General features: G+C 44.4%; 1 protein-coding gene across 3 annotated transcripts; it reads right to left on the reverse strand.

Annotated features, from left to right (window-relative positions):
* Nucleotides 1-30,894: 30,894 nt before the first annotated feature.
* Nucleotides 30,895-52,358, reverse strand: LOC123148157 (kinesin light chain 3). Of its 3 annotated transcripts, XM_044567520.1 has the most exons (18): nt 52,079-52,358; nt 51,695-51,760; nt 51,409-51,599; nt 50,600-50,704; nt 49,547-49,647; nt 49,103-49,181; nt 37,242-37,253; nt 36,478-36,543; nt 35,486-35,554; nt 35,357-35,413; nt 34,208-34,285; nt 33,723-33,820; nt 33,597-33,642; nt 33,085-33,212; nt 32,518-32,617; nt 31,947-32,009; nt 31,393-31,449; nt 30,895-31,265 (listed from the first exon to the last, which is right to left on the reverse strand). In XM_044567520.1, exons 1-18 carry the CDS (start codon nt 52,209-52,211, stop codon nt 31,086-31,088), a joined length of 1,629 nt encoding a protein of 542 aa, XP_044423455.1. In that variant the 5' UTR covers nt 52,212-52,358; the 3' UTR covers nt 30,895-31,085. The 3 variants fall into 3 exon arrangements, 2 of the variants coding, with proteins under 2 accessions (XP_044423455.1, XP_044423456.1); XR_006473673.1 differs by lacking the exon at nt 30,895-31,265 and having other exon boundaries at nt 31,412-31,449; nt 31,947-32,056; XM_044567521.1 differs by lacking the exons at nt 30,895-31,265; nt 31,393-31,449; nt 31,947-32,009 and adding an exon at nt 32,928-32,985 and having other exon boundaries at nt 32,545-32,617.
* Between the last annotated feature and the right edge of the window lie 2,489 nt (nt 52,359-54,847).

Raw genomic sequence — 54,847 nt, forward strand, 5'->3', positions numbered from 1 at the left:
GTCTGACCTCGGCCATGTGATTTGGGTCAGCCTTGGTATACCGCGTCTTCACCATGCCCAGGCTTCCCTGGCACCTTCACGGCAGGCAGATATCTTCCATAATCGGAAGCGCCGCCGTGCTCCCTTGAGCTTCTCTGCAAGATCTCCAATGCCTTCTGGCAGGGAGACGGATGGCCACAAGGCTTGGGCAATACCTTGCATCACCTGCCGAACTTGTTCGTGCAATTGTGAGAGCTCGGATAGAAGATCACCCGCAGACCCGGGCATCTCCTCCGCGGGACGACCCGTCAGCATACCTGCAGACATAACTCTATTAGCCGGCTTCTCCACCGACCCCTTTTTAAGGGTTCGTTCAAGCACTTACTAAAAATGCCGCATCGAAGCCGCTTATTCTCCTTCTCGGAGTCCGCAAGCTGGGCTCAAACATCTTTCAGTTCCACGCTCAGCTTGGTATTGGCGTCTTGGAGATTGTTTTTCTCCCGCCTGACCTCAGTCAGCACGTGTTTGCCAGCCTTTAGCTGTCGTACGGCATGCTGGTCCTCCGGATTCATCTGCAATATCTACTGTTAGATCTGCAGCCACGCCGCACACTATATGGTACCTATCATTCTTTGAAACAAACGTTACCAACTAGGGACTTCTTAGGTTCCTTCAATGCGGCAATGGCAGCCCGAAGTTGGGTCTTGCATTCCTCCAGCTCCTGTGACAGTCGAGTATTCTTCTCTGTAAGAACCTGCACAATAGATGATCCTTAAATCATTTCTGCTAACTGTTTCAAGTCTCAGGGGCTACTGATACATATAATCGTCAGATTTGCTTACCCGTACATCCCTTACATACTAGTCCGTGACTCTGGCTAGACCATTTTGAGCAGCACGGAGGTATGCGTCTCCAGAATTGAAGGCATCAAATGCCTCTGGGGAGAAGCAAGCGTCACGGAGTACGGCTCGGCGACGCCTATGATTCATGGCACTCTCCACTTCTGAATTTGTAGCGGATAGTCTATCCGCATCCTCTGTAGGAGGAGTATCCGGCGTCCGCCCCATGTCGGCTTCCGCCTCTATGTCCGGCCTTGGAGCCCGACTGGTGGAAGCATGATCGGCAGCCTCACCGGACATATTCCAGCGAGCGTTTTTTCTATTAAAGAAACATGGACTTCGTTACATTTTGAGAAAGACGACAACCACGGAGCAGGGTTTTTGTCATATCTCTGCGCCGGCGTCTCCGTCCTGACCGCCTTCCTTTTTGGCCTGCCCGGCCTCGGTGCCTCTTGTTGGTGAGTTGCTGCGGGTTCGGCACGGCATCCCGAAGGCCTTCCCTGTAAAACACCATATGTATATGGTAGGTGAAGTGTCTAAAAGGGGATCCTAGTTTTTGGAGTTGGGATTTTTGGTTTTTCTTATGTGCGACACGGGAAGCAGTCCGGGATAGTCGGCCGTAATGGCCACCATGGCGTCATCACAGCTTAATTGATAGAACTGCCGGTCTATCAGCTCCACGAATATGTCCGGATCTTCTTCGAGTCCGGGACCGAAGGCCCGGTCAGGGTCCTCTGGTTGTGGGGATGGGCTGTTGACCTCCCTTATGGCTTTTCGCAATTCCTGCCGCACAATGGCAAGGTGAATACCTACGACAAAGAATGCGGGAAGAATGGAAGTAGGGGGATATAACTCACCCAGCTTGGAGGGTTGTACATGGAGAATCCATCCCGTGGCTTGATGCGGATGAACTCCTCCTCCTCTCCCTTGAACAACTCGGATAGAATTTTTGCCAAAGCAGCAGCGTTGTCCGGACCCTTGCACCCGCAACGGGTGGCATCATCTTCCCTGTTAAAACACCATAGGGGGTGCCCTCGATATTGAAGTGGTTGCACTCCCCGCATTATACATATTGACATAACCTCGATTACTGTCAATCCTGATTGAGCCAGCACTTTAATCCGGTTCATCAGATAAAGGACTTCTCTGTTGTCTTCCTCCTGGGGGCTCCGTGGGCGCCAACTTCGGCGTTTCTTCAGAGGAGCATTGTTGAACTCAGGAAGACCCCGCCGAACAGGGTCTGGAAGGGGGACGTCCTCCATATAAAACCATTCCGAAGGCCAGTCTTCGGACGTCTTCTTCGGAGTACCGGACAGGTATCTGGTTTCGGCGATGCGCCATATTTAGGCTCCGCCTACTTGATAAAGTGACCCCTTCTATGTGCGGGGGACGAGGCAAAATAACCTTTTCCATAGCTCGAAATGAGCCTCGCAGCCTAGGAATAACTCGCAAAGGGCAACATAGCCGGCGATGTGTAACATGGAAGCAGGGGTGAAATTATGTAGTTGGAGGCCATAAAACTCCAGGAGCCCGCGAAGGAACGGATGAATTGGAAATCCGAGTCCCCTTAATAAATAAGGAACAAGGCATACCCGCTCCCCCGTAGAGGGGCTGGGGAAGCTCTCTGCTTGCTCCCCGCCATTGTACGTGGCGAGCCCGGCTCGGACGGGAACCATATACGCTGGAGGGAGAAATCCCTTAGTCTGCAGTTTGACTAATCGACTGTGTGGGACTGAACACCTCTCCCAATCACCGGGCTTAGGGCTACGGGGGCGGGAGGAGGAGCTGCGGAGGTCGGCCATGCTGGAGTGGATCTTTCCGAAGCGCGCTCCGATGGATTCTCGCTGGGGGAGGATGGTATGGATTGGATCTAAGAATCCCCATCCCTTTAATAGACAATTTATTTATCTGGCTAGGGGGGGCGAATGTAAAAATGCCCTGGCGCCTCATATTCATTCGACGCGTGGAAGATAGCCCTTATTGGGCACAGAAGCCAAGAGGTCCAACATTTATGGGACCGGACACTGCTTAACAAACATTCGAGATTTGGAGAAGAACCCGCCTTGCAATGCCGAAGACAACACTACGCGCCGGACTCATCGTCATTGAAGCCTGGTTTGGGGGCTACTGAGGGATTCCTGGATTAGGGGGTATCCGGACAGCCGGATTATATCCTTTGGCCGGACTGTTGGTCTATGAAGATACAAGATTGAAGACTTCGTCCCGTGTCCGGATGGGACTCTATTTGGCGTGGAAGGAAAGCTAGGCAATACGGATATGTATATCCCCTCCTTTGTACCCGACCTTGTGTAACCCTAGCCCCCCGGTGTCTATATAAACCGGAGGGTTTTAGTCCGTAGGACAACATACAATCATACCATAGGCTAGCTTCTAGGGTTTAGCCTCTCCGATCTCATGGTAGATCAACTCTTGTACTACTCATATTATCAAGAATAATCAAGCAGGACGTAGGGTTTTACCTCCATCAAGAGGGCCCGAACCTGGGTAAAACATCGCGTCCCCTGCCTCCTGTTACCATCCGCCTTAGACGCATAGTTCGGGACCTGTCGTGGAATTGTCACGGCAGATGTCCTCATGAAAGGACTTAGTCGTGGAGCCATCGCTACGGGTTAGCTTGAAGGGGTTAAACCGGACAAGGGGACACGAGAGTGTTATACTAGTTCAGCCCCTTCGATGAAGGTAAAAGCCTACGTCTAGTTGTGATTGGTATTGCTGGGGTTTCGAAGGCCAGGGAGCGAATCCGCTTTGTCTGGCTTCAAGTTGTTGTTTCCTGTCCCTAAACCGCCGCCGGGTCACCCCTTTATATACTCAGGAGGACCCCGGCCGGTCTATAGAGTCCGAGGCTGGCTCCTACAAGTGTCCGCCTCGGTCTCTTCTTTCCTATCTTACAATGCAAGTTTATACAATCATGGCGGTTTACTATCATGGGCCCTAAACCGCCTGCAGGCTCTGGGCCTCTAAACTTCATCTGTAAAGCGCCATCTTCTGGGTTTCCTTGGGCTTCAGTATAGCTGAGGGTGAACCGGCCCCTCCTGGGCGGTTTACCCCCAGAGGTTATATCCTCAACATTAGGCCCCAGATTGATTTGACCTTGTTCATGTCAGTCTTCAATCCTTGAATTTCTGGCAATTCTCGTAAACTGCCATATTGTCTTTTCCCTGTGAACTTTGGTGAACCGCCATAACGTCATCTTCAGTTACTGTAGTAACTCATTGCGACGTCATCCCTGTATAAAAAGTTTTATAAAGATTCCTTTCTCTTTAATTAATTCCCGAAAATCGAGGCGATAGCTGCATCCTCTTTTGCCGCTTCCGACTCCTCGATTTTTGCGCCTGCTGTTTTCCCCCACTTCCTTATAAATAAGACCGGGGCACCTTCCATTTCCCCCCTTTCCAAACCGCATCGTCTTCCTCCTCGCAACCCGAAGACCTCGAGTATCGCCTGCCACCGCCGTCGTTGATCTTCCAGTCCGCATCAACCAGGCCGCTGCATCACCCTGTTTGTACCAGATCTCTGAAGATACTCCGCCGCTGCGTGTCCCTGGTACATATTCCTTCCTGTTATGTGTTGAATCTGTATTAGGGTTTCGAAGCTTCTTCGGTGTTCATCAGTGTTCATCGGCCCTTCCTCTGCTTCTCCTTTAGCATCATACTGAATCTAGATAAACCTGATAATTTCCTCTTGCGGCCGGATCTATAGCTTTAATCTACCGTACTACAGTATCTTACTATTTCTGTATAAACCCTTATCTGAATCTTCTCTGTTCTGTTTAGCACCATTGTACAGCTCAGAAAAATTTGTCTCTTGAACAACGGTAGATCCAAAATTATATCACCTTCTTATGAAACTTGTTTCCACAACACTTAACAAATTTTCAGTTCGGGGTTCTACCTCCAAAGGGCAGTTTATCATTTAGCGTTGATAATCCGTCGTATGTCATTAGCCCTCTCTTAAACCGCCATCTAGACTTTGAACAGCCATGCCCGGTTTACTTCATACGTATACCTTGAATTGCCGGTTTAATATTTGACAAACACATACAAACCGCCAATCGTATACCGTCCATTTTTCCTTTTACAGACTTTGTAGGATGACGAAGCAATTTGCTGCTTGCAACTGGGTTCCATCTCGGATCACAGAAACGCAAATCAATGAATATGTTACCACCGGCGCTTTAGCTTCAAAGAATGTTCTCCATTGGCAAGTTCCTGGCCCTGAGTGCCCCCCTGAACCTCAAGATGGAGAAGTGATTGTATTCTTACAACATTTAGCTCGAGGTTTCAGTCCTCCCGGATCAAAAAATTTCCGGGATGTTCTTGCCAGGCTCCAACTTCATCCTCAAGATATTGGACCAAATTCTGTGTCCAACATATGCAATTTTCAAGTATTCTACGAGGTTTATCTGCAAGAAGAACCAACTGTTGACCTCTTTCTAGATCTCTTTCACTTAAACCGCCGGAAGGAATTTTCTGACGGACCTAATACTGAACTTGGTGGTGTGTCGATTCAAAAGAGGAAATAGGTTGATTTTCCTCACGCCAAACTTCACAGCCATCCAAAAGACTGGAACCAAACCTGGTTCTACTGTCAGAATACTGCCCCTGCTGAAGAGAATCCCTTGCCGGGCTACCGTCCGCACTGGCTCAGCAATAATCACCCTTTACCTTAGAGATTGCCTGCCAAAGATCAACAAGACTATGCACCTCAACTCGCCAAACTGCGGGCTCTCCTTGCCAACGGTTTAACTGGCGTTGATCTCGTCCGTTGCTGGATTTCATGGTGCATTCTTCCTCTAAGCCGCCAGCCCGGATTGATGTTTGAATATACCGGCAACACCAATGATCCACAACGGTTTAATGAAATAGAACTGACTGATGATGAAGTCAGTGAAAGTGTAAAGAAAATACTTGGCGAACCGCTCACCGTATGTACTCAAATTGGTCTGTGTCCTTTTTACGCCTCCAACAAACTGCCAGCGGTAAAGATTTTAACCTTGTATTTTTCCTGATCCTTCTCTGCTTTGACACTGCTATAATAATCCTTTTGTGCAATCCCATAGGCCAGTAGCTCCTTTTGGAAAAGGAAATCTCAAGACAAAGTAGCTAAGGCTCCTCGTGGTAAGACCAAGGACATCAAGAAAGCTGCCAAAAAGAAAAGTGTTGAGTCTTCAGAACCGCCAGAAGATGTCGATGACTCGGCTGAAGAGGTAAAGTTTGATTCCCTTGACTTCTATCCATATATTTTACTGATAATGATTACTCCCAGGATGATGCGGAGGCCAGCCATGCAGATCATGTTGAGGTAATTTGTCTTTCTTCTGACTCAAAACTTGTGTCGGTTCAATGATTTCGCCGTGCAGTTCAGAAAGTGAAATGCTCTCACCCTGTTGCTCATTTGGATCAAAAACTTTCTTTGAAGACACAGCAACCCGAAGGGCGTCGCACAACCCGGCACAGTGGTCAACAGGTCACTTCTTCCGGTTTACCTCATACCCCAAACCGGAAACATCGTCCAGAGGTTGCTTGTTCTCCTGAAAAACGTTATCTTTTGAAAGGTTTCTTTCGATGCCCTCTCAATTCATCTGATTCAAATTATCAGGCATCTTCTAATTCGTCTGGCGGTTCATCAACCACTTAGCTGCCTCCACTGAAAACCGTCCCTGGGTAAGTGTGTAGTCTTCCCTTCTCTTTCATAACTCAGTTGACCATGCTAATCTTTGTTTTAATATTAGTGCTAAAGCTCGTTTGAGTAAGAAGGCCAAGACCAGTGCCCCTACCGGTGAAGTTGAAGCGGAGAAAGCTCCTGAAAATCCTGATCAAAATCTTGATAATCTCATGGATGATTTTGTCCTGCCAGAGCCAACCATCAATGCTGATCCGCCGGAAGCTGGTCTGGCCATTGATGAGAATACCTCCAGTCCACATGCTATACCTGCAAACCCAGTTGCTGATCCACTGAAGTCAAGTGCTAATCCGCCAAGCCCAGCCAAAGACATTGACGTTATTATTACTGGCACTGCTTATACCGCTCCAGGCGATCCTGTTGTCTTGGCAAAACATACCGCCAAGGATGACTTTATTTCAATGGGCAAGAAGAAGACTGAAACTGATATGTCAAAATATGCTAATATTTCTGCCCAGGATCTTCATTCCGGATTCTTGAACCGGCTTTATACAAGCCGAGACAATGAGGCTGACTTGGTAAATCTGATGAAGGAACGTTATGAGGTAAACATTTTCCTCCTTATCTTTGTATTTTCACTGCCTTATATCCTGTAGCCCCCAAGGGTCGGTTTAGTTTGTAAAAACAAACCAAGACTTTGAATTTCCAAAACGCACATTGTTGACTTTTAAGTTTTTTGAACAAACACACATTAGCCCCCAAGTGCCAGGATTGAAACTTGTATGAATCCTTGGGACTTTGAATAAGCAGTAAGAAAGAATTAATCCGCATGAGTCCCCAAGTGCCAGGATTGAAACTTGTATGAATCCTTGGGACTTTGAATAAGCAGTAAGAAAGAATTAATCCGCATTAGCCCCCAAGTGCCAAGTGTAGAACCAGTTGTATGCTTGGGACTTTTGATAAAATATTGAAATGCTCCTCTTGATTTTGGCAGGCTGACATAAACCATCAACGGACGCAGATTGCTGATCTTCAAGAGTGTATCAAATCTCATCAAGAAGAATCTTCCAAAGCCAAAGATGAACTTCAAGCCGCTTTAACTTCCATAGAACGACTGAAGGAAGAATTCAAGACGGAACGTGCCAATTGGGACACTGAGAAGGGCACATTGCTGAAACGGGCTAAAGATGCCGAATCTGCTCTTAAACCGGTGGCAGAAGAACTTTCTGGGTTGAAGCGTCAAGTGAACGCCATGACCTCCACAGTATTTGGTAACTACTCCTGGCAAGGTATCTGAAATATCCATCTTGGAAGGTGCTGGTTGAAATATGAAATTCTTAAACCGTTGCAGGTAGCCGCATTACTCATCTGGGCTCAGATGTACGGATGAAGCTGAAAGCAGCATATACTCTTCTTGAACAACTATACACCGGTGCTCAACGGGTTATCTGCGCAGCATCCTATGACAATCCGGCCCCAACACTGATCAAGGACACTCTGGCAAGGCTATCCATGGTACCAGCACAGCTAGAAGAGGTGAAGCGATCTGCTGCCAGGGTCGGCGCTTTGTTGGCACTTACCCGAGCCAAAGCGTGGATAGCTGACTTGGATCCGGTTGACCTTGCCAAAGGCTTTCCAAGCACACAAGAAAATGGGGCAGATTTTGATGATGCAGCCCTTAAAAGAGTGACAAGGGAAATGCGTCCTCTAGTGAGTCAGCTGGCAAAAGATGCTAACTTGACGGTTCACCGGTCTTATTATGATGCCAACAACAAACGGATTAACCCAGTCATTCCGGAGGCGCAAAATCTTATTCCAGGAATCCGTAAGCACACTTATGCCCCTGACATTGATCCGTTAGAACTTATCAGTGAAGAAGCTATCTTTCAGGCCTTAACCCGGATTGACTGACCACTACAAACTTCCAGCCGCTAGGTGGGGAGGAGGAGGCTGAGCCGATGCTAGATGACCCATCAACTTCGCATCAACATGGTAATGAGACTTGATCCGGCAATCAGAGCGATACTCTATAAACCTTTTTCTGCTGGAGACACCATATTTTGGGCCTTCAAGCGCCTTGTAATAGGCTAGTAAAAATACTTTGATCTGTTGCCATCGTGCACTGGGATACACTTTGTGTTGATTTGTCATGAAAAGTTCAGTATTGGCTTATGTATTTTTACAATATTATGCAATCCCTGTGTCTGCATAAGGAAAATCTGTGATATAAAACATTGTTGTCGGTTTACCAATTGCGATTTGAAGAAGGGTGAAAACCCAACCTCCACCGTACCATGTTGGTATATATATGATATAGAACCGGGTTGTGATGAACACCGGCCGATTGCTAGAGACAAAGCGTCAAAGCCAGACCGGTTTTGAAGGATGTCGGATTACCTTTAATTGTATACTTGAACAAAAGATCCGTAAGCCATGCCGGGTTAAGAAAAACTCCGGTTTAACGTAGACCTTACGAAAAACAAAAACTTGGCAAAAAAGCAAACAAAAAACCGTAGTCGAGGATTTTCAAGGGCTGCCAGGCCCAAATTGAGGCTTTTCATGGGCTGCCAGGCCACTGAGTTAAACCATTTTGGCAAAGCCTTTTAAGATGGCCCTCCAACTAACCAATCATCATTTTAACTTTGACAAGTTCAGGGTCTCAATGAGAGTAACTGTCAAACGTTCGATGGGTCGTGCCAAGATTACCTGGATAGGAGTGGCTTATTTGATGAAGGCAGGTTAACCCAGGGTTTTAGGTGAATACACCAGGCTTCCAAGCCGTGGGTCGATACCCAGCTACAAGGGTCCTTTCAAACTCTTTGGTATTTGACACAAAGAGCCCCCAAGTAACTTTGTGAGCTGTGCTCAATGGGTGCCTATGTTTGAGTTGTGCGTAGCAACAAGACTCTCTTTGGCCCCTTGGGTGTGAAGCTCCCAAGCTTTGTCGTGGCGTGATAGCCGGATTAATGGACAGGACTCCGCTTTGCAAGCAGAAGCCCCCATGTGATATATTTCTGAGCTGTGCTCGCCGGGTGCCTATGTTTGAGTTGTGGTGTGTAACAAACTCTCTTTGGCCCCGTGGGTGTGAAGCTCCCCAGCTAGATGGTGGCATGGTAGCCGGGCTAACAGGTAGTACTTTGCATTATTAGCTGAAGCCCCCAAGTTAACAGATATTTGAAGAAAAAACGACGGAGATCCTGCTTGATAGCAAGGATGCCGGTTTATTGTATTGATCATAATATATACATTGTTGAAATATGTACATACGAAAAGCCTATGGCTTTAAGTGTAATAAGGCCGTAGGAGAGCTATGTTCCATGGCCGCTGGGTCTCCTCCTCAGAGCTACGTGAGTCTTCTCGAACGTCAATGAGGTAGTATGATCCGTTGTGCAGATTTTTGCTGACCACAAAGGGCCCTTCCCAAGGTGGGGATAACTTGTGCATATCAGTCTGGTCTTGAATGAGCCGAAGTACCAAATCGCCTTCTTGAAAGGTTCTTGTCTTAACCCGGCGCTTGTGATAACGCCGCAGGTCTTGTTGATAAACCGCCGACCGAGCCAAAGCCATGTCTCGTTTCTCATCTAATAGGTCCAGGCGTCCAGCGCCTCTTGGCATGCTTGCTCGTTGTCCGCTTCAACATAATTCGCAACCCGGGGCGAGTCGTGACGAATATCACTTGGGAGGACAGCCTTAGCCCCATAGACCAGGAAAAAGGGTGTATATCCCGTAGATCGGTTTGGGGTGGTATTTATGCTCCATAACACAGATGGTAATTCTTCCACCCAACAACCCGGCGTCCGCTTCAAAGGGACCATGAGTCGAGGCTTGATACCCTTCAGAATTTCTTGATTCGCCCTCTCCGCTTGACCATTAGACTGGGGGTGAGCCACGGACGCTACATCAAGCCGGATGTGCTCTCGTTGGCAGAATTCCTCCATCTCACCTTTAGAAAGGTTCGTACCATTATCTGTAATGATGCTATGTGGAAAGCCGTAACAGTAAATAATCTTTTTGAGAAATTGGACCGCCGTGGCTGCATCACATTTACTGATGGGCTCCGCTTCAACCCATTTAGTGAACTTGTCAACCACCACCAATAGGTGGGTATTCTTGTCCTTAGAACGCTTAAAGGGTCCAACCATATCAAGCCCCCAAGTAGCAAATGGCCAAGTGATGGGGATCATGCGTAACTCTTGAGTAGGAACATGAGCTCGACATGAAAATTTCTGACAAGCGTCACACCGCTTTACCAAGTCTTCTGCATCAGAATGAGCTGTCAACCAATAGAACCCGTGTCGGAAAGCGTTAGCAACCAAGGACTTTGAACTGGCATGGTGACCGCAATCCCCTTCATGGATTTCCCGTAGAATCTCTTGTCCTTCTTCAGGAGAAACACAACGTTGGAATACGCCTGAAACGCTAGAACGGTGCAACTCACCATTGTGAACAACCATAGACTTGGACTGCCGGACTATCTGCCTGGCGAAAAGTTCATCTTCTGGTAATTCGCCCCGGTTCAGATACGCCAAATATGGAACCGTCCAATCCGGAGTGGCATGCAAAACGGTTACCAACTGGGCCTCCGGATCGGGAACAGCTAAATCCTCTTCTGTAGGCAACTTTACACATGGGTTATGCAAGATATCTAAAAAGGTATTAGGTGGTACCGGCTTACACTGAGATCCCAGCCGGCTTAGAGCATCTGCTGCTTCATTCTTGCGCCAGTCGATGTGCTCCACCTGATAACCCTTAAAGTGACCTGCCACAATATCCACCTCGCGCCTATAAGCCGCCATGAGTGGGTCCTTAGAATCCCAAGTACCAGAAACTTGCTGAGCCACCAGATCAGAATCTCCAAAGCATCGGACCCGGCTTAAGTTCATTTCCTTAGCTACACGAAGACCGTGGAGCAAGGCCTCGTACTCCGCTGCATTGTTAGTACAAGGAAACATTAAGCGGAGAACATAACAAATCTTATCTCCTCGAGGGGAAGTGAGGACAACCCCAGCCCCCGAGCCTTCCAGCTGCCTGGATCCATCAAAGTGAATGGTCCAGTATGTATTATCCGGTTTGTCCTCTGGTGCCTGTAACTCGGTCCAATCATTGATGAAGTCCACAAGCGCCTGAGATTTGATGGCTGTTCGGGGCGTATACTTCAAACCGTGGGGACCAAGCTCGATCGCCCACTTCGCAACCCGGCCAGTTGCCTCTCTATTATGGATTATATCGCCCAAGGGAGTAGAACTGACCACTGTGATAGGATGACCTTGAAAATATTGCTTGAGCTTCCTACTTGCCATAAAAACTCCATACACTAGCTTCTGCCAATGCGGATATCTTTGCTTTGATTCGATCAGTACCTCACTGATATAATAAACTGGTCGTTGAACCAGATATTCTTTTCCGGCCTCCTTACGCTCAACCACAATCGCCACACTGACCGCTCGGGCATTGGCAGCCACGTACAACAATAGAGGTTCATTATCAACTGGAGCAGCGAGGACTGGCGGTTCAGCTAGCTGCCGCTTCAACTCCTCGAATGCCGCATTGGCGGCGACACTCCAGACGAATTTATCTGTTTTCTTCAACATCTGATACAGGGGAATCACCTTCTCTCCCAAACGGCTGATAAATCGGCTGAGGGCTGCAATCCGGCCCGCCAGACACTAAACATCATTGATACACGCCGGTTTAGCCAAGGATGTGATTGCTTTGATCTTTTCTGGATTTGCCTCAATACCCCTGTTAGACACAAGAAAACCCAAGAGTTTGCCTGCCGGAACACCAAAAACGCATTTGTCCGGGTTGAGCATCATCTTGTAAACCCGAAGATTGTCGAACGTCTCCTTGAGATCATTTATCAGGGTTTCCTGCTTCCTGGATTTCACCACAATATCATCCACATAGGCATGAACATTACGGCCGATCTGTTTGTGAAGACAATTTTGCACACAACGCTGGTAGGTTGCTTGGGCACTCTTGAGCCCAAAGGGCATAGAAACATAGCAGAAGGCTCCAAAGGGAGTGATGAAGGCTGTCTTCTCCTGGTCCTTAACTGCCATCTTAATCTGATGATAACCTGAATAAGCATCCAGAAAACTCAGGCGCTCACAACCCGCCGTTGCATCAATGATCTGATCAATACGCGGGAGAGCGAAAGGATCTGCCAGGCAAGCTTATTCAAATCAGTGTAGTCCACACACATACGCCAAGTGCCATTTTTCTTAAGAACAAGCACCGGATTAGCCAACCATTCGGGATGAAACACTTCGATAATAAACCCAGCTGCTAGTAGCCGGGCTACCTCTTCGCCGATGGCCTTGCGCCTTTCTTCGTTAAAGCGGCGAAGGTACTGCTTGACCGGTTTAAACTTAGGATCAATATTTAGAGTGTGCTCAGCGAGTTCCCTCGGTACACCTAGAATGTTAGAAGGTTTCCATGCAAAGATGTCCCTGTTCTCACGGATGAACTCGATGAGCGCACTTTCCTATTTCGGATCCAGATTTGTACTGATACTAAACTGCTTGGATGAATCACCAGGGACGAAGTCAACGAGTTTAGTCTCATCAGCCGGTTTGAACGTCAAGGCCGGGTCATGCTCCGTCGTAGGTTTCTTCAGAGGGGTCATGTCCGTCGGATCAACATTGTCCTTATAGAATTTCAGCTCCTCTATGGCACAAACCGATTCAGCATAGGCCGCTTCACCTTCCTTGCAATCCAAGGCAATCCTTCGACTCCCATGTACTGTGATCGTCCCCTTATACCCCGGCATTTTGAGCTGTAGATAGACATAACAGGGTCTCGCCATGAATTTCGCATAAGCTGGCCGTCCAAATAGCGCGTGATATGGACTCTGGATTTTCACCACCTCAAAGGTCAAAGTCACAGACCTGGAATCAAGCTCATCTCCAAACACGACTTCCAAAGCAATCTTCCCCATAGGGTATGCTGATTTACCTGGTACTACACCATGAAAAATAGTGTTTGATGGTTTAAGATTCTTATCTGTCAACCCCATGCGACGGAAAGTCTCATAGTACAGGATGTTGATACTGCTCCCTCCATCCATCAGAACCTTGGTAAACTTATCGCCCCCCACCTGAGGGGCTACCACCAAAGCTAGTTGACCCAGATTGTCAACCCGGGGCGGGTGATCCTCTCTGCTCCATACAATGGGTTGCTCCGACCATCGTAGATAATGTGGTACGGCCGGTTCAACAGTATTGACTGCCCTCTTGTGAATTTTTTGATCCCGCTTGCACAGGCTAGTAGTGAACACATGATACTGTCCGCGGTTCAACTGTTTGGGGTGACTCTGGTAACCTAACTGTTGTTGACTCCCTTGGTTATTCTGCTGGTTATTACCATGGTTGTTCTGATGGCCCTGGTTGTTCTAAAATCCAGAGCTTGAACCGCCGCCCCCATGGAAACCTGGGCCTGAACCGCCCGGCGGATCCTGATCATATCGGTATAAATCAGAATTTTTAAACTCCCCCATTATGTGACAATCCTTCCAAAGATGTGTGGAAGGGGCCTCCTTGGTTCCATGCTTCGGGCAGGGCTGGTTTAGTAAACGCTCCAGATTAATCCCTCCACCGCGCTGGGGCGGTTTACCTTTGCGACGCTGCATATTTGTGTTAGCCACCAAATCTGAATTATCCGCTTTACGCTTACTGTTATTCCCATGGCCCCCTTGGTTGTGGTGCTGCCCTTTTGCACCGTCGTTCTTCTTTCCCTTCTCCGGTTTGTCCTCCTCTGAATCCGGATCCTTGGTATTATCTGAATCGGCATACTTAACCAAAACGGCCATGAGTGTTGACATGTCGTTGCAATGACGTTTGAGCCTTCCCAACTTCTGTTTCAACGGCTTGAAACGGCAATTGCCCTCTAACGTTAATACTGCGGTGTTTGCATTAATACGATCTGATGAATGCAAAATCGTTGAGACCCGTTTAACCCAATGGGTCATGGACTCCCCTTCCTCTTGGACACAAGCGGCCAGATCTACAATTGACATCGGCTGCTTGCACGTATCCTTGAAGTTCTGGATAAACCGGCGCTTTAATTCGGCCCATGAATTGATAGAGTTGGTTGGCAAGCTCTTCAACCAAGTGCGAGTTGTTCCTTCCAGCATCATGGTGAAATATTTAGCACATACTGCCTCATCCACATCTAACATCTCCATTGCCATCTCATAGCTCTCCACCCACGCCTCTGGCTGCAAATCGGCGGTGTAATTTGGTACCTTACGAGGTCCCTTGAAATCCTTGGTCAATCGCACATTACGCAATGCGGGAGTTAAACATGGTACCCCTAGGGAACTGAACATTACCCCTGGCTCCACGAAGGCAGTGGGGTGAGCCGGAGTATGTTGTCGGTGGTGCACACTACTGGACACGGCCGGTTCGTCTTCCATGCGTCTGCTGTAACTCTGGCTTGGTCGGGGAGTGGAATGAATCCTCTCATGGCTATGTGAATACGCTTGCTGTTGATTCAGTGCTGTCTGAAGGAGATCCCTGGCCCGACGCGCTTCCACTACAACTGGTGATTCGCCGTCGGTTGGGAGAGCCGCCAGACGCGAAGCGGCGGCCACAATATTATCCAACGGGTTGGAATAATGCCGGGCGGCGTTGATGATGCAACGTTGTTCTGGCGAGGCAGGTCTGCTGCGCGTGGTTGAACCGGTGCTCCTGCTTCCGGTGCCCCCGCCCGGTTTGGTGCGGGTTGGTTACCAGCTCCTGCACCTGGCATGTTGAAAAGATTCTGCGGCTCATAAACCGACGGGAGACGTGATCGGTACCTTCTTCTCATGACCTCTTCTCAAGCATTCTGATCCAGTCTAATCCAGTAAGCCCGTGCTTCCAACTCGGCCCGCTCTGTGGCCATCCTGGCATTCTCTGCTGCCAGGTCCGCTTTAGCCTGGGCTATCTGATCTTTCACCTTTAGAATCTCCGCATCGTGTTGATCCCTCGCTGCTGCGTCTACCTCTGAGGACATCAGTGCCGCTAGAGCGTCAAACAAATCAGATAAGACTTGGGCCGGAGGCGGCGCCAAGCTTCCTGCTCCTGCTGGCGTGGCCATCGTTGAACCGAAGAGCATTGCTACGGCGGTAGATGAATGAGGCGCTGGTCGTGTGCCGGCCATGAAGACGGCGGCGCGGTTTGGCAGACCGGGGGAATCCGGAATACTGTTGCCCTCGGATCTTTCCTCAATCCGACTGTCATGCAACTGGTAAAGCAATTCGGTTTCTCCGGAAGACTCGTCACCGCTGCGGTCTACGGTTTCTCCATCGGAGACCGGTTCCTCCTCATACCCCGAACCATGGACGACACCTACGAAAACATGCCTTGCCTCAGGCTGAACCAGTGAAGAACTTGCACGCCGAGCCGTCTCGATGATGTCGGTGTAGATGTCCAGCTCGGGGGCCGGTTCGCCGATCTTGCCGATGAAGACGTGAATCCCACCAAAGGGGACCCGGTACCCGTATTCGATTGAATCGGCCTCGGGACCCCATCATGCGTTGTCGATGTAGAGCTTTCCACGGCGACTCTTCGTCATCCGGCCTACGGCGTATCCCTTGAGTCCATCGAAGCTGCCCTTCAAGAACTCGAAACCATCGTGCGATAGCCCCACGGTGGGTGCCAACTGTCGTGGAATTGTCACGGCAGATGTCCTCATGAAAGGACTTAGTCGTGGAGCCATCGCTACGGGTTATCTTGAAGGGGTTAAACCGGACAAGGGGACACGAGAGTTTTATACTAGTTCGGCCCCTTCGATGAAGGTAAAAGCCTACGTCTAGTTGTGATTGGTATTGCTGGGGTTTCGAAGGCCAGGGAGCGAATCCGCTTTGTCTGGCTTCGAGTTGTTGTTTCCTGTCCCTAAACCGCCGCCGGGTCACCCCTTTATATACTCAGGAGGACCCCGGCTGGTCTACAGAGTCCCGAGGCTGGCTCCTACAAGTGTCCGCCTCGGTCTCTTCTTTCCTATCTTACAATGCAAGTTTATACAATCATGGCGGTTTACTATCATGGGCCCTAAACCGCCTGCGGGCTCTGGGCCTCTAAACTTTATCCGTAAAGCGCCATCTTCTGGGTTTCCTTGGGCTTAAGTATAGCTGAGGGTGAACCGGCCCCTCCTGGGCGGTTTACCCTCAAAGGTTATATCCTCAACATGACCCCCTACCCGAGATCCGTCGGTTTTGACACCGACACTTAGCTTCTCTGCATAGCCAAAAGCCTTCATGGTCCTTGATGTGACGCTTGGCTTTTGCATGCATTGATGGCTAACGCACCCACCTAGACCTTCCATGCAAACGTCCACATCTTGTGAGACACCTTGGTCTGCCAAACTAGGTTCCAGCAGGCATTGTGGGCTCCAAGCCAACCAGTCAATAGCTATGTTTCATACCTTAGCAAACCATACAAAAATGTTGTGAGAAGCCAATATTCATTGTTGATTGAGGAAAGTTAGGTTTGAACGGGAACCTAAAATGGAAAATCATACAATATCTAACAAAATACCACTAAACAACACAACACAACAAAGAAATATATCACTACAACCTTTCTAGAAGTATCATAAAAACCAAGTTTCAAAACTGTTTCTCCAAACTATATACGTCATGGCACTTATGCAGCGTCTTGGCAAGCAAAGAAACATAAATCCTAGCACATTCAAAATAATCCCCATCATAGTTTATCTTCATCAGTTAAACTATCAAGCTGTAAAGCTAAGGCTAAATCATAAAGACTACTGCCCTCCTTCCTCGAACATTTGCCAAATTCAGCTTGAGCCATTTCCCATGACAAAAATCAGAAGAATTAAAAATCACAACATCCTTCCTCATGAGGTTTAAGCTTTAAAAATCAGAGAACACATTTCTCACATAAAAAGGGCATGCAATCCATAACTCTAACGATTTGCTGTTTTAATCATAGTTCATTTTACATAAGATTAGCACGGTTTGCTTATGTATTACTCTGAGAGGTACTTAGCTGTAAGAGAGTACATATCCAAACACTAGTAGAAAAAGGGTCAAACGTGAAGCACATTAGTGCCGGTTTGAATTTGAGCCGGCACTAATGTGTAAATTAGTGCCGGTTCCAACGGCTAGCCGGGCCACTCTCATTAGTACCGGTTCGTGGCGAACCTTTAGCACCGGTTCGTGCCACGAACCGGTACTAAAGTGAGTGGTGGCAGGATGTTGTTAGTCCGGGGCCCCTCCAGCACCTTTAGTACCGGGCCGTATCACGAACCGGTGCTAAAGGTTGTCCTACATAGACCCTTCGTCCACCCGAGCTCGCTCTGTTCTTCCCCTTTCCTCTCTCCTCTCTGTTCTTTTCCCTCTTCCTCTCAAGCTCATCACACCTTTTGCCCAAGATTTGAAGGCCCCCATCCATTCAAATGATCACAAAGGTTAGCAACTTTTTCCTTTCATCTCTCATTGCTAGATTAGCTCGTGCAATGCTTTATATAGTGATTGATTTTTGAGTTTAGTAATTTGGGAGGAATTATATATATGTGCTAGTATTTGATTTATATGCAATTTGAGGTCAAAAATAACACTTAGTTTTGCATATGTAGGTGTGGTTTACTTAGTACCTTCTAAATCTCCGTCGTAACCACCGTCGATCGCTCGCAACGTCCCGTCGCCGGCACCACCTTGTGGTGAGCCTCTTGTTCATGAAGTTTTATATAAAATATTGATGTTTGTGTGATTTGGATATATAGTTACTCGTATAATTATCTTACCGATACGTTGTTTGTTATGCATAGTGCCATGGTTTTGATATCCGTCCCCGTCGGCCCTCGTCCGGGTTATGATTTGGATGTGGTATATTCTCTTTTAAAACTATTCATTGCATTTCGTGTTTATGACAAATTATGCCCATCAAGTTGACATAGATATTTGTATGTAGGAGGTAGTTGAACCGGAAATTCCAACCGACCCTATTGTCGAGAGGATAAATTTAGTTGAAAGAGAAAACGAGGATTTGAAGGAAAATTTGAAAAGAATTGAGGGGGAGAAGATGGAATTGGAGTTGCATCTTGCCGATGTCGTCGATGATCACAAGATTAAGATGGAGAAAATGCGCTTGACGATTAGAAAGATTAGAAAATATGCCATTCATAGTGAGGCTTGGTATCATTATGCTGTTGGATCAATTGTTACCTTAGTTGCGATCTTGATCGCATTTGTTGTTGCATTTAAATTCTTTAGCTAGAGAGTTATTTGTTTGTTGCATTTAAGTGTTGTATGATCTTTATGTATGAACTTTATGTATTGTATTAATTTGATGTTTTCGGTGCTGTGTATTGAAGATGAGCTGGCAATGGATTTACGATGACCGATGCTCTCCCGAGTTCATTAATGGCGTGCGTACTTTTCTGCTTGCGGCTGAGGCAAACAAGCGAGCGGATGGTTTTATGCATTGTCCATGTGCTAGCTGTAAGAATGGTCGCAATTACTCTACGTCAAGAACCATTCACGTCCACCTGTTTGAGTCCGGTTTCATGCCCCACTATAATGTTTGGACCAAGCATGGAGAAAGAGGGGTTATGATGGAAGACAATGAAGAAGAAGAGGACGACAACAGCTATCCTGGCCATGGGTTCCCTGAATACGATGATACAACAATGAGGAAAGAAGCTGAGCCGGTAATGTGGGAAGAAGCTGACCCGGCAATGTGGGAAGAAGCTGAAGAAGAGGCATCGGATGAGCCCGTTGATGATCTAGGTCGGGCCATTGCCGATGCAAAGAGAAACTGCGCAAGTGATTTGGAGAAGAAGAAGTTGCAGCGCATGTTAGAGGATCACAAAAAATTGTTGTACCAAAATTGCGTAGGTGACAAGAAAAAGCTGGGCACCACACTGGAATTGCTGCAATGGAAGGCAGAGAATGGTGTATCTGACAAGGGATTTGGAAAGTTGCTGGTAATGATAAAGGATATGCTTCCAAAGGACAACGAATTGCCCGAGAGTACGTATGAAGCAAAGAAGGTTGTCTTCCCTCTAGGGTTAGAGGTGCAGAAGATACATGCATGCCCTAATGATTGCATCCTCTACCGTGGTGAGTACGAGGATTTGAATGCTTGCCCGGTATGCGGTGCATTGCACTATAAGATCAGCTGCGATGACCCTGGTGATGTCGAGGGCGAGCGCCCCAGGAAGAAGATTCCTGCCAAGGTGATGTGGTATGCTCCTATAATACCACGGTTGAAACGTTTGTTCCAAAACAAAGAGCATGCCAAGGCGATGCGATGGCACAGAGAAGATCGTAAGAAAGACGGAAAGTTGAGAGTACCCGCTGACGGGTCGCAGTGGAGAAATATCGAAAGAAAGTACGGGAAGGAGTTTGCAGATGACGCAAGGAACGTATGGTTTGGTCTAAGAGCAGATGACATTAATCCTTTTGGGGACCAGAGCAGCAACCATAGCACCTGGCCTGTGACTCTATGTTTGTATAACTTCCTCCTTGGTTGTGCATGAAGTGGAAGTTCATTATGATGCCAGTGCTCATCCAAGGCCCTAAGCAACCCAGCAACGACATTGATGTGTACCTAAGGCCATTAGTTGAAGAACTCTTACAACTGTGGAATGGAACAGGTGTACGTGCGTGGGATGAGCACATGGGGGCAGAATTTGACCTAAAGGCGTTGCTGTTCGTGACCACCAATGATTGGCCTGCTCTCAGTAACCTTTCAGGACAGACAAACAAGGGATACCGCGCATGCACGCACTGTTTGGACGATACCGACAGTATATATTTGGCTAATTGTAAGAAGAATGTGTACCTGGGACATCGTCAATTTCTTCCGAGTAGGCATCCCGTAAGAAAGAAAGGCAAGCATTTCAAAGGTGAGGCGGATCACCGGACGAAGCCTCGCCATCATACTGGTGTTGATGTACATGATATGGTCAAGGATTTGAAGGTGGTCTTTGGAAAGGGTCCTGGTGGACAACCTGTTCCGAATGACGCTGACGGACGCGCACCCATGTGGAAGAAGAAATCTATATTTTGGGACCTGCCCTATTGGAAAGACCTAGAGGTCCGCTCCACAGTCGACGTGATGCAGGTGACGAAGAATCTTTGTGTGACCCTGCTTGGCTTCTTGGATGTGTATGGGAAGAAAAAAGATACACCTGAGGCACGGGAGGACCAGCAACGTATGCACGGAAAAGACGGCATACATCAGGGTCATGCAAGCTACGCTCTTACCAAAGAAGAGAAGGAAATCTTCTTTGAATGCCTGCTTAGTATTAAGGTACCATCTGGCTTCTCGTCGAATATAAAGGGAATAATAAACATGGCAGAGAAAAAGTTTTAGAACCTAAAGTCTCATGACTGCCACGTGATTATGACGCAACTGCTTCCGGTTGCATTGAGGGGGCTTCTATCGGAAAATGTTCGATTAGCCATTGTGAAGCTATGTGCATTTCTCAATGCAATCTCTTAGAAGGTAATCGATCCAGAAATCATACCAAGGTTAGAGAATGATTTGGTGCAATGTCTTGTCAGTTTCGAGTTGGTGTTCCCACCATCCTTCTTCAACATCATGACGCATGTCCTAGTTCACCTATGTGAAGAGATTAACATTTTGGGTCCTGTATTTCTACACAATATGTTCCCCTTTGAGAGGTTCATGGGAGTCTTAAAGAAATATGTTCATAACCGTGCTAGGCCAGAAGGAAGCATCTCTAAGGGCCAGGAAAATGAGGAGGTCATTGAGTTTTGTATTGACTTTATTCCTGACCTTAAGCCGATTGGTGTTCCTGAATCATGGCATAAGGGCAGACTGGATGGAAAAGGCACGCTAGGAGGGGAACAAATAATATGTATGGACGGACATTCTCTCACTGAAGCACACTACACAGTTCTACAAAATTCCGCCTTGGTGGCTCCGTATATGGATGAACACAAGAATTTGCTACGCTCCAAACACCCGGAGCGGTCTGATGACTGGATTACACGTGAACAAACCAGGAGTTTCGCCATCTGGTTGCAGACACGTTCCATGCATGACACCTCTATTGAAGATGACCTGTACTTGATGTCCCAGTTACCATCTTCGAATATAATGACTTTCAAAGGGTACGAGATAAATGGTAATACATTTTACACGATTGCCCAAGATAAAAGAGCACCAACCAAAACAGTGGTGGCCGCTTTGATGCAGAAACCAAGACGGGAAAGGAAACATATTATGGTTATATACAGGACATATGGGAACTTGACTATTGACGTGGTTTGAAGGTCCCATTGTTTCGGTGCAAATGGGTCAATATGACACGAGGCGGGGTAACAGAAGACCCGCAGTACGGAATGACAACAGTGGATCTCAACAATCTTGTGTATGCAGACGAACCATTCGTCCTAGCCAATGATGTGGCACAGGTTTTCTATGTGAGGGACATGTCTACCAAGCCAAGAAAAAGAAAAGATAAGGAAGCGAATGCATCGTACGATGAGCCAAAGCGGCACATAGTTCTTTCTGGGAAGAGAAACATCGTGGGAGTGGATGACAAGACAGACATGTCAGAAGATTATGAAAAGTTTGATGAAATTGCTCCATTCACAGTGAATATTGACCCGAGCATCCCGTTAAATGATGAAGATTTTCCATGGTTACGGCGCAAAGGGACATACGCGAAGAAAAAGTTTCACACCCAAAGATCTGGGATATGATCGGCTTCACTATCATCACTTTCTTCTATGTTTCACACCCAGGAGGGAATCTCTGTAATAGTTAGGGTAGTTATGTGTTTTGGCATTTAAAACGCGAAGAAATTTGATGTGCAAACAAATTCTTTCATGCCTTTACTGATTTTTAAAGTTAAGTTATTCACAAACTAGTGATTCACACTAATTTCAAATAATTCAAAATTTAAACTATTCAAATTTGAAAACTACGGGCACTAACAGAAAGTTTGTAATTTTTTGTACCTAAAGCAAAAATATTCACAAAGAAACTCTAAATACACAAAAAAAACAACTCAAAAATAAATAAAGCAAAAAAATAAAAAAACCCGCCTGCTGGGCCAGAGCGGCCTGCATACGACTAGAAACCCAACCTGTTGTTGGGCCAGGATGCAGGCCCGCAAAGGCCCAGTAGGCCCACAGGGCAGCATAGAACATGTAGGCCCAGTAGGCCTGCTTTGGAGAGGAGCTCGAGAGAGCTACCGCACGGGGGGTTATAAACCAGTGCGGACGCCCCTCGGCTAGCGAGGTGGGACTAAACTTGCCGCACCGCACCTGTGCCAGCGCACCCTCTTTAGTACCGGGTGGTGGCACCAACCGGTACTAAAGGGGGGCCTTTAGTACCGGTTGGAGCCACCACCCGTTACTAAAGGGGGTGCGGTTCCCGCCGCTTTGCCTGGCCAAAACAGGCCTTTAGTACCGGTTGGTGGCTCCAACCGGTACTAAAGGACCATCCTATATAACTAAACACTTCAAAAATTTCAGTTTCTCATCCGCTTCTTCTCCTCTGCCCCGTCGCCCGCCAACCCCGTCTCCATATCCCTCGTTGCCGCCCCCGTCGCCGTCCCGTCCCCGTCGTCGCCGCCCCGTCGTCCCCGTCCCCGTCGTCCCCGTCGTCACCGCCGCGCCGTCCCGTCCCCGTCCCCGTTGTCACCGCCGCGCCGCCCCGTCCCCGTCGTCGCCGCCCCGGCCCATTCCCGTCGTCGCCGCCCCGTCCCTGTCCCCGTCGTCGCCATCCCCGTCGTCACCGCGCCCGTCGCCGTCCCCGTCGCCGCCCCTCGTCGCCTCTCGCCTCGCCGGTGAGCACACACACACACATACATTTTTTTAGTTTTTTAGTTATAGAATTAGTTATAAAAATGTTAGAAATTTTTCTTTTTTTAGTTAGAGAAATAGTTAGTTATATAGCATTGTTAGAAATGTTATAGAAATGTTAGAATTGTTAGAAATTTTTCTGTTTTTTAGTTATAGAAATAGTTCTAATAAAGTTAGAATTTTTTATTTTTTTAGTTATAGAAATATTAGAAATGTTATACAAATGTTAGTTATATATATAGAAATGTTATAATTTTTTTTTCTGTTTTTTAGTTATAGAAATATTAGAAATGTTAGTTATATAGCATTGTTAGAAATGTTATAAGAATGTTAGTTATATAGAAATGTTAGAAATTTTAGTTATCAAAATCCAATCATTAAAAAAATGTTACTTTTTGCGGGCATATAGCTAGTATTTGTTCTCGACAATGCTCGGCCCGCATCCTTGCCGTCGACCCATCCGCGACGACGTCCGGCTGACCCATGTCCGAGACTGGGCTCCGCCAGGCTGGCACTGGGAGGTGCTGCCTGGAGGGGCGCGCCGCTTGATGAGGAACCCGGCCCCGATCGTCGATCCTGATCTCGTTTGGTGGCGTTCGCGTGGGCCAGTTTCAGTGCGGAGGGAGCCGACCCCGCCAGAGGTGGTACGTCGCCGTGTCAGGGAGGAGGACGAGCACGTCCATCACTACATGGTTGCGTTAGAGGGCGGCAGGTTCTCCAATACCTGGCAGTTTCTTCAGGGATCTCACTTCAGTTATGATCCTATGAGGGTTCCTTCTCTTTGGGTGTCCACCGCCCGCGCCGCATGATCCGACGATGTATTCGAGATTATATATTATTCGAGACGATGTATTCCAGATTATATCTATTATTCGAGACGATGTATTCGAGATTATATCTATTATTCGAGACAATGTATTCGAGATTATATCTATTATTCGAGACGACGTATTCGAGATTATATTCGATGATGCTTATTATGTACTATGATTGATTCAGCTTTTCCTTATTAATTGATTGCACCCATGCATTGTAATTTGAATATATTTCTTTTGGATTAGTTAAACAAAACCTATGGCGAACAATACCGGCAGAGAGGGAGAAGAGGCCCTGTTCAATATCATACGCAATCCTCGCGGGCCAGATGATGATCAGAATGAAGAAGATTATGACGGTGAACCATTAGCGCCTAAGAAGATTGCGGACAAGTTCATTTGTCAGTGCGGAGTTCTTGTGAAGGACCAACTCCTGATCTCCCTTCAAGAATGGAGAGAGCCAGCAAAGCCACGTCCAGGAGTTACTTTTGTCAACGACAGACAAAAACATTTGCTTTGGGAAACGCTCATGGAACATTTCACCCTACCAGATCATTTCACAGATGCAGATGTGGAGAAAGTCAAGGACGCTGCTCTTAGGAAGATGGCGGTTGCATTCAAGAACCACAAGATTCGTGAATGGGCCAAGTATGTCAAGGAGGAAGGAAGACTCCAGTATTCGAGGGAACACTAGAGAAGCAAAGTGCTCATTGGGACGATTTCGTGAAATTCAAGGATTCGGAATTATCTAAGGAACGGTCCAGAATAAACAAGGCCAATGCCGCAAAAAAGGATAAGTTCCATAAGCTGGGGCCAGGTGGCTATGCGGTGAGAATGCCTAAGTGGGATAAGTCTGAGAAAGAGATGCTGGATGCATGTGTCACTCCAGAAACATTGAGCTGGCCCCCCAGGTGCAGGACTTGGTTCTATACGCATGGAGGGGAGTTGGACCTGAAGACAGGCAAAATTTCGAAGAAGGCATGTCTGGATGGAGCCGAAGATAAGCTACTTGTTGCAATAGAAGAGGCTCGATCGGGGTTGTTCGAGCCCAACAGAGAGAACGACGAGCTTACGCGTGCCCTGGGAAATCCTGAACACCCGGGAAGAACACGAGGCATGGGCGTTATTCCGTGGTATGAGGGGTTTTCGGACTGGAACGCCGACTACAGAACCCGTGCGAGAAAGAAGATTGCGGAGGAGAAGAAGAGGAAGATGGAGGAGGAGCAGAGGAAGCTAGACTATGAACGCCTTCAAGGCCTAGAATCAACGCACGCGGATTTGGCAATCAAATTCCAGCGGCAGCAGGAGCAGATCGACTCACTTAGCCAGCAAAGGGGGTCTAAGCAGCTAGCGGATGATCCACCAATGGATAGCACCGTCCCATCCATGCCGAGAAGCAGCGTGGGTTCCGCCCCGGGCGACGCATTGCTGGATAGCTACCCAGTGGATGACATCATGGAGAACACTAACTGTGAGCTACACTTCAAAATGAAGAACATATCCATGAAGGTGGCGGACACCCTTGCTTTTACAAATCCCCCCGAGGCAACCTAACATTGCAACCCGATTCCAGCGGGCTATGCTCGTGTCTTGGTTGATGAGGTGGTGGACCAATATTCGGGGCTAGAGCTTGACATTCCTGGAGGTGACAATGAGCACACACACTAGGAGAGGCCAACCATCGTATCATCCTATGGAGAAAGGATTGCATCATCTTTCGAAGGCCACCGACATCGCGTCATCTGACTCCGTGTCGTAGTCTGCCACCGAGTCAGCAGACTCCCGCTCCTCCAAGTCCACCAACGCGTCAGGCCACTCCTCCTCCAAGTCCGGCACAGCTTCAGGCCACTCCTCCTCCAAGTCCGGCAAAGCGTCAGTCCACTCCTCCTCCAAGTCCGGCAAAGCGTCAGGCCACTCCTCCTCCAAGTCCGGCACAGCTTCAGGCCACTCCTCCTCCAAGTCCGGCACAGCTTCAGGCCACTCCTCCTCCTCCAACTCAACCACGTCAGCCGTCTTCGCCGCCTCAGCAATCACGGAAGAGAGCCGCCTCAGCAATCACGGAAGAGAGCCGCCTCAGCTATGGTGCGTAGCGGTACAAGTCGAGGTAGTACTGGAGGTACAGGCGGAGGCAAGCGATTTCAATATGGTCCAAGCCTCGCGCCTCTTCTGCAGAGGCCTTACGACAAGTCCGAGGAGGAAAACGTAGCCATATCGAAGGCCGAGGTGGAAGCCCATTTTGCACCGAAACCACCACCGCCGCCAAGGGAGAAAGTGCCTGTGGAAAAGATTGACCACTTCATTCGTATGGCTAGACCACCAGCTCCCAAGCCTGTTGACACAGACTATAAGCGCCACCTCAGGAAGTTAAATCAAGCACGTCTACAGAAAGAGGCGAGCTCGAGCTCGAACAAATCAGCTGGCAAAAGGAGCGGTAAAACCGTTCCCCAGCTGGGAGAACAGGCGGCACAATCAACACCCCCGCTTGTTGTGCCAACAACACATGAGAGTAGGCGCGCCCAATATTATTGTGCGCAAACCGTTAACGTTCCCGGGGTGGGCGATGTGGTAATAACCGAGGAGCATATTGCGCGGGCTGAATCGATCGGGATCATTGTTGGACAACTCCTCGATATCGAGCCCATGTCTCCGACTAGAGAGGAGGAAATAAAACGGAAATATGCCCGGGGCCAACCTTTGGTCGAGCCAGAGGAGGTCAATAAGCTCCCAACGAGAATGTATGAATTGCATCAATGTACATGGACATTACCAAGATTTCCAATCGAGAGTCCCTCATGGTGAATGTCAAGAAGGATCATTACTACCATGAGAAAGCTGTGACCGTTGAGTATTCAGAACTATTTCAGCTATACAATCAAGACGCACTCGACAAATCTATCGTCAGTTGCTATTGTCTGTAAGTGATTTCTTTCTGTAATTTAAGTCTCAAGCTAGCTGTAGTGATCATTTTGATCAATCATTACCTGTAATTATCCTCACTATATTCTTTTCTGTGGTATTATGCAGGATGAAGATTTATAAAATGAAAAAAGGTGAACGCTATGGCATTGGGTTCATTGACCCAAATACCATTAATGAATACACGCGGAAAATAGATCCATATCACAAAAAAAGTGTAGAGGACAGCATGCTACAGTTCTTCAAGGAACTCAAATACAATGAAGATATACTACTTCCTTACAACTTCCAGTGAGTCACACTGTCTTGTACTACAAATTCTGTTTTTCCCTACTAGCTAGCTACATGTTTTTGCTTACATATGCCCGCTTAATTAAGACATGCAAACGTGTGTGCATGCAGATTTCACTGGATCTTGTTAATCATTAAAGTTGATGAAGGAACAGTTGAAGTGCTAGACTCGCTACTTAAGAAAGCAAGTGACTACACCATCGTGAAGGGGATAGTCAACAGGTAATTTCAATCATTATTAACTATATCTCGGCCTATTTAATTAGTTCGTCATTTCCTGATAACAACTATTTAATAACCCATTTATTCATTTTCTTTGTCGGCGGGGCAGGGCTTGGGCAAAGTTCATCAGGGCCACTCCAGCTCCAGGCGCATGAAAACAAAAGCTGAAATGGTATCGACCCAAGGTAAGTAATTAAGTAGTACTAGCTAGCTGCCATCTCTTTAATTATCATGCTTGATTAATTATTATCTGATCAAATTTCATTCTCGTAAAGGCCCTGAAGCAGGCGCCGGGGAATGATCTATGTGCATACTACATTTGCAAGAACATTCGCATGATGGCGTCCGAAAGGAGCAAATCTCAAAGACAGGAGTGGGTACGATATCGATTGTCAGAACACTATTCACAATTTTTACACCATTATCGATATCTAGTCACACAACTAATACACATGCATATTATCTCCTTCTTAACAGTTCAGAGAGGTGCGGGACAAGCTCCTACCACAGAACCGCATAGAAGCAATTCAAGAGGAAATAGCGGGATTTTTGCTCGACCAGATCATAGATCCCAAAGGAGAATACTATTACCCGCTACCGCCCCCATGAACCACTTCCAATTGTTATCGTACTCCGAAGGCACCAATTAGCTAGGCTAATGCCACTGGCTCTGAAGGCACCAATTAGGAGAAATTATATATATATATATATATATATATATATATATATATATATATATATATATATATATATATATGTATACACATGTGTGTAGATATGTGTGAATTAATTAATGATGGTTGTATGAGACATTCGATGATATATATATATATATATATATATATATATATATATATATATATTATGATCGGTTCTATTAGAAATTTTATTTATATATATGCATAACGTGTACAATATATAGTATCATAAAATACCAGCAAACGAAAAAGAATTAAATGGAAAACATAAAATTAAATGAAAAAGAAATCATAAACCCAAAACCCCCCAACATTTTAATACCGGTTGGTGATACCAACCGGTACTAAAGGGCTCCCTGCCCCCGAAGCTGGCTCGTGCCACATGGTTGCCCTTTAGCACCGGTTCGTGCTGAACCGGTACTAAAGGAGGAGGGGGGGCCTTTAGTGCCTACATTTTAGCGCCGGTTACCAAACCGGCACTAAAGGGCCTTACAAACCGGTGCTATTGCCCGGTTCTGCACTAGTGAAAGAAGCTAGACAAAGACAACAATATATTTAGATTTGGATCATACTAATGATATCTGTCACACATTCACCGAAGCTTATACTCCCTCTATTTCCTTTTAGCCAGCATATAATATTTGGTCAAAGTCAAACTTTGTAAAGTTTGACCAACTTCATAGGAAAAAATACCGACATCTACATTACTAAAGTTATATGGTATGAAAATTAATTCCATGATGTATCTAATAGTATTGATTTCATATTGTGAATCTTAATATTATTTTTCTATAAACTTAGTCAAAGTTGACAAAGTTTAACTTTCACCAAATTTTATATGCAGACTAAAAAGAAACTGAGGGAGTAATAAATATGCATGATAATTGATCCCCCGAAGTAGTCAAATAATTGACTTATTTTTTATTTTGTGGGTGAGCTAATTGACGTACCTAATGCTAGTCAAACATTCAGTTACAAATCCATGTCCAAATGTTTTGACTAAATTGTTGATTCCACTACCCAATAGGCAAACAAGAAGAGTGACAGATATTCCAAAAAAGTGATGAATATGGGGAGGCATTTTTAGCTGTGATTTCAATTATTTTATTTTATTTTAATCTCTTTAAGTACATAATTTTTTTTTGAGACATAGTACATAATTATTTTATATCATTGTATATCCTTCTCTCCGTTCGCGGGCAGAAAATGAGGCAGCTGCTCCGCGGTGGCAACGAGGCAGGGAATAGGGGATGGAGGAGGGAATTAAAGCAGGCACCTCTATTTCTCGCATTAAGCGAGAGAGGAGCGACCCCTTGCTGAAGGGAACGCTAGTTGGGCCGGCCCACGCGTGCGGGAAACACGGCCTATTTTCTGTTTTGTTTTTTCATAGTTTTTTGTTTTTTACTTTTTTACTTTTTGTACTTTAAAATATTATAAATATATATACTACAAAAAGAACTCTTCAAAAAACATTTGAAAAAATGTTGAACAAGTATTCAAAAAAAAGTTGAACAAGCATTTGGAAAAAATGTTGATAATGTATATAAAAATGTTGAACATGTATATAAAAATGTTGAACAAGTATTTGAAAAAATGTTGATCATGTATTTGAAAATGGCGAAAAAGTATTGGTAAAATGTTAGATGTGTATTAGAAAAATATTGTTGACGTATACAAAAAATATAGAATAATAAAAAGAACAACGAAAATAACAAAAGAAACAATAAATAAAAAACAAAGAAACAAAGTAAAAAAAGAATGAAAAAGAACGAAAAAATGGAGAAGAAAAAAGAAAACAAACGAAAAAAAAAGAAAAAAATCAAAGAAAACCGATTTGTAATAGCCTCAACTACGACGCGCATTCAAACCAACCTATGGTTAGATGGTTAGAGGGGCTGTGGCATCCCCAGGCCTCAGCCCACCAGGGTTCAAGTTCTGATGCTCGCATTAATTTCTAGATTTATTTCAGGATTTCTGACGATGTGCATTCAGTGGGAGAAGACATTTCCGTCGATGACGAGGTGCCTACTGTGACTTCATAAATTTCAAGATGACATACCGGCTCAGTCTTTCGGAGGTGCTCATAAGAATAGAATATGCGCATGTACATTCATAGAGGTGAGTGTATACGCGTGTATATGAGCGCTGCACTCAGCTAAAAAGCATTATGAGCTTCCAAAAGGACACCAAGTTGTATGAGTTGATGTATGCACTGCACTCGGCTAAAAAGCATTATGAGCTTCCAAGAAGAATCATCTTGCATGCCATCGGGTACAACACCGCTGCTTGAAGCTCGTTCAAGCATTCAAAACACAAGCAACATTGGCTGATCAGAAGAAGCACCAAAAACAATCCGGCAGGAAATGGAAACACGAGAAGAATTGAAATCTTACGGCTCAACACAAGGACAAAGGCAATTTCAAGAATTCTGTCAAGCTTGTGGGCGACGTGGATGTAATAACCATTCTACCGGGAACTATCCTACTCCCAACTTAGCAAGAATCAGACCCGTACCATCTGGATTGTGCAGTCCATAAATCAAAACCCATACTTTATGTTGTGTACAAGATAAAAAAAGTTCAAAACTTGAGAAATTCAAGATATGGCATGATCACCTTAATCATCGCGAAGGAGACACTTGTATAAAAAATAGATATGGGAAAAGAATTCGTCTAAAAGTGGTGGGAGGAGAAAAGGCCTTGATTGAAAAATTTATAAATGCCAAGTGGAAACTGGCAAGAGCTACCAACAAAACCAAGAAATCAATAATGTATTTTAACATTTTGCCCACCTGGGCAAAATCTTCACCTTTGGTTTCTCTCATAACCTGTAAATACAAAACTTTGTATGGCATGTTTTATTCCTCCGAGTCACCAACTCATAAAGTGGACTACTTAATATTGTTCTCCCCGCCCAATTCCTTCACTATTCGCTGTGATTCACCTAGCAGACCCTGCATCTGCGGTGCATTCGAGATGTCTGGATCGTGCTGAACAATAAGCGTGAGGCTGTGCAAGCATTTCAGGTAGTGCTGCCTGAGGGCTTTCGACACCACGTTTCTTGTATGAGGCTGCAACAATTAGATATCGTGTCACAATGGCTGTTTAGTTCTTATGCACTACAGATCCAACTGAACAGAAAGGCTGATGCTTCGTTGCATGATTTTTGACAAATGTGGAGAAGGGTCTGACACAAACCTCGTTGTAAAGTGAAATACACCTGCGCAGAGCTTGTTCAACGTGTTGATAATCAAACTGAAATGCAGCAATCCAAGTCAGCAAAAATAAAATTGATAAAATTAAGTGATACTATAGGTAAATTAAGCATGAATTAACACAATGCAGAGGAAAGTTGATCAAGTACAGAAAAAATAAAACTATGTCTATTTAACACAAATTAAAGCCTGGAATTTGTAACTTCCAACTATGAATCAAATGTTTCCCAATAATATAAAATAGAAAAATTAACCACCAAGACCACTGTGATTAGTGGCTGAATTTCAAAGGGAAAATCGATCAATTTATAAGTCTCGGTACCATTTCCATATTGAAAAAAGCATCAGTGTTGTATAGGACCTTTTCAAAATTATTTTTAAAATGGATGCACAATTTAGTATATCGAGCATCTATGAGAGGTTTATCTGGCCATATGAATATCTAGAGCAGGCATTGTTATATTACAGGCAAACAAATACAGTACAACATATAATTAGGTCATTGCCATATTAATAAATGAAGTATTGGAAAAATACCGCTGGTGCCTGTATTCTCTTTCTTGCAGCTTCAAGAAGTCCAACAACTTCAAGTGCTTGCAACTATAACAGCAAAGTATCAATAAGAAAACTGGGATTCATGCATCTACCTAGTCAAGAAGATAACAATAATAATAGTGTTAATAAATCAATTTCCAATGTTTCACAATCCTAGGTACAGCACTGCGACATCAGGTTACAACTAAATTCAAGTATGGTGGGAGATCATTCTTATGCAGAAAATTTCAGATACGATGCTAGTTATCTCTTCATGGAACATGGGGTTGACATAACATTCTTATCGTACAAAATCCCACAACAAAGGTAAAGGCAACCTGATGTTACATGGGAGCTTTATGGTAACTTTGATCAGCTTGAAAATTTAAAGCACCAATGTCTTAAAAATGCAATCCTGAGAGTTACCAACAGAATTAATTCTTAACTGATGGAAAGAAAAATAAATAAACATGAAAGCGGGTGAAAATTGTAAAAATGGCAGTAGAAGGGGTTGAGCATCATGAACAGGGTAGCATGATAAACCCCTCAGGGTGAGTAGGAAGTAGAAACATACAAGTACAACTATTGCCCCAATCTTCTCTCTTTCCATGGCAAATGTGCTATTTAATTTTTTCCGATTCTCCCTTGAAGGATTCAATATTCCTTCCGTTATCCTACCATGATGAAATATTGAAGACTTCAGTAACATTAAGCAATTCATTGGGCTACTTACCAGTATTCTAGGCAATAAATGTAATAAACATGTACAATGCAACACCATAGAAGGGATAACTAAAGTATAGAATAGCAATGAAGGCAGGCTTCAGTCAAACAGACCTGTGAATTAGATACCACCATTTTTTTATTTGAAATTTTGAGTTGAAATTTCACCAATGAAACGGTTCAGCTAATCTTTATGGGTAACATAAAATATTCCACCAGCAAGTTTAATTGTGAAATCATAGAGGCCAATAAGAAGAATACCTTTCAAAGGGATTAATCCTCAAATTTGAGAAAATCCTCGAGATTTCACTACAGTAATCTATGACATATGAAAACAAAACCACCTTTTGATGTGCTTCATGGGTTTATGGAGATAGAAACTCGGAACATACAAAAAAATGGAGCTAAATGGCAATACCTTATTGAATCATTGACAAGTTGTTTTGCCTTGACAAGGTGAGGCGTAGACAGATCATTGTTTACCTTGATATCACTAGTAATTTTAAGCAAAGTTAGCCTTGCCAAGTGTACCAATATACCTGCTACCTATAACAATGAGACCAGCATACAATAGGTAATCAATCACTGATAGAATGCAATTGTTCAACATAAATATATCTTTAGATTTCAAAAGCCAGTTCAGATTGGCTGCAGCTATGTGGTGTATCAGGCTCCAGGGTTATAGGCCACGTGAGCCAAGCCATCCTAGGCAGGCCATATGGGTCAATCCCATCTACATATATCAGACTTAACAACGAAATCTTAAGATGCATGCAACTTCAAGAGTTTCCGTGTAACAAAGCTTGTGATATATACTACCAAGTGTGACCATTAAGATAAACTGGCCACGATGCTTTCATTTGGTAACACGATGACATTTTGTTATACTCGAGAATCGGCTCAAAAGCCAAATACAAGGCAATGGCAAACCTCAAAATGATCTTCAGAGAGAATCTTCCTTCTGACAGTGAGGCATCTGAATATCATAAATAATTGAAACCTATAAGTAAGAAAACTTTAAAAATAGCCAAGGAGCTTAACAAACAACCTTTTTACCTTTCCAATAGTTCTTCTGATTCCTTCAAATTCCCTATGTTTTGAAGAGTAACACTTAAGGTTTCGGCTGCGGCTGTAGTATCCAACGAATTCCATCCCTACCAAACAGTTCCACAGATATATTTCAGTAGTTTACATGTCATGGACTGATCACTGATGTCTATGGCAATATGGTTTCATGCTCTACACTGGGCCACTTAATCATGTATACACGCAGATCGTACTGAGTACTGAGGCAGCATTCCACATGACAACTTTGAGATGTTCGGATATAGAAATGGAAGTAAAATAGTGTCCCCTCATTTTTTGGATTCATGTCAACTTCAGTCAGTTTGGTATTTACTAAAACCAAACAGTATTTCGGTTTCATACCGTATTTACCGAACTAAACTAACTGGATGCACAAGCCTATGATTTAAGGCTCATATCAACTTCACATGGCAGACCACTGAAGAAAGTATATGTTTAAAGCTATATAAGCAAACCTTCGAAAGCTCCAGATTATGTAATATCTTCCGTTGCAAATTTTCAGCTTCAGCCAGTTGCTTTGACTTCACCAACTCCTAAAAAACAGTATATTAAACAAGAGCAAAAAATGCGCTCAAGGATGAAGTAAAATCACAAACAAGAATCACAGAGCAGAACTGGTCAGAGCATGCCATAAGAGAACTTAAGAAGAGTATGTGCTCATTGCAGAGAACTTAAGAAGAGTGATCAGCAAACACATTTTTTAAGTTTAGTATGTCAATATCTGCATTTAGATAGAAGAAATGCTTTCAGCAAGGCAGATTTAAATAAGAGAAAGTACATCAGAGGCCGTTGTTTTTTATTGAATACTGCAGAAACTAAGAATTAGGGATCTGAAGAATAATTTAGCATATCAATTGGGAACACTTTAGGTGTCATCTAAAATTTCCACTCTCTGCCCACCTCTAAAATGTTCTTCCAACTGACTGTACATAATCACGCTAAATATTTTACTAAAGGATCCTTGAACCTTGAAAGGAAGCCACGATAAAAGAGACCTCTAAATTGGACGCTAGCCTCATTGGGCCAACTGAGTTACACACCCACGATAAAAGAACAGGAGGAGGCGACCCTTTGGGCCAGAGCCGGCGCGTTGGGCCTGCGTGCCCTCATTCCCCAGACCTGGGATGTACATTAATTGCACCACCCTCACTCTGTATAATTGCCTCCTAGGAGGATGTAACTGAAACCCCTTCCTTTTCAATGCAATGAAACGCAAATCTTCTGCGTTTTCTCGAAAAAAAACCCTCTCCCTCTCTCCCCAGGTGAAGATCAAGGTGTGCCTGAAAGTGTTGTTTTGCTCACCATCAAATATCGGTGTCGCATTGTATTTATATTTTAAATATGCAACTTTTGAAAGGAAGCCACAATAATCAGAGCCTCATGTTCTTCCAACTGACTGTCCGCATGGGTGTGTAACTCTGTTCCTGCCTTCTCAATACAACAGAACACAAAGCTTCTGCGTTTTCTCGAGAGAAAAGAAACATCAAAGAGCATGGCTACAGCATTTCTTTTATAAACATCAACATAGTAGAAACCCCTATGCATAAGTTTGGAAAGCATAGTTGTTTATTGAGAGCTATAACATATTTGATAAAGGTGCTTACCAAAGAGAGAAACTTCATTCTTTGTATGCACGCAGGTGATTCGCCAAGTCCAGCTTCCTAATTAGCCTTCGTTAAACCCTTTCATGCACAAAAAAGAGATTAAGATCTACTCCTAAATGATAAACGTACCTCAAGTATCCTAATAGACTCTCGAATAAGAGCTTCTGCATCTTTTCCTTTTCCTTGTTGACTTAAAACCTACAAACAGGAAAAGATATGTTTAGCCTTTTCTGGCACAACACAGTTAGAAAGCTTGAAAATGCATTTCTCTGGTAAATAGTTGCAAATGGTTCCATCTATTTAGGAGACTGTAAAAATTAGGGAAATGCTCAAGAAAACACAGTTTAGAGTGAGCTCAAAAAGGGCATAAGTGCTTCAATAAGGGTGAAGTGAGCCTTGAAGATAGAACATTTAATATTTACTCGATGACATGTGGGATCATTAGAATAAGGCACCCGCATATCAGTAATATCGTCCAAACCACCCTCATCCATTTATTCACCCATCACTTGTGTCCTCGGTCATGATTAACAAAGCTCGCAAAAAGGAAAATTTTAAAACTACGTGACTCTCTCGCATCAAAACTGTTATACTCTCGCCTAGCTGCCCCGTTCGTCCGCGAAAAAAAATAGTTCACATGTTTTATTTCCTGTGAAATTGATGGCAATAGGGTATGGTTCACTGTTCATCTTTTCTCCATTCCAAAAAGCAACTTGAAAAGAGTTTTTCCATAGGAATCAGTTCCTTCAGAGTTTTCTTTGAAATTCATTGAAACAAAATGGGGCCTAATTAATATCCATGTAGTTTACATAGTTTCCGCTTCCAAAAAACAGTGTCACCATGTCAGATATGATTGGTTATGTTTAGCTAGGTGAGTGTGTGTCATATCTGGCTAAGGGGCTAGGAAAGAAAATACATAGTTTCCACCAAACAGTGCCATAGCTTTGGAGTGTGGCCTGTGGGGCTCAGGAGCTAGTTTAGCTTAGGTGTATGCCTGCTGTATCTGGTTTCCATTAATTAACTCAAATGAAATACAAAGCTCCTGCCCTTCCAGAAAGATGTCTCTGGAAAGAATAAGAGAATATAGAACACTAACTTATACAGTAACAGAGCAGTTGTACCTTGGCAAGAAGGTACATTGTATTTGCATAGTCTGGGTTACCAAGCCCCATAACACGTCCTTCTATCTACAAAAAGTTCAAAATTATGAGCCAGAGCTACAAAACATAAATTACCTTACCGTGAAAAATTTATCCAGATATATTATTTCTGAACAAAGAATAGCACATACAATTTTTACTCATCAGTAACTGGTATGTACCACTAACAAATACTCCCTCCGTCCCATAATATAAGATCGTTTTGGAAGCTGTTTTAGCTTGTAAAACGATCTTATATTATGGGACGGAGGGAGTATTTGATTATTCAGAGAAAACAAATAAAGATAAAGTCAGCAGAATACATACTACACAAGAGGGAAAAGGACAATACAGTAGCTCTTCTTGGATGAAACATTAACAGAGTATTCACATGGAAGAATAGCTAAAGTTTGTATTCATACAAAAGACCAACTGATGCTTGGTCCTACTGGCCTTCATAGGTAAATTGGAAGAGCTTTTCATGTACATATCATCGATTTACATGCACATATTTTCTAGTGCTTTGCCAAGTGTGCCATGACACAATGCCGGATATATTTCTATCACAGTTTATCATTGTCTGCTTGTGTGCCATGTGTCAAACAATAGACAATATTGAAGTAGTGTACTGCCTTACCCAAATGTTGTAATATTAATAATCTTACTGGCATAGACACACATGATATTAAAATAACGAATGTGAAACATGCAAAGGAAAGGGAGGGTAGATAACTAATGTTCAGTACCTTCAAAGCACGCTGCAAAAAGAAACAACAGAAACAGAAAATAATATAAGAAGCAAGTTTAAACTGAAGAAAACATGCATCAAATAATACAAAATGATGCAATAAATATATTGAAAATTAAAATGGCTAAACATGCTTTCCTTTTCAAGATTGTATTGTAATATTGTTCCACAAGCAGTTCCTTAATTTTTTATGTTGCACATGGTTAGAACAAGCACAACTCAAATAAGTAGAGAAGCTTAAATTAGTGAACTGTAACAGCAAGACAGAAAATGGGCACCATGTGGGCCTTCAAACGCACCCCCCGCATACCTCCAGGGTCGCTCGCGCGGGCGACTCCGGAGGCGACTCCAAACCCTAGCAAAAAGCCACCGATCCCCTGCCTCCCTGGCCGCCGCCGCCACCGGTGCCCGGCCGCCAAAGGCGGTGTTGGCGTGTGTGTGCGCACCCTGGCGGAGCTTCTTCACGCGGAGCAGCGACGCCGCGTGGGTTGCGCGGGTGTCCGGCGAGGCGGCGGGGCGGAGGCGAGTCGGGGCGGTTGGGCGGCGGACTGGTGGCAGCGACGCGGTGCCAGGGCTAGGAGGTTGTGCGGTGGTGCGGCGCGCTAGCTTGCGGCGGCGCTCTGCTCTGATCTGGGCCCGACCTAGGCCGGGCGGGCCGTGGCCGTGGCGCGTCTGGCTAGCGACGGCGACGTCGCCTACACGGGCCTGCGGCACCCCGTCCACCCCAACCAACATCTCCCTCCCCCCACCCCTCCCGTCCGCTGCTGTTGGAGAGGATGCTGGCATGCGAGCAGCGGCTGCTCTGCTATGCCCCGGCGGATCCCGGCGGCGGAAGCTACGGGCTGGCGTGGCGGCGCGGTGCAGGTGACCCCGTGTTGTCTGCTGGACGCGCTCCTAGCAGTGGCCGGCCTGCAGGCCCTGCACTGGCCGGTGCTTCCTACCGAGACGACAACGTTCCAAGTCTCCCTCATTGTGATAGACTCCCCCAGTGACGACTTCGCCACCTCCGATCTGCCTCGACGTCGATGGCCTTCGGAAGTCCCTGCTCACGGGTCGGGGCGAAAACCCCGCGCGGTGTCGGCTTGCGCTGTCAATGGCGACGCCTGAGGGTGCCGTTACCTCCTTGGAGGCGTTGACATGACCCTGGCCGGACTTCCTCCTTGAGCACTGGGGGAAACCCTAGGTCCGGCTTGCCAGACCGGGCAGCGACAGCGTCTCAGCGTTGTTCCCTTCTTGAAGGCGCTGCCATGGCTGCACATGGAGTACCTGATGCAGCGGCGAGAGGTTGGTGATGTGGCGCTCTGGCGGTGAATGCTACATAGGAGGTGGACGCCCGGGGCGCAACGTATGCCAGTGCCGACACTTCTCCGACGAGTTCTACACCAGTCCCAGCCGGTCCCTGCCTTTCACCCCGCCGACTCTCTCTAGGCACACAAGGGCACGAGGTATGTTGGGCTGGGCAGTTCTGGAGCTGAAATCATCCCTGGAGGCGTCTGGCAACGGCGGTGTTGCTGCCCTATTGCTCCGAGCCTCGACACCTCGCCATTCTTGGCTGGAGGCAAGGCTGGAGAGACCTGATGTCGTTGTGGTCTGTAGTTGAGGGCACCTCCTCACCTAATTGTAGCAGCTTGGTGAGGACGGTCGTGTGTGTGTGCGTGTGTGTGTATCCCTCCTTTGTGGAGGTTGTACCCGTGTTATCTTTCTGTTCAATGAAATGAAACGCAACCCTTTTGTGTTTTCTCAAAAAAAAAATGGGCACCATGTGCAACCGAAAATGAGTATCCAGATGATAACTTTTGCAGTGTTGTGGATGCTATGTTTTTTTAAGAAATTCTATGATGTATAAACTGGTATGTTTCTCTGAGAAATCCTTTGATTCCTAGACCGAGGAGCGGCATACCCGCGATGTGTTCCTGTGTTGTGGCGGCGCTCAGAAGCAGACAACTTCAAGCCTCTCCTTGTCTAGGTCAGTGAGCCACTTGATTGGTACGGGCATGGGCCACATGGGTCATCAGTGATGGGCCGTACATACAACACTCCCCCTCACGAGTCATAGATATCTATCATTCCCATCTTGTCACACGCTAAGCTGCATTCTCTGGTTCCAAGTCTTTCAGTCAAACAATCTGCAATTTGAACCACATGCTCTATCTTGATAATCCCAAATCCAACTTTTCTTTGATAAAGAATCTGTCTATCTCCACATGTTTGTTCTATCATGTTGAACTTGTTAAGCTTCATGCACTAGCCAACGCAACCAAAAGTCTGAACTGATGAAAGGGCTAGGCAATCCACATATACACTTCAACACCCCCTCTCACGTGTGATGCGGGAAGTCAACACATGGATAGACTCACGTATGGCTCAAGAGGCCTATACATGGACACAAAGGGGAGAAGAACATTTTTTCGATAAACTACGAAAGCCAAGACTTGAACTTAAGACCTTAGGCTCTTGATACCATGTTCAACTTCATGCACTAGGCAACGCAACCAAAAATCCGAACTGATGGAAAGGGCTAGGCAATCCACATATACACTTCAACAGAACTAGGTTGTTTGCTATATTAATTGCCGACTTGTTGTCACACCGTACATTCTAATAGATTCCTTGTCTATAGCAACTCACTCAGTCCCTAAGACATATCTCTGTATTTAGCCTCTGCAGTTGATTTCGAAACAGCGGGTTGTTTCTTGCTTCTCCAAGACACTAGATTTCCTCCAGCGAAACCACAATGGCCTAAAGTTGATCTGTTGTCATCAAGCTGCTAGCCCAATCAACATCATAATAACCATCTACAACAAGGTGTCCATAACTCTTGAACAACAACCCTTCCCCATGAGTACCTTTCAAGTATCTCGAGATTCTATGTACTGCCACAAGATGTTCACTTCTAGGCTCATGGATGTAACTAGTCGCAACACTTACTGCAAATGCAATGTGTGGTCGTGTACGACACAAGTACAACAAATCTTCCCACCAATAGCTAATATTTTTGTTTAGCCACAAGATCACCAAATTGGGCTGCAGTCACTTTGTAGTTTTGATCAATTGCGGATGAAGCTGCTCGAAAGCCCAACATGCCAACATCACATAGAAGGTCCAAGGCATACTTTCTTTGAGAAAGAGCTATTCCTTTTCCAGACATGGCCATTTGTATACCAAGTACTTGAGTCGACCAAGATCTTTAACTTCAAAGGCCTTTACTCAGACACTTCTTTAATCTTGCTATCTGTACGTCATCCTTCTCCGGTGATAATGATATCTACATAAACTACACGAATGATTATTTTCCCTTTAGAGTGTCTATTAAACAATGTATGATCACCATTGCATTGTCCATACCCCATGTGACACACTGCCTGTCTATACTTGTCAAACAAAGCTCTTGGAGATTACTTCAGCCCGTAAAGGGCTTTCTTGAGCCTACATGCCTTGCAAGCAGTCTTAGAAGTCAAGAACCCAGGTGGGATCTCCATGTAAACCTCCTTCTACAAGTCCCCATGCAAGGCCACCCAAAATTTGGTGCACAGGAGATCAGAATCCTCATAGCATTCATCTTCGCTATTGGAGCAAAGGTCTCATCATAGTCAATGCAATGCACCAACGACGGTACATCAGTGGGCCAAACCAAAGAAAGGCCGTCTCTTTAATGACGTGGTCATGCGGATATGATCCAACAAAAGAGATGTTGAAGAATATGCCCTACTCAAGGAGTCAAGCACTTGATCAAAACTAAATCATCCCACGACATGAGCACATAGGAAAGATGAAGAGAAGGATAATCAACACTAACAAAGATATTTCCTACCAGTAAGCACCCCACTAACTCACACGTCATTCTTGCATCTCACTGCCACTATGCCTGAGAAATGGCAGAAAGCAAAAGGTGTGAACCTTGTAATCTTTTCTATACAGGAAAACAAACCCTCTTCAAAGCTATACATTGTGGAGTACTGCTGTCAGCAGAACATTCCCTAGTGTGTAAGAGAATTTGAAGGTGATAAAAGGCAGTGAAGTATTCCAACAGTCCGCCACGACACTCGCCCCATGGCAGAGAAACCCTTCACCAAGCAGCGGAGCTCAGCATTTCCACCACACCGATGCCTCCGATCTCCCCCACAGTTCCCTTTCCCGAGAAGCAACTTATCTTGGCCATTGGACCGCGTATAAATACCCACGGGCATGCAAGGCAAGGCCCCTATTTCTTCACCTTCCTCCCCTCCCACATAGGCATGCGATCTTCTCCATGGTTTTCGGCAGCAAGGTCTCCCCGCCCATGCTCAGCAGCATAGCACCCCGATATGCTTATCTGCATTCATTTTCGTGGGGATACATATGATGCACTTCACATGGTGTTTTGATGCGTTTGGTTTGGTTTTTGTGGCAGAGATAGCGCCCATGGTGAACCTTTTTTGGCGCCGGATCAATGTCGCATAGGCTGTGTGTACTTGGAAAAGTTTTGTGTTCCCACGTAGAGAAATGTTTGTGCTGTGAATTGTTGTGTGGCGCATGCGCGCCTCGCTTCACGGTTTTCTATGATGTTCTCCTTTTGATTCATAATCATAAGAGTCTATGCAGAAAAACAATTAATGCTATCTCTTCTAGAACTTTTTTGGCTTGCCATCTTTACTTGTTTTGAAGAGCTCATTTTGGAGTATGTTCGTAAGCATCCAACAACAACAACAAAGCCTTCAGGCCCTGTTTGTTTGGGCTTTTGCTTCTGCTTTTGCAACTTTTCCACTTTGGTCAAAAAGCCACAAAAGCTCCTAAATAGATGCTTTTGGATCTTTTATGGCTTTTGGAGCTAAATATTGTTATATTGGTTCATCAAAAGCCATAAAAGCCCAAAAGCACCTATTTAGGAGCTTTTATGGCTTTTCGGCCAAAATGGAAAAGCTGCAAAAGCAGAAGCAAAAGCCCAAACAAACAGGGCCTTAGTCCCAAACAAGCTGGGGTAGGCTAGAGGTGAAACCCATAAGATCTCGTGATCAACTCATGGTTCGGGCACATGGCTAGCAAGCTTCCACGCACCCTGTCCATAGCTAGTTTTTTGGTGATACTCCAATCCTTCATATCTCTCTTTACGGATTCCTCCCATGTCAAATTCGGTCTACCCCGACCTTTCTTGACATTCTCCGCACGCTTTAGCCGTCCACTATGCACTGGAGCTTCTGGAGGCCGGCACTGAATATGCCCAAACCATCTCAGACGATGTTGAACAAGCTTCTCTTCAACTGGTGCTACCCCAACTCGATCTCGTATATCATCATTCCGGACTCGATCCTTCCTCGTGTAGCCACACGTCCATCTCAACATACGCATCTCCGCCACACATAACTGTTGAACATGTCGCCTTTTAGTCGGCCAACACTCAGCGCCATACAACATTACGGGTCGAACCGTCGTCCTGTAGAACTTTCCTTTTAGCTTTTGTGGCACTCTCTTGTCATAGAGACTGCCAGAAGCTTGGCGCCACTTCATCCATCCAGCTTTGATTCGATGGTTCACATCTTCATCAATACCCCCATCCTTCTGCAGCATTGACGCCAAATATCGAAAGGTGTCCTTCTGAGGCACCACATGCCCATCAAGGCTAACCTCCTCCTCGCGCCTAGTAGTACTAACCGCACATCATGTACTCGGTTTTAGTTCTACTAAGCCTAAACCCTTTCGATTCCAAGGTTTGTCCGCACATCATGTACTCGGTTTTAGTTCTACTAAGCCTAAACCCTTTCGATTCCAAGGTTTGTCTCCATAACTCTAACTTCCTATTTACCCCGTCCGACTATCTCAACTAGCACCACATCATCCGCAAAGAGCATACACAATGGGATATCTCCTTGTATATCCCTTGTGACCTCATCATCCAGCTTGACCAGGATAATCCGGTCGCCACGTCTCTTGACGTCTACCACTCCATCCTTGAGGCTCTTGTTGATCAAGATGCCTACGCCATTTCTATTTGCAGCCGTCCCCGTGTACCACAGCTTGAAGCCTATATCCTCCACCTCCTTCGCCTTTTGACCCGTCCATTTGGTTTCTTGGACGCAAAGGATATCAACCTCCTCACCATTGCATCAACTAGCTCCCGAAGCTTCCCTGTCAAAGACCTACGTTCCAGCTACCTAAGCGAATCCTCCTAGGCTCGGCTAGCTTCCTCCTACGTTCGTAAGCGTTCGCATTAGATTTTACATTTGGCGATCATCCACACGTATTACTTGTTCATTTCAGAGCACCTTTGCGTTTAACATTTGAGGGGGCAGAATAGGTGTACTAAATAGTGGTATTTCCGATACTTTCCTCGTTTTGTTGAAATTATGCTGCAATCGAATAGTTATGGTCAATGAATTGGCTTGAATAATTTCACGTATCTTAAATGGGGACTCGGATAATTGGTTTCTAGTTTTTACTGCATTCTGCAAAGGAATTAAAGTTTCTAGCATTTTATTCACTTTATTTTTAATTTTTTTTGCAGCGAACATATGTTGGTTTTACGCATTCAAGAAGGCACACCGGCTGGATTAGAATTCTATCGGTCGCAGAGTCAAGCGGTTCAAGACGGCTCTGCTCCAATGACTTGATATGGTGAGACAAAATCTCTATGGCTCCATGTATTTTGCATGCTCTTGCGTATATGGTGTTTCCTTCATTAGTTTCATTCATTTTAGTTCATTTCTAGTTGCTTGCTGTTTTTGGCTTGCTTGTGCCTTTATTTACCTTGCATGGCTTGCAATTTTCACCTTGTTGTAAAACCAATGTATGTAGCTAGTAGCTTCATTACTTGCTTGATAAAGCTTTAACAAATTGCTAAGTGGATAAGTGTATCGCTTTGATTGGCTATAGGTCTCAGAATTCAATTTACACTGATGGAAAACAAGCCAATACAAGAGAACTAGTAGCTTGATTGATATCTCAATGTATGAGTGATTAAAATGCTCATAAAAATGCGGTTGAATTGGATGGTGTTTGCCTACTTGTAGCTTGTATTTGGAGCTTGGATGTTTTATGACTCCTCAATTCATTTGATTTCAATTCAATAAAATTGTAATTGTGTGATAAGATGATAGATAATTAGCCGATGCCCAAGGTGATTCAATTGGTATTTGTTAGGAGATGTCATGAAGCAAGTATGCAAGCTGAATTTATTAATTATGTTACTCCAGAAGTAGTGTAATGCCACAATTATGTTATTCCAGATGATATGATGCATCCTTTGCTCCTTTTTATTTTATATGTACATGTGCTAAGTTCTAGTTGCTTATTGATTGAGAGAAATCCACCACATATCCTTTTATTCAGGAAACGAACCGAAATGAAGGAAACACCACATACGCTAGAGTATGCAAAATACATAGAGCCATGGAGATTGCATCTCGCCTTCTCAAGTCATTGGAGCAAAGCAATCTTAAACTGCTGACTCCGTGACCAACAGAATTGTGATCCAGCCGGTGTGCCTTCTTCAATGCATCATACCTACCTATGTTCATAGCAAAAAAGTAATCTAAAAATAAAACGAGCAAAACGCAAAAACTTCCATTTACTTTGTAGGGTCTAGTAGAAACTAGAAACCAATTATTTGAGTCCCCATTTGAGATATCTAAAACTACTCTAGCGAAACTAATTGGCCATAACTATATGATTGCAATATGATTTCAACAAAACGAGCAAAGTATCGGAAATACCACTATCTAGTACATCTAACTGCTCCTTCAAGTGTTAAACACAACTGAAATGAACAAGTAATATGTATGGCTAATCGCGAAGCAAAATCTAATGCGTAAACTACGAACATACTCTAAAATTAGCTCTTCAAAGCAAAAAAAATAAGACAACCCAGAAACTTCCTCCAGGAAATCACACAAACTATTTTTCTCATAGACCCATATGATTGTGAATCAAAAGCAAAAAACATCCTAGAAGAACACGAATCGAGGCATGCATGCCCCCCCCCAAATCTCAGAACAAATAATTTTAAATGTGTGAAGACAAAAAAATTCCACAGCCTACACGGCATTGATCCGACACCAAAAAAATTCACCGGGAGCACTCGATCTAGCACAAAATCCAAACCCAAACGCATCAAAACAACATGCAAAATGCACCATATGTATGCCTGCAAAAACGAATGCACGTACAGAGTTAAGAGACTTTGGGGGCATTCGGGCTCGATTCAGTGGTTACGCGCATGATAGGTGCGATGCTGCTGAGCGTGGACGGGGCAACCTCACCGTTGAACACCTACATGGAGAAGGTCGTCATGCCCAGGTGGGAGGAAAGGCAAGTGAAGAAATAGATGTTCAGCCTTGCGTGCCCATGGCTATATGTATGTCGATCCAACAACCAAGATAAGTTGCTTCTCGGGAAAGGGAACCACAGGGGAGATCAGAGGCGTTGATGTGGTGGAAATGGTGAGCTCCAGTGCTTGCTGAGAGGTTTCTCTGCCTCGGCGATGGGGCAAGCATCATGGCTAGCTGCTGGAACACTTTGCTGCCTTTTTACCACCTTCAAATTCACTTGCACACTAGGAAATGTTCTGCTGACAGTAGTGCCCCACAATGTTCACCTTCAAAGACGGTCAGTTTCTCTGTATGGAAAAAAATACAATGTCCACACCTTTTGCTTTTTGCCGTTTCTCGGGCCGTGAGATGCAAGAATGACGTGTGAGTTAGTGGGGTGTTGGCTGCTAGGAAATATTCAGGCCCTTTTCACCCGCAACGCGATACCGGAGTTATACATTTTCAAGGTAGAGTTTTGTCCTCTTTTGCTAGAAACACTACAAAAGTAGAAGCACCCTTCTAGAGATAAGAATAGCAAATGTTTTGAAGCACTGATGGAAGCATGCCATGCTAAAGTTGACGATCTCGTTTGTTTATCCTTCTTTTCATCTTGCCCTATGTGATCATGCTACGAGTGCATCAAGATGATTTAGTTACGATCGAGTGCTTGACCCCTTGAGTAGGGCATATTCTTCATCATCTTTGTTGTTGTATTGTATCCCAATGACCACGTCATCAAAGAGACGGTCTTTCTTTGGTTTAGTCCACCAATTTACCGTCATTGGCCTGGTTATACTCGCCACAAGCCTTGCTTTGTACCTTCCAATCTTTCCTTCTACATTCTGCTTCACAGGTGTATACCCACTTGCAGTTGATTGCATTCTTTCCTGTTTGGAGGTGTTACTGCCCATGTCTTGCTCTTACACAGAGCCTCGAGCCTCCAGCTCCTCCACCAAGGCCATATGTCATTTTAAGTCACCCGTTTGCCTTCATATAAGTCGGAATTGACACAAACTGAAGAAAAGCAACAAATGCTCTATAGTTTAGACTAAAGAGAAGCAACAAATGCTTTGTAGGTTGGAGATAATGCCTCATACAGAACTTAATTTCCAATATCATTGGCATCGAACCCATACCGATTATCTGGTACCCTTGTTCTTGCTCGAGTACTTCTCCCCAAAGAAATCGGCCCATCAATTGACCCTTCGGTAGCCACTGACCCTTCAGCCTGGTCCCCATCAGAGGAGATGGAAATCACATTAGTACTACCCTATTGTTCCATCAGTGGCTGATCTAGTTGCTCCCCCTAATGTGCAACACATTACCACTCTTCCATGAATACACCTTGAGCTGCTTCGCTTGCTCTGCTGTCCACCTCAGCACACTGCCAGGCACGCTACCAACTTGAGCCGATGCACCAACCTGCGCATCACTAGTGTAGGTCGATGCTTGTGTCACAGGAGCCACATGAGTTAATGTGCCACTACTATCCCCCACTTGACCAATTTCACCAACCCGAGATTGGTCATGGCCTTCGGACATGATGCTTAGATCATTTTTCTCACCATAAGAAGGTTTTGACACACAGAATGTAACATCAATGCTCACAAATGTCATCCTCTCATATAGATTCTAGCATTTGTACCCCCTTTGTCCTGAAGAATACCCAATAAAGATACACTTGACTCCTGAGGATCCAATTTGTTGATGGCCTATGATCACGAACAAAACAAGTGCAACCAAACACCTTGGGAGGAATTAGAAATTTATTTTCTGTGAAACTTAACTCACAACAATTTCATACCTTTCAACCGGGATGGCGTGCGATGATCAAGAAGGTGGCCATCATCACAGCTTCACTACACAGAAACTTGGGCACATAATGGTGAACATCAATGCCTGAGCCACGGTTCAACTTGCTCTTGTCCACACCATTCAATACATCAGGAAATATTTGATACATTTTGTCAAAAGACACATGTCCCATCCTAGATTAGGGCTCTAACTTCCTTATCCTCGACAACTGCAGCTAGCATGTGCATTCCCTCATGGTCTGTCCTGTTGCGGTCCATGTACCACAGCCCCCTACGCCTTGCCTTGGGAGCATGTCCCATCCTGGATTAGGGCTGTAATCTCCATATCCTCAACGACTGCAGCTAGCATGTGCATTCCCTCCTGCTCCGTCCTGTTGTGGTCCATGTAACACAATCCCCTATGCCTCACCTTGGGAGCATTCCAATGAGGAGCATTTGAAGAACCACCACCCCGATTCTGACAACATCTCCCATTCCGACCACCTCCATTGCTACTACCAACACCTACCTCCGCCTTGGGAGCATTACAATCAAGGAGTTCAACATCCATGCTAGTATCAGGTAGTCAATATCACTCCACTTCTTCCATTCCGAGCTTTCCTTGTTAGCATGTTCTTCAACCGTCTGAAGAACATATCCCATCAGATCCTTTGGCTTCAATATCAACAGGGCCCACCTCGACCAGCTTAGGCAGCTGCTCCTGCCATTCAAATTCACGTCATTTGGCATGAGCTCAAGCTTCAAAACCCGATCTACTTGGAACACGACAAGTGCACCACCTTCTGCATCGGTGTTGGAGATGACCCCTCAACAATTTTCGCAGTCATGAGCTACGTCAGTTTCTCAAGAGCAGTGGCCAGTTCAGACCCCATGACAGCCTCCATCTCTTCTTCTCCTAGTTGTACCACCTCCAGTGTTGCCTCCTTCCTCTGCAATCAGCAGCCACACCACCACCAGGATCACTCACTTTAGCTATGAGAACCTCTTCTACGTGCGTCAGCGCCAAGTTAAGCCATCAGTTCCAACAACACCAACCTCAACAACAGCAACAACTCCGGCAGTGCCTCCCGCTAACACTCCACCACCTGTGCGCCGCCCAACCACCAGTCGATCCGCGCCATCCCATGACACGCCAGCGCGCTGCCCTTTGCTGCAGCCGCCGCATAGCTCCAGGCCACCACGTTGCTCTGCCGCGAGAGGGAGAAAGATGAGCCTCGCTGACGACGCTGCCATCTCCAGGGCCCTGGCCTCTGATACCATGTAGACCGAAGAGAGGCAAACAACTTTGAGCCTCTCATTGTCTAGGTCATGGGCCAAAAGTGATGGGCCACACATACAACACTATATTTGATTTTCCTGGCTATTCCAATGTGATGTTGCGCACTATTGAGGTTTCCAAAGATTATTGAAATATGGCCATCATTGTGTCCAGCAAGATTAAAGAACTACTTCCTCCGTTCCTAAATATAAGTCTTTCTAGAAATTCCAACAAGTGACTACATACGGAGCAAAATGAGTGAATCTACACTTTAAAATATGTCTACATACATCTGTATGTTGTATTCCATTTGAAATGTCTAAAAAGATTTATATTTAGGAACGGAGGGAGTACATGTTAAGGTAGCAACAGGAAATGTATATTCATTCCTTAGAATTATTGCCTAGATGACATTTCAATTAAAAGCTTGTCAAACATTACAAGATAATACAATTACAAAAAACATAAGACATTAACTCGAAAAAAATCATGAGGTAAAAACAGGTACCTCAAAACATGTCTGAGCTTGATCAAACCTGCGTTGGATATAATAGTATTGCCCAAGATTACGGAAAGCTGCTCCAACCCTACAAGAGGCATGTAAAGTATTTTTATACAATTCCAAAATTAAGGTAGTTCTCCAACACACGGAATTTAGATGAAACACTATATGCATTGACAAGTGCAGTCAACCACGCAACACACACAGGCAACACACACAGACGAAAGTGCATACCATCCTTCCACTCACCAACAATGGTATACAATGAGCAGGCAGGAATGTGTAACACATACTAGAATGTAATGAACAAAAATATCTGTCATATATACTCTTTTTTATCCCAAAAGAGTGGTATTTTGCTCCTGACTAGAACTTTCTTTTACAAAATGAGCCGAATCAAAGTCACTGAACAATGATATAGAACACATTATAATCTAAAAATCAAAGTACCGTATATCATCAGGTCCAAATGATTGCTCCAAGATTTCAATCGCTTCCAGATATAACGGCTCAGCTTTCTCATACTCTTTCCTTAGCCTATAAAACTCTGCCTGCAAAACTTAGGATAATAGTTAAATAGGGGAACAAAAAGGAATGTTGCTTCATGCAAGACTTGTATTAACTTTTAAGGTAGGTTTACGAAAGCCTACCACAAAAGAGAGCATGGCCTGCCTATTCAAATTTGTAGACAAAAACTATTTGAGTGCCAGTGTGTCAAATGCAACCCGTACAACTTAAACTAGGGGGGATAATACAGTGGTATTTGTACAAGAAACCAACAATTCCGGTCTTTTGAAGTTGTTTGGTTGAGAGAGCTTAAATGGTTACGGGTTTAATGGAATCACATGATAAAGATTGGACTTCACATGCAGATTCATAAACGTATGGAATCTAAAATACAATGCGCGGAATCTATTACTGAATCCTGATACACACAAGTATTTTAAATTCTATGAAGCATAAAAACTAGCAAACAAGAGTTCTCTAGGTGACTTATCAGACACTTTGATTTAATTGGTAGCCTTACATTGTCAGTCCCCCCACGCAGTTTAAATATTACAAAATAGACATAATTAAGCATATAATGGTATGGTATTAAATGCAGCTGAGTTTACCAGTTTAGTTCAATGTCTAACCTGTTCAAACTTTTCCACATATTTCTTGCTGAACTTGCATAGGTTAGGACAACAAAATCTGTGTGCACTTTAGCATCCCTAAGAGAATCTGGCACACCTTTTGAGTCTATGGTTGTATGTCCCACTGTCAAAAAAAGAGGAATCTGGACAAATATGTTACTACTTACTACGAACAGAACCTATTCCTAACTCGGTTAAACTTTCCTAGCTTACAGCAAAGTGTGGTAATGTTTGACTATGAACCCAAACAGATCTTAAACCTCATAATCTAGCTTATGGACTTATATGGGTACTGCAGTTCCATACATTAGAAAGGCAAATAGAATGTTACTTCAATCTTCAGTTCATAATCAACAGTAACACATACCAAGTTGTTCAGAGCTGATGCAGCATGTGGATCTCTGAGTCCAAATCCTTCTTTAGCTTCTTGTAAGGCTGCCTTGAATAACTTCTCTGCTTCATCTAGTTTTCCCTGGAAAATTAATATAAATGGATATGATAGACTAACAACAACTGTAATTTAACGGTCGAATGAAGAGTAGGAGTAACTAAAGAGACACGCCTCCTTTCCTCCTCTCATACAGTTATACTCCAACCAAACATTATGATGTTAAAAATTTGTAATGCACAGGGTATATGGTCCAAACAGTCATACTTAATTTAAATGTTCAATAGTTGCATGATTTTGCAACTGAAGCAAGGTCTTGGAATATGTACTTCCAATACGAGAAGTTGCTAAACCCAAGCTTTCAAGAAATACCAATAAAAAATATCATGGCAAATTACCACCCAGTTCCCGTATATCAACATGAAACAGCACATAGTTTAATACTTTAATTACAGGCTAAACCTTCCAAATCCACATGGTTTAATGAGGAAACTGAAGAGTTATCCCCATAGTAAGAGTTGCAGCAAGTGACCAAAAAGTGTGGACCAAACAGGTTATATGAAAATCGGTCAGCATCAGGGGACTAAGCACTGGAGTTGTTCTTTCTAGGCTATGATGTATCAACATGATTGTGGTTAAATTTCGCATCATTTTCGGGAAACACATATAATAAAGAGAATTATGTTTGAACAGAGGAGGAAACTATAATGTAGTACTAAGATTATTTTTCTCAGAAGGATAATGCCAAAAGGTGGTTCAGATGAAGGTAAGGATAATGAGAACCTTACTTCCATGAAAAACTCTCGTGCTTTATCAGTGCACATTCTCCATTTGATCGTGTGTTCATTTGAGATCACTGAACCATCTTCAATGCGACGCAGGCCAGTAACATTTACATCAGCTTGCTCACTTGTAGCTGCTGGAGCAACCAAATCATCCTGAGCCAATACAGAGTTGCTGCTCAGGCCAAGAACAACAGCTGTAACAAGACTGGAATTAGGATTGCCATGGTATCAAATATGATATTTATTTGATTAAATCAAATGGAGGAGGCTGCATATGCAGAGAGCAGACCTGCTTGCCCAATCAGTATGGCGGCATATGTTGAACCCTTACAACTGAAGTGACCATCACTAGAACCTGTGAGAGAAAATCATTAATTTCACTCATCTTGTTAAAATGGTTATGATGGCAAACATGAGAAATACCACCCTTACTGCAGTAGGAACAATACCCGCGGGACAGATTAAAATCAGATCACTAATCTAGTCTTAGGCCCTCACGACCCTCGCGTATCTCTCAGTACATCCGCCCAAGCAATCGGAGGCAGCATCATCGCAATCTCACGATCTAAGACACTACCAGTCCGCCTCGCTACAGCTATTCCGCCGCCAAACTGAAGACCCGGCGTGGAGATCCTGCGAGGGGTAGAGAGTAGAGGCACGGATAAGCGCTCACCTGACGTGGAGGCCGCGCCGGCGGCCGCGCGGGGCAGGCTGAAGCTCCTCCAAGACGGCGCGGCGGCGAGACGACCCGCCGGGGCGTGGCGAGCGTGCCGCAGGAGCGAGAGAAGCCTCCGCCGCGAATACATGCTCCGATATTTCGTCGCCTCTCGACCGGCGGCAGGGGCTGGCGGCAGCGGAGGCGGCGGGGACGGCGCTTGCTTTCTTCGTCGGCGGCAGCGGCAGGGAGGCGGCCAGCGCGACGAGAGAGGAGGGAAGGGTTTGGTTGGGCCAGGGACAAGGACCAGGCGGTCAGTTTTAATTTGGGTCCCAATAACATGCAACGGACGGCCCAATAACTACCGTGAAGCAACTTTTTTTCTTTTGAGTAATTACCGTGAAACAACTAAATCCAATAGTTCGCCGCAAAGGCTATATCTTGCTTATACCTTTTTTTAGAATCATATCTTCCTTATACCTAGTGCTCTTTCGGTCTCGCCTGAAGCATTTTCATACCCGCTACAGTTTCAGACCGGCTTCTTTTCCGTCTGTTTTTTTTTTTGCGTTTGCTGTTTCTGATCAAAAAAAAAAGATCGCTCGTGGGGGTTTCTTCTGGATTTTTTGTCATTTTTATTTTTTTGTTTTATTTTATTATTATTTTGTTTTTCTCTACTTCTTCAATGGTTTTCTTCAGTTTTATTATTTTTTTGGTTTTCACTAATTTCCTTTGTTTCTTTCATGGTTTTCATTGGCTTTTCTTTTTTTTCTTCGTCTTTGTATCTTTCTTGGTTTCCATGGGGTTTTTTGCTTTTCTTTCTTTTTCGATTTTACATCTTCATTTTTATTTTCTTTCTTTCCTTATTTTAATCAGTTTTTTTCTATTTCTTTATCGGTTTTTAAAACATGGTCAACATTTTTTATATGCACGTTTAAAAAAAATCAAATGCTTTCTTAACATTTTTCAAAGACAAGATTAAAGATTTCTAAAAGTATAGTCAATTTTTTCTATAGACGTCTTTAACATTTGTCAAATGCTTAATTTAAATTTTCAAATAAAAGATTAACATATTTTGAATACATGGTAAACATTATTTTAGACATTTTTAGCATTTATAAATGCTTGATTAATATTTTCCAAAATACAATATTAACATTTTTTAATGCATGTCAACATTTTTTCCTATACACATTTAACATTTTTCAAAGGATTGATGAAAAAACTCAAATGCAAGATTAATTATTTTTTAATAATGGTCAACTTTTTTCTATACACATTTAACATTTTTTTCAAATGCTTGATTAACATTTTTGAATATACGATCAACATACACATTTAAGAAAATTTAAATGCTTTATCAACATTTTTCAAATGCTTGATTAATATTTTTTAAATACATGATCAACTTTTTCACACACATTGTATGCTTTGTCTATACATTTTTTTACACATGAGAAAGAGAATTTGTATACAAATTTAACAATTTCCAAATGTTTTGTTGACATTTTTTCAAAAAAATAATATGGAAATTATTTTTTAATATATTTATTTATAATATTTGGAAATATAAACGAAAGTGAAGAAAAAAAAGAAAAAAAACGAAAACGAAACACATGAAAAAAAAAGATGAGGTTGTGACCTCCTGCACGCCTATTAAAAAAGATAATTAATTTCTAGTTAGTCAAATCACAGATTACAAAATTAGGTTTTGCTTGTCTATTACTATGTGTTCTTTCTACTATGTGAGCACCTACAAAAAAAGCAAAACTGCAAAGCAAGCGTGTGTTTGTTCTGCGGAGAAGTGCTATGATTCGCTACCCAGTGGAACAAAATGGTGTATCCTTGAAACCACCTTTGTGTTCATGGCTAGCTTAAGCTTGTCTCATTTTGTCTGGTATTCAAATATCTATATTAACATTCTTCGTACAATGTAGCTTACTGATCATTCTGGCATATTTCGGATGGCAAAGGAACTAGATAGGATTCTTGATTCATCTAAAGCCGAACCAAATGATGCTTCCACCTCGTACCCGGAGAAAATAATCACTCCGATATGTCAAACCATATCGGTGGTACATTCATCTATTGAAGTTCTGTGTTGATTTCCACTTTCTATTAACTGTTAGTGTTACATTTTATTACATCTGAATTGGTGTTGCTAACCCACTTGTGTATCGTGTTGTCTGCATATTGACAGTTTGACACGGGTCTTTCATAAATTGAGGAGGAGGTCCTATAATCCGCTGGTATAGTTTGGTGCTTTAAGATCTTAGCACTAACCCCAACTTGAAATTGTTCACTTAGTGTGTTACACTGTTACTTGGCAGCTAATGTCTTCAAAACTAATCTACTTTGAGTATTAAAGTCAGCTGAATCTTTAAGAAAACCAGACTTCTTGACTTTGCCTTTTCCTGGCGTAGTATAGTTAGCAAAGCACATAACCACTTTTCAAGTACGAACCACCTCAACTCCGCATAATTATGCAGCTCATATTGATTCCAATCTGTATCTCTTCGGTGTTACAGGTTCTTCTATGCCTCCAGGGCATGCATATAGCTCTGCACTCAATCAGCCTGAAACAAAATTTGAGCTCGATGGAAGCTGATGCGGCTGTGCATCAAGAATTTACTTCATTTCAGTTGAGAATTCAGGTGTTGGCGTTTGGTTGTGCATCAAGAAGTTACAACAATCACTTCCACAAAACAGACCGAGGCCAATCCCCTCTCTCAAGGTGGTTCCAGATTCCGGTCCAGACTTGCTCACCAAAAATTATAAGATATGAAAATT

Source organism: Triticum aestivum, chromosome 7A (genome assembly GCF_018294505.1).
Source record: "Triticum aestivum cultivar Chinese Spring chromosome 7A, IWGSC CS RefSeq v2.1, whole genome shotgun sequence".
NCBI lineage: Eukaryota > Viridiplantae > Streptophyta > Magnoliopsida > Poales > Poaceae > Triticum > Triticum aestivum.

Excerpts from the sequence above, each read along its gene's own strand:
- LOC123148157 (XM_044567520.1), bottom strand. The coding sequence starts at position 52,211 with ATGTATTCGCGGCGGAGGCTTCTCTCGCTCCTGCGGCACGCTCGCCAC. Across the intron at positions 35,414-35,485 it reads AGTCTATTAGGATACTTGAG|GAAGCTGGACTTGGCGAATC; the intron begins GTACGTTTATCA and ends AAGGCTAATTAG. Across the intron at positions 33,821-34,207 it reads ATAATCTGGAGCTTTCGAAG|GGATGGAATTCGTTGGATAC; the intron begins GTTTGCTTATAT and ends ACTGTTTGGTAG.